At 32.9% G+C, this 72,089-nt stretch overlaps 1 long non-coding RNA gene and 1 pseudogene across 9 annotated transcripts; both read left to right on the forward strand.

Moving 5' to 3' along the window:
* The first annotated feature begins 4,954 nt into the window (after positions 1-4,954).
* On the forward strand, positions 4,955-34,394 carry LOC143252096 (uncharacterized). Of its 8 annotated transcripts, none has more exons than XR_013028826.1 (7): positions 4,955-14,114; positions 17,249-17,331; positions 22,046-22,151; positions 22,276-22,362; positions 25,960-26,173; positions 26,465-26,571; positions 34,121-34,394. It is a non-coding gene; the product is annotated as an uncharacterized LOC143252096 (long non-coding RNA). The 8 variants fall into 8 exon arrangements; XR_013028820.1 differs by lacking the exon at positions 22,276-22,362 and having other exon boundaries at positions 4,955-12,386; positions 14,018-14,114; XR_013028823.1 differs by lacking the exon at positions 22,276-22,362 and having other exon boundaries at positions 4,955-5,119; positions 11,689-14,114.
* Positions 34,395-65,260: 30,866 nt separating this feature from the next.
* LOC143252095 (ubiquitin-conjugating enzyme E2-17 kDa pseudogene) lies at positions 65,261-68,494 on the forward strand (annotated as a pseudogene). The gene has a single exon (XR_013028818.1). The product of XR_013028818.1 is annotated as a ubiquitin-conjugating enzyme E2-17 kDa pseudogene (transcript).
* Positions 68,495-72,089: the final 3,595 nt, after the last annotated feature.

Consider the following 72,089-nt stretch of genomic DNA (forward strand, 5'->3'; position numbering starts at 1 on the left):
AACATGCTCGCTCTTTCAGCCGTGTGGGCGTTATAATGTGACGGTCAATCCCACTATTCGTTGGTAAAAGAGTAGCCCAAGAGTTGGCGGTGGGTGGTGATGACTAGCTGCCTTCCCTCTAGTCTTACACTGCTAAATTAGGGACGGCTAGCACAGATAGCCCTCGAGTAGCTTTGCGCGAAATTCAAAAACAAATAAAAACAAACAAATAAGCATTTCAACATTATATTATAAAGTTTATCTTTCGTTAGTACGTTCTCTTGAAATATTTCGAGAACATAATTCAACATTCAGTTCTCGTAAAAATTACAAATTAGTTTATTTACATCTTGTGTTTTTTACAATCTTGAACATTTGATCATTGTTGTACAATTATTGTTGACTTAAATTACCAGCCACCGTGATTTTACAATATTATGTAATAAAGTAACTTATTTATACAACATAACTCAAAATACCAAACATAGGTCTAAATATTTCACAAAATCACAGTTTTTTGATTCGAATCTTGATTTGAAATAAAAAATAGCTCTCTCGTATTTATGATATAGCTTTGAATATAGAAGAAAGCTTGGAACCTTCTAGGTGTTCTAAACTTATTTTATTTAACCTGGATATGAAAGTCGTCATTAAGATCCGAAGCTCTCTCTAGCTAACATTTAAATTATAACATTCAAAAGATAGCTTAAAGCTGTGTCTCCTTCCTCGATTGTGATATTCTTTGAACAATTCTAATGCAACGCTAATCCTTTTGACGGTTCTTCTCTTCTGAAAGTGTCTTGTCTCTTGTTATTGCTGAATTTCCTGTCACTGAAAACGTTTTTCCTAAACAGATGATCCAATGAGCATACTGGTGAATCCAAATTTGATGATCATCTTGAACTAGGCTTCTGATGAGCTCTGGGCTCTTCAGGAGGTTGGAATTCTGCTGGCAAGTTCCTCTCTAGAATTATCCAGTTGAACATCCTCTCACTGACACACTCCCAAAAATTGTTATGGTGGATGGCCCTTTGTTTCGATCACCTCTCCTCCAAACTTCTACTTAATTTTGAAGTCGGCTTGCTCTCTATGTCTCATTACGGAAGCTGTTCAACCATTCCCTGTCACCTTGGTCGAATCCAGTTTTATCAACATTTACGGCACAGTTATATTTTGTTTTATATCAAGCCAATTTACGTCTTTCCTTAGTAAATTCATGAACAACATCTTTATTCTTTACACACAGAGGAGCTCTTTTTACCATCAATTTCTTTCACATGGCATGCTGAAGTTTTTGGTTCTACTATTTCTTAGTCATTCGATAAATAATCAGTTCTATTAATTCCAGATGCCAATTACCCACACATCATGAAGTGTAAAGAATCTTCCGATGGAAAGGGAAGCTTCCAACTTTCTTTTTACTAAAAATTTATTCCAACTTGCTGTTCACATCGACCCTCTTCTTTCTTCAGTCCTGGAGACAAGTTCCCACTTTTCAGTAACAAATTTAGTTGAGCAACTATAGTTATGAAACTAGCATCAATCAGCATACTACAAGATTTTCCATGAATAAACCCATGGACTCCTGAATGGTTTTTTTTTTTTTCAGACAGCATATGTCTATTCTCATTTTGTCTCGTTAGCTGTGTGTTGTTCCTGTACTCTGATTGGTTTCAGCATTTAGCCTTAATAACAGCTATTGAATTCTTAATCCTTGATGTCATAGCCAGGTTCATCACATCTATATATTCACATCTTTTTGGTATTATTTGAAAGAAACTTTAGGTTTATACAGGACATTGTCTGCAGATCCTCGCAATATGTCCTTTCTTGAAGCATCTATTGTCCCTCAGTTTATTTCCTATGTTATGTCTGACTAATTGTCTAACTAATACTTTGAGTTGTTCTAAATGATCGATAGAGAGAATTGATGTTTTAATACTAAAGGATCTAAATATTATCAAAACTTCTAAATGGTGCAGTTAATAGTCTATTTGTAACTTTGATAGATTCAAGACGATTAAAAACTTTTGCCTGCTTTTTATAAGCATAATTCTCATATGTTATAGCATCTATAAATTGGTCCTGTGCAAACAAGTAAACCAATTCTCGAGGACGATTATGTAGGATAATTGGGGAAGCCTATCTAAATTTCTAGAAGTTCTGCTAAGGTATATTTTGCCATATCCTGTTCCAGAACATTAACATGGATATTTATGTTTGGTGGGACACTCCAACCATGTTATATAAGACGGTTCTTATCCAACTGGGATAGCACTTAATCTAAGTATTTACAATACTAAAATCGGGTTTCAATTTCCCTCGATGAACACAGCAGATAACACGATGTGACTTTGCTGTGAAAACCATATACACACGTAACTAAGGGGATTGATAATACTTGGTGTTTTTTACAACTCTCAGCTGGAAGGTTATTCAATGTTCTTAAAACATGTCCTTTTAGACGAGTGGCTTCTTCACTATTCTGTCTTCTCATCCTATGAGGTTTTTTATTGAACGTGGTATGACAAGTATGGTATTTCCAACTACAATCTGTTAGTTTCTCAAGTGGCCAATGTTAAACTGACTAATTACATTCTGAAACTAAATTTGGTAGTATCATGGCCGGAGCAGTTCAAGAAGGTCTTTCTGTAACAAAAGGAATAGCATTAATGATAATTAGCTGTAGACCAAATAAGGTTTATTTCAAGTCTAGTAGTGGATGGTGCATTGTTTAGAACTTTTGCGTTTACTCACAAAGAGGAGATTGGTTTGGTTTGTTTTGAATTTCGCACAGAGCTACACGAGGGCTATCTGCGTTAGTCATCCCCAATTCAACAGTGTAAGACTAGAGGGAAGGCAGCTAGTCATCACCACCCACCGGCAACTCTTTGGCTATTCTTTTACCAACGAATAACGGGATTGACCGTCACATTATAACTCCTCAACAGCTGAAAGGGAGAGCATGTTTGGTACGATGGGGATTTGAACCCGCGACCTTCAGCACAAAGTGGTGAAGCTGACTTAATCTTTACAGTTCATCATTCATTTCCAAAATTTTTTATTCTGTCACTAATAGGTTTTTTTCTGTCGTACTTTTTGTAATCTCTCTGTACATCTCCGATAATTCCATTAACTTTTATCTTCAGTTAGATTTATTTTCGTTTTTAATTCTAATTTAGATAATATCTCTTTTAAATGTCTTTATCTCTTGTTTCTATCCCCTTTTCTGCAATTTCTTCTTAAAACCAGGCCCGGCATGACCATTGAGTTAAGGCGTTCGACTCGTAATCTGAAGGTCGTGGGTTCGAATCCCTGTCGCACTAAACATACTCGCCCTTCCAGCCGTGAAGTCGTTATAATGTGACGGTCAATCTTACTATTCGTTGGTAAAAGAGTAGCCCAAGAGTTGGCGGTGGGTGGTGATGAATACATAGCTGCTTTCCATATAGTCTTACACTGCTAAATTAAGGACGGCTAGCGCAGATAGCCCTCGTGTAGCTTTTCACGAAATTAAAAACAAATCTAATAAATGTCGACGTTTAGTCAAACCTCAATCGCATTTCTACCATAATAATTCCATTTCTGACATCAAATGATGCAACGTTTATATTTTGTTACTGGGTTCTTTAGATTACGTGGAGAAAATACTCCAGTGTTCAGTCCATGTGACGATCGTAACCGAGTTTATTTTATCGATTAACGTTTCTCAAGGTTTGAAAATTTTTACATTGTCATATACTGTTGGAGGTCAATTTAATAAAAATAACGTTAAATAAAAAAAATTCAACTTAATTATACAAAGTAACTCAACGTTTAAGTAATTTACGAAACCACACTGACTGATTCAACCTTCTACCTTAAAATGATTCTATATACATCACAATAGCCTACATTTATATTATCGCTTCAAATCAAATGTGCAAGAGATCCTTACATCACGGCCCGGCATGATCAAGTAGTGAAGGCGCTTGACTCGTAATCCAAGCGTCGCGGGTTCGAATTCCATTCAAAACCAAACATCTCGTCCTTTTAAACGTAGGAGCGTTATAATGTAAGGGTCAATCTTTTATTCGTTTGTAAAAGAGTAACCGAAAATTTGGCGGTGGGTGGTGATGATTAGCTGCTCTCGTTCTGGTCTGACAGTGCTAAATCAGGGACGGCTAGCGCATATAGTCCTCGTGTAGCTTTGCGCGAAAATCAAAACAAACAAACAACCTTTTATAATCACCTGGAATATAAAGGTCGTTTTTCTTGTCTAACATTTTTCTTAAAATATGATGTGAAACCTGGTTTCGGTTCTAAATATTGCAAAAGGCAGATCCACTAATGATGAATGGAACTCTTTGTCTCACATTTATTTATTATTTCTGGTGTGGGTATCGTGTTACTTATTCGAGTTATTGATAGGTTTTGTCCCGTAGTTCTTGATAACGAGAAACCCACTTGAAGAGTTGGTGTGGGTATTAAAACTTTAATTGATTTTTCTTATTTTTAACTTAAAGATGACCTAGAAAGGTCGAAACATTATTCGCTGCTTATCAGATCTTTGCTTAACACTTTTATTGATCTTATATTTTCTTTAACATGAAGATGACCCGTGAAGGTCGAAACATTGTTCTCTGTTCATCAATAAAAGTGTTGATACCCACATTAGTTGTTCTGAGATACATTTTTGTACCCGTAGGCAGAGCGGTAAGTTTACGGATTTACAACGCTAAAATTAGAGGTTCGACTACTCTCGGTGGACACGGCAGGTAGCTCCATATGGTTTTGTTATGAGAAAAACACAGACTTGATAGGTTTTACATGTGTAATAAACCTGCACACACAACTAAAGTTAGCGACACCTTTACACTGTTCTATGAACCAATTTGAGGACAAACGTGTAACTCATGTGACAGATTTAAAATTATGTTATTGTTTTCGTTTTTTTAGGAAGAAAGTGTCTACCCTGCATAAATAATTTTTTAGAAGTTTTTCTGTTGATTATTTGAGTTATTTCTATAATTTTACCATTATTCCTTATTGTGCATTTAGGAATGAAATGACTTGTCAAAACTTTCAAAAAGGATCAGAAAAAAAAGTGCCGTGACCGCTTCGTTTTTGTATATTTAGTCGACAGAGTGAAGCGAGAATAGTATATTATTTATTACTAGTAGTATTAATATAGTAATTTACTATTAGTATTGCTAGTCAATCAGATATAATTTATATATAATGAAAAAATAAATAGGAAAAGCTTAGTTTGTCACTCTGATCAAACAGTTGACTGCTAAGCAATTTAGAATAAAAATTAGTGGTATTAGTGTTACGTATTATTTCTTAAAACTTTTAAATAATGTTAAAAATTAAAATCCAATATAAAATCATAAGTATAGGTTCACTGTGTTAAGGAAAATACAACTTAAAACACTATAAACTATATTCGGTTAAAAGCTACAAATTGCACTCTTTTTTTTTTTTTTTTTGTAGATTTAATGTAAAATTGTAAGTGTGCAATAAACTTAGAATTATCGTTTATTATATAGCCTAACTGTGTGTTGTGTAATATCATTAAAAGAGAAATGTTTTACTGATATTAATAATTGTAATGCAAATTTATTTCAATGTGAAATTCAAGGCATCATTTTTTAGATAGCATAATATTTATACGACTAACATAAAAGCAAAAAAATATGATGATTTATGAAATTTAATAAAAGAGCATTTGAACTGGTGTGGCGACATTTCTTTGGATTGCCATAGTCGAGATACAAACAAGTTATTTTATGACTAGTTTTGAAACACATTTATTTAATCACTCAGATGTTTCAGTGTAATTATAAAAAAATATATTAATTATGAAAATCCCTGTCTATTCTCATATTTGCTGCATGTCAATGAACTTAAACATTTTTGTTGTTAGGCCAATTTTAAGAAGTTGTTTCCCAGTACAAGCACAATAAACAAAGCTCAACTATCCATTTGTCCAAGAAAAACCTGCTCAGTATTCTAAATCATTATCATTCTCAACAGCTTCACTTGAAAGATTAATGCATTATTGTTTGGTGTGAGCCATATGTGGATAATGTGTCCGACTTGAACAAACATTGATTATATTAATCTGTACAGAAATGCCATTGCAGACATGCAAATTATGGCATCTATTTTCATTTTTGAATTGTGTCTAGCTCTGAGCAAGTCAATCAGATGTTTTTCTGAATGGCACAGAGTAACTGACAACCTGAAAATGCTGTATTTATTAGAAAATAAAATAACTCAAAATTATAAACATTGGCCTAATTATGATATGAATTTGGAAGAGGAAAAAACAAAGTTATGATGGATATTTAATAAAATTATCAGAGTTGCATTGACTGGCTTACATCTGTTAGTAAAGGAGAATCAGTATTTTAATTAGGTAATAGATGAACTTCAGACATTGAAATATGATTGTCCTTTGATCTGTAGGAAATATTAAGATTATAATTTGAACAGTCCCAATTGCTCTATACAAGAATGTATAGGGTGAAGCTTAAAAGTTTTTCAGTATTATTTATTCTTTGATAAAACTTTAAAAATTTATTGCCTAGAATTAACAGAATTGTTTAATTATATATTCTGCAATTATAGTACATTGTGAGGTGTCATAGATGCATGATCGTGTAACGGACTTAATTGAGGACTGATTAATGAACATATTTTGGTGAAATATACAGTTAGACAGATTTACAAGTGAATTTATTGTTACATTGTGCAGGTGAGAAAGGGAAATTATGGATTTTCTCTTTGTGAACACAAATGTAGAATACTGTATAATATCCGGTTTTTTTATTTAGATGTCATGTTTAACTTGAGAGACTTTGGCCTGAAATTTATACATCAGTCTTGGTTTACTTTTACCCAGTGAGTTATTCAATATATTATTTGGTGAACTATCTGTTGACCTGTTAACATACTATCTTGAACTTGTAGATCTAGAATCACAGTTATAACAAGGCTTGTATTGTTATATACCAGTTTTATCAGTTAAACTGTCTTAATACATGTATGTATTCATTCACTTGGTTATTCAGGAATGGTACAAAGTTGGACTACACACTTATTCTAAGATATGTAGCACAAAAACATTCTTCTCTTGATATAAAATAATGTTTATTACAACAGTATATGCAAAATAAACCTGATTTGAATTAACTCTGCTGCATGCTTAAAGTGAAAGGTTAATGTGTATCTTACATACTTGTGCTTTCACATTTTCTAACATGATGTAAAATGTAAGGACAATGAGAGTTACCCACAAAAAAAAACAAAAACAACACACCAACAAAGTTAACCGTTATAGATATTGCTAGTCATAATAGCCCTCAAACATTATTGCTTTACTGAGATACAAGTGGGAGCTTCACATGTTGACATGATTTTTAGACCAATTTTTACTCTTTGGTGGAAACAGATTTCCAATTTCAATAACTTTGAAACAGATTTTCTTCTTGCATCCCTTCAATATCTGATTTTATGAAGTTTGTAACAAAGATCATTATTCTTGATCTGTAAATAGGGAAAAAACATCAAATCTAATAAAGCAACGATCACTTCCATCCAGGTGTTCCTCAGTTTCCACTGTCTTAACCACTTTATTATAAGGTAACAAATCCTTCTCCAAATACTCCATATTTTTTAACTGTGTTAAATAATTAAACACTTTTTTTTTACTAATTCAACCTTCCTAAATAGTACTAGCATATTTATTCAAGTTATCTGATATCTTCTCGATGAATAACATTTCTGTAGCTTTAAATAAAGATACACTAAACATAAACTTGTACAATCCATAAACAGAAAAACAAACACATTTACAGAGAATATTAAAAAACTCCTAAACCTATATATGTAAGTTACTCTTATATGATAGTTTAATTCTCACTATATTCAGTCATTTCTAAACTTTATTTATAGCTGTTTTCAAATCTGGGATTCTTATTAATTGATCAATCTCTCTGATGTGTAAACCAAGGCCTTTAAAAACTCAAGGAAACATTTGAAAATCAATAACTTGATCATATTTCTGATAAGTTCTTAGCAAAAGTAATTATACTTTGTAATGGGTAGAAAAATATTAAAACCAACAATTGTTATTTGTTTGGCCTCTTGTGGATCATATGTTCCACATCAAAGTTCTGGAACTCTTGTTTGTCCATTGTTTGTATTTTTAATGTCTTTGAGATCACTTGGTTCTGATTTACTCTGGCAGTCAAGCATCTGAATGATCAAGGCCTTCACCGCTCCTCTCTGCAAAACTCTCCCCTCTCTTGGTTTCCATGGTTTTACTCAACAGTTACAGTTGTGGATTCACTCAGCAAGGACTGGTCTTGACTCCTCTTAGATGCAAGTGTTTCGTCTCTGCCTTGTCCCACATTTTTCATTGTTGGTTCATTATTCTCCTTGCTGGATATCTTTGGTAGGGCCTTTCAAATTGTCTCAGTCTTGGTTTTTTTTCTTTACCAACCAGCATTCAGGATATCTTTCTCTTTGCCTCAGACTTGGTCATTTGTAATCTCTTTTCATGTCTCACCTTCACCCAGGGGTGTTGTCTCCTTGTCCTCACATGCAGGATTTATTCAGGTCCTTTCTCACAAGTCAAAATTCTTTGATATCATATACTTTTTATTCCATTTTATCCCAGATTATGATTTCCACCACAGAGGTAAATCAGGTCTCTTCTATTCCACTCCAGATATTTAGCATTGCACAACAGTCAGAGGGGGTCATCCTCAGTTGAAAATATCATTCATCTTATTTGTTGTTAGATGGAGACATGTATTTGGTTTGGTGGTGTTCTTCCAGGGGCTTCTGAGGCTGCTGCTGAAGGTCTTCTAGACATTTTGGAGAGAATTTTGATTTGTTTTTTCCTGTATCTTCTCTTATTCTGTTGGCTTCTCAGTCCTCCTGAGGTACAGTGGTAAGTTTATAGACTTACAACTTATAAATCCAAGTTTTGATTTCCTATAGCAAACATAGCAGTCAGCCCAATGCTGTTTTGCTGTAGTAAACCAAACTTACTTGATAAAGTTTTTAAAAGAAATAAGAAAAGGTCACTTTTGGATAAGTTGTCTCTGATTTGTTTCATTCAGATGGTTCGTTGATACTGTGATGCTTCGAGTCATTCTCAAGTTGCTTTTGAGTCTGCACATTTCTTGATAACTGTAAGGTCTGAAAGAATATTCAGTTTTCTCTCCATTTATGGACATTGTGATTCATGCAGGAAGGTTTGCTGCTCAGTTACATGATGAGACAGCTATGCATTATTTTCCACAGTTATAGGAGCAACATGATTTAACCTACTACTGCCAGGTGTAAGCATATTCTGACTCAAATAATAGATCTGCTCCTCAAAATTAAGGCTTCTAAGGTGGAGTTTGTAGTTAACCTCTATGGATCAACATCCATTGATGGGACAGTGGTAAGCCTATAGACTTACAACTCTAACATCCAATTTGTTGTTTTCCTAACACTGAACTTTGTTGGAAGACTCTTAGGATCACCAACTTCATTGATGATGAGCTGGAACCATTGTCAGCATGATTTCCACTAATAAGAGTGTAACACCTCTTCCATACGAGGTAGATCTCCATAAGCACTTGAAGTAAAAATTAACTTCTTTCTGAAAAGAGGCAAGAACAATATGCACTAGCAGTGTGGAAAAAGGGTGGGAAGGTGTACAGAGAGGTAAGTATTTGTGGTAAATAAAATTTTTGAAAGGAAGATGTTAACTTCTCAAAGAATCTCCTCACCTCTCTGCAAACAACATCTAGAACTCTACATTTATGTGGTAGAGAGGCCAGTGCAATTACAAAATTGTAGATGAGCTCCCTTCAGAAAATGCAGCTTAATGGAACAAAAGCACAAGAAATCTTTTTAATGATATTTATGTGACCAAGGAATCATAAATATTGATTTACTGGATTCTTCAGTTTTCTTGGTTGGGATCATGAGTGGTTGTTAAGTTGGGACACTGCTTAGATATGGGTCTTCCAGAATTCCATATCTTTATGAATGCCTCACTTCAGATATGAGGTGCATGTACCAAGAGTCAGAAATTCCATGGTCTACACACAGACAATGAGACTTCCCTACACAATCTTTTAGTTTTTCTCACTATTCAAAAGGCATTTCCATCATGATCTAAGCTTATTAAGGGGAAGATTTTCAGGCTTCACTCTGACAATTGCATGATGGTATCTTGTTTTTCTCATTGAGGGGGCACTTGGTCTGGGGCTCCTTGTTTTTGAATCTTGATCCATTTTTCTCAAGACCACTCCTGTCATATAACCCTACCAGCTTGTCATGTTCTACAGGTGGTGATGGCTGTAGCAGATCAATTATCTCAATCCATACAGATTCTCACAACAGAATAGATGCTGCATCACAAGGTTCTGTTGGATTGGCTCTCATTTTGCAACTGTGATTGATGGGTTGGCCTTTCATTCTGGCAAGCTGGTCTTCAGTACCTCACATTTGGGCTTTAGCAGTGGATGCATTCCATCAGGATGGGATGGGATTATAACTCTAGACCTTCCTTCCAATTCATGTTACCCAAGGTACAACCTGATTTGTTCCAAACCATTGTCAGGTCCTGTTGATAGTACTGGATTAGCAACTACATTCTGGTTTTTGCTTCTACAGTACTTTCAAGGTGTGTCTGTCTCTTCCACTTCTTCTTGAGCCATCTCTATGGAGGCAGCCATGGTTCGATATGGTACACCTGGCTGCCCAGAACCTTTGCTTGGCATTGGGGTTCAATTTCTAAGGTTTCCATGTATCTGTCTTATTTTTTGCTTAGTCTTGTGATGGACATTTATCAACAGGAATGACACATATCAGCTATGGGGTATTGAGAAAAGGTTGAACTCATATTGATCATAAGTGTCAACCATAACTCGTTTCTTTATCCGGCTCTTTGGCAATGGATTTTGCATTTTCCACAATTGCCCTTTATAAGGCAACCTTATTCACTACTGCTCAATACATACTGCAAAGTATTCTTTGAGTCTCCAATACTGTCCAGATTCCTCAAATCATTTTGGGTTCTTTGTCCAAATGACCATTCCAGTTACCTAACTGGTATATTAAGGTTATGTTACCTGCCTTTTCTCAACACCTGTTTGTGACCTGATTCTCATATGCCATGTATCACCTTTACTTGAAGGTTTATTTGTTTAGTTACTGCTGATCTATAGACATCACCAATTGGAGAGGTTTGCACTGTTTGTTTACAGGTTGCTGTTTCATTCCATCTACGTTCTCAAACTGGTTCTTCTTACTCAAGACAATGACTGACAGAGGGGGGATAAATTCTTTTCACCAATTTATCTGATCACTATTTCCCACTTTATGACTGATCAAATTCGATCATTTTCATGCTCAATGTGGGTGTTGGAGGTTTTGTTGTTACATTGAAGTCTTTAGAGGTGTTAGACAATGAATTTTTATTCTGGGCTCTCTGTAATGTTCTGCAATATCTAATCAGGTTTTTGCCTATCCCCTGTTGCTATCTCAACCATGTGTTAAATCATATAGAAGAGTCATTATTTTCATTACTACCTTTCAGAATCCCTTTCACTGTTTTCACAGGATCACATTCTACAGTGAGTGTTTTCCAGGCATGTGTGCTGGTATTGAATTAATTCCACACTAGTAACCACTAATTCAGTATACTTTTTCTAGGTTGTGAGAGGCTCTGTAGAAACGAGGTGTTCCTTAAAACCACCTAGAGGCTGACTCGGTAGTCCATTTGTCTTAGTCACAATCACGGAATATGGGACTATGGCTCTATAATCCCAACCCCAAGAAGTGGAACCTTGGATATCTAGTGAATGCCTGGCCAACAGTGATGGAAACTTGTGGAAAACTTTACCCTCAATGCATGAATTAAGTTCCAGGTGAAGAACATACCTGTTCTGGATGTAGTGTGGTTTCTCCACTAGGGTGCCAATCTTCTATTGACACACCCATAATCTTTGCAGATGCTTTCTGTATGGATAATGCCCTAATCAGCCCACCCACCTTTTCAGTGTTGATTTCTAACTATAACTGTGAGTAAAGTTGTGGAAGCTAACATTTTTCTAAATTCAAAAGGTATTTTAAATAATATTAACTTATTGTTACCCCTTCCTTCTCTCTAAGATTTGGTGTTAGAGACTGAGTCTCGAAAAAGTTATAGCATTATCTGAATGAGGTGCTTATGCATGATACCAGGACAGAGAATGCACTGATGTGGATGAAGAGTGTCACAAGACATATATTGCCTAGGGCAATTAAGTGAGGTAAAAGACTAAAGCAAGCAAGAAAAAATCAGGCCAAAGCTTAGATGGGCAAAGGAAAGAAATCCTAGAGTTGAGTAATTGTTCTACGTATGAGAGGAGGTAAGTATTACTCGAAATACATTTTTAATTTAAGAAAATGTTAACTTTCTTCATTTATTTTGATTATCTAATCATGACATTGCTGACTGTGACTGATCTATTTTACTTTCATTTAATATTTACAACTTTGTGTTACAGCGTTTTACTGTAAAAAATAAATAGAAGCTGAACCTTTATCATTCAGTTCACTGCTTGTCTCTGAGTGATACTAGTTTTGAGAAACTCTATCCTTCATCGGTAACTCTGGACAAAAGTGAATTTATAAAACAAGACTAAGTTTATAATAGTGAACTCTCTATTGTATGAATGATATTTTTGTCATGCTATACTTACTGTAAGAATATACAGAATGGATGGTACTAATTTAACTTTTTTTTTACCTTACAAGCTGTTTATAAAATTAAAAATAAATATGAAACATTTAATTCAAGATTTGTAACTGAATTATATCGATTTTGGGGTGTTAAACCCTTCCTCAATATCTCTGAGGGAAAATGAGATTAGGAGTTTTATAGTGGTAAACTATATCACATGATTGATGTTTTCTATTTAGGCACAAAAGAAGGCCTAAATGAATGTTAAAATGTGTCTTAAATCTTAGTATTGGAAAATTAAAGTGAAATTACATAAAGGATAAATGATTTATTTAATATACACTAATGTTACACTAAGCTCTGTTAGCTTGGAGATAAAACAATTTAGTGAAGTTAGTTTTATTTGTGTTTTAGAATTGAGGCATACATGTTTGTCCAGGTTACCAGAAAGTTACCCACAACTATCCAGAGTATAACAGTGGCAGAAATATTGTTATAAATTGTTGTTTTTGGTTTCAAAACGTATTGGTGTTATAGTTGATAACTTAGGATATTTGTAAGTAGGGTGGCATGTCTTTTGCAAGTGCATTATTAAAATGTCATTCACAGATGCATAAATATTATGGAAAAAGTCTAGGAAGTTTTCTTGATAAAGTTTTGAGTTGCTAGTGCAAATTTTCATTAGTTGATAAAATACTAAGAACAAATCAGTCTTTGCATTAAAATGTTAAACAAATCTGATATGCTTTGTTTTAGGATATTAAAGATAGTAAAAGTTATATTTGAAAACATATCATATCATGAAATATTGACAAAAAATGTAGCTGACTTTACAAAGAATCTGTGAATACTGTGAGTGAACACTCATTTAATAGGTTATTGCTACCTTGCTTGGATAAAAATACTTCTATGCTCTTTTGCAGTTTTCCCACTTTCCAAAATTTGGATTGTATCTAAAGTTATTTGAGTTTTTGTATACAAATATTTTAAAATATTGAATTTTTTAAGTAAAATTTTTTTGGTTCATAAAACAAAATACATCAGAATTGTTTTGTATATTTTATTGTAAGTAGTAATTTTTTAGTAGTTTTATCTGAGTGTAAAAGTATCATATTTTATCCTGATGACAACAGGCCAACATTTTGAAAGTGCCCAGGTTAAATGTTTTTTATTTTTGTCTTTTTTGTGTAATTTTTAGCATCACATCACTACCTGTTGTGTCATATTAAAAAATAGGAATTTCATTGTATTGAAAAAAATTGAATAGTGATTTTACATTGTGATAATGCAGTCAGATCTGTTTGTTTCTCTCAACAGTATTTTGACACAACTGAGCAAGTTATAGAGGAACCTGATAGTTCTCTTATTTTCATCCACTCTGATGTTTATTCTAGTGTCACATTGCTTAGCGCAGGTAGGACACAGTTATGTTTTTTGATTTTGTTTCATTTTTGTCATGTTATCCTTTCAAAATACACTCATGCACGTATTTATAAATGGCTGCATACAAATTAGCATATTTCAAAATATTAGAGAACTCCTATGAAATCCCAAAATGTTTGCTAGTAAATACGAGTTATCATTGCTGATTTTCAAACCAAGTGATTAGGTTGTACGAGGTCTGTTAAAAAAATACGCAGACTAACGTCATAAAACAAAATGTACTTTATTTAGAAGTTACAGGTCTGGGACCCCTTCAAAGTACTCTCCTCCCCAATGCACACACTTATCCCAACGGTGTTTCCACTTGTTGAAACAGTCCTGGTACGCTTCTTTTGTAATATCCTCCAGCTCCTTCGTCGCATTTGCCTTAATCTCGGGAATCGTCTCAAATCTTCTCCCTTTCAAGGGTCTTTTGAGTTTGGGGAACAAGAAAAAATCACAAGGAGCAAGGTCGGGTGAGTAGGAGGGTGGGGAAGAACAGTGATCGAGTGTTTGGCCAAAAACTCACGAGTTCTGAGGGCTGAATGGGCTGGAGCGTTGTCGTGATGGAAAAACCAGTTGCCACTCCTCCACATTTCTGGCCTTTTGCGATGGATGGTGTCCCTCAGACGTTTCAGAACTTCAATGTAGTAAGTCTGGTTCACTGTGGAGCCTTCGGGGAGGTACTCGTGGTGAACAACTTCCCTTAGCATCGAAGAAAACTGTCAGCATCACCTTGACCTTGGATCGAACTTGGCGAGCTTTTTTGGGTCTGGGGGATGTTTCACCCATCCACTGGGATGACTGGACCTTCGTTTCAATGTCATAACCATAGACCATATGATTCATCACCTGTTATGATCCTTGACAAGAAGTTTTCATCTTCTTCTGAACGATCAAGCAGTTCCTGACAAACCTGAAAGAGATGGGCTTTTTGTTCGTTCGTCATCAGGCGTGGCACAAATTTCGCAGCAACGCGGTGCATCTTCAATTTTTCGGTCAACTGATATCCAACTGATATCCCACACTCTTCAGCAAGCTCCCTGACACTCAGACGTCGATTTGCCCACTCCAGGGTGTTAGTTTTGTCGACGTGTGGGTCATCAGTTGATGTGGAAGGACGTCCAGGATGCTCATCATCTTCAATGGACTGTCGACCATCCTTAAAACGTTCATGCCACTTGAAACATGCCGTACGCTTCATAGCAACATCACCGTAAGCCATGTTAAGCATAGCAAAACTTTCAGTCGCAGATTTTCCAAATTTAACACAAAATTTCACAGCAAGCCGTTGCTCCTTCAGATCATTCATTCTGAAATCCACCAAACGAAAAAATCGCACTTCACTTAAAACTGCGTAGCTAATACACAAATGAAGATATCTGCAATTGGGAAATGGCATCGTAATCAGCTGATCTGTGCGAACCTAGCAACACTAAGCGGATTCCCCTGGAACCAACTGGAGCCGCGCAATTCAAACAGTCCGCGTATTTTTTGAACAGACCTCGTAATCCTTCATTCTGTTGAACAGACTTAGTCAGATTTTTTTCTTCTTGATCTAGTAAAATGTAAGTTTTTCTTGAACAATGTTATGTGAGACAGAAAGGTTAGGCTCTTTGAAAGTTTAATAAAAATAACTTTATTGCTTTCTACTTCAGAAACCCAGCTAATTGTCATCTTTTTTACAGCAACAAGTCCTAATAGCTTACCCTTCTTAGATACCTAGATTGTCAATCTAGAAAGTAGTTTTAACACTAAGTGCTATCATAAGCTAACTTTTACAGAGCAATATTTTCATTTTGGTAGTTTTATACCTTTTGAATTTAAAAAGAACCAGATTTACAGTTTAATTCAATAAGTATTTGTCATTTGATTGATTTATGGCAGCAAACTTTATATTGGGATGTTTACTGTTTAAAAATGGAGAAATTTAAAGAATTTGGTCAGTTTTTAAAAGGTAAATGTCCCAATATAATGTTTATCATTGAAAAGCAGCAGAAAGACAAAATTGAATTTTTAAGTAAGCAGGGAATACTTTACACTAGCATATATATTTTATCCACTTTCCATGAACTTTGCTTATAAATCAAAAGTTTCACTCTTTCAGTATTTAAATAAACTGGTTAAAATCCTGTTACATAAAACATTTAACTTTCCATACTGGGTAGGTTGGTGTGACCAACCCTTAAACTAAAAGTAACCATCACTTTCCATAACAACGTTTAATATGATAAATGTATCTTCACAAAATACATTAAGTCTTTTGTACACAAAATAATATCATTGTTTAGTTAAGTATGTTTACTGAAGATTTGTCTGTGAATACATGGAGTCATTGTTGTCTTATCTTAGAGTAGTGATTTTCATGTAAAGGTTAAAAATATTTTGTAACGCCCAAAGCCTCCTGTATAAATATCAAACATTTTCTGTATCCTAACTCTGCATGAGTTCAGTCATTTTGACCAACCTTGTAACCATCATGAAAGAAATGTAATTTACATGTTTTTACTTTCTAGAATGACAGCAGATTGTTACAAAAGATCAATTGTATATCCCAAATATCTTGAAATTTGGAACAGTTTGCTTACATTTCTACCTGATTTATTGTTTAATTGCCCTTTGAATGATGTCAAACTAAAAATCCCTTCTTACAAGTTGTAAATTGCTCAGGTTACCGTACTGAATGATGCACAACTAGAGCTACTTGCAAGCATGCCTTGTGAAGAATCATTATTTTTCACTATCTTGACTAATCTAACCTAACAAGTTTCTAGTTTTCATATTTTAGTTACTTTTATAGCAGTTAATGAAAAATATACCTTGAAAAGAAGAAATGTAGTACTTATATTTTTTATTTTATTTTTTTTGCTGTTGGTTGCCAATGAAGGTTATGCCTACTAGTAAACTAAATAACTTATTTAAATAATTTTCTGAAGGACACAGAATAACAATAAAAATGAACCAAAGAATATCCTTTATTGTAATTTAATTGGCTTTTCAACAAGAGAGGTTTAAAATAACTTCCTTAGCTACTCAATACAAATATTGCAAGATAAACTTTCAAATTGAAGATGAATAGTATTGTACATTCTTCAGTAGATTAAAACTTTTCCCTTTGCCTTTCAGTTGGGGCTGTTCTATTCTGCGTTAAGTTTTAGGGCTCCTATTGCCAGAAATTGGTTTCAATATTTGTGATGGACTCAGCACAGGTACTTTATTGTATAGCTTTGTGATTAAGAACAAAACAAACAGTTTTATTGGTTATAAATGATATAAAATGTTAGAAAGAATTATGGGTAATTTGTGAAAGAGACAATGGCAAGTGGATCTGATTTTCTAGTTTACAACTCCATAAGCAAGGAGATTAAAAGTTGTAAAAATTAGATTTTGTCTTAAATTACTCTTTATGATATAAATGTTATTATATAAAACTTCATAGATGGGTAATAAATTAAAGAAGGAGGGAGGCCTAAGGAACAAATGTTAGAATTATCATATAAGGGAAGATCGAGGACTTATACAAATATTACTTTATAAAATTAATACTTATTCTATATTAAAAAAATATTTACTGAGAAACTGTTCTTTGATGCCAAATTTATTCTTACACATCTTCTTACTATAATGGATGTAACATGTATGTTAGTATCTGTGTATGTAACCAAAGCTCCTCTGCCATCTACTGAATGGTACCACAGACAAAACGTCTATAAAAATTTCACTCTTTGGGTATTCAAGATTTAGACAATTAGAAAAATAACTATGACATGTGCAAAATCCATTTGTTTGTAATAGAACACAACTTTAAATAAAAGTAATCTCCTCACAACAAGGGTTGACTATATTTTTAATGATGCAATTTTTAAATGTAGTACTGAAGCTAAAGTTTTTTAAAAACATTTTTTTTAAATAAATGGTATCACTTTTAAAATGTATGAACTTTATAGTTTATGTAAAATTTATGAAAATTTTTAGCTCTGTACAGTGAATTGTTTTTTGATTTGTGACTAAAGAACATAATCCAGACATATCCCCAAAGAAAGAAGTCCCATGAAGTGATATCTAACAAATGTGGAGGCCATGGAATTGACTCACCCTGATCAATTAATCTCACAAGCTTTTTTTTTGCACAGTTACCAATTTTTGGATAACACTACTCTCTGATGTGAAAACACGACAATAAATATTGTTTGAATTTTGCCAAAAAATGTTGAAAACTGTTAGTTATATGTTGTTAGTCACTAAATTATTAAATTTTAAAATAGAAAAGATAATTTTGGACCACCCTGTTTTATGAAATTTTGAATGTAACTGTAAAATCTCATGACATGCACACTTTATGCTGAGCATATCAAGAGAGTTAAAATATCAGAAAATCTAAACGTTTTGGAAGAAGCTAAGAAAAGTAAACAAAAACTTAGAAAAAAACTTTGTTTTTGTTATTTTTAAATACTTTAATCCACCAAAACTGGAAAACTAAATATCCTATGTGTTATTACATTAGATATGTTAAAAAAGAACTGTTACATTAGTCGTATCCTTCTCAATAAATAATAAACAATTAAGAAAATTATCAAACAGTTATATTCACAAGTTCAGTTAAAATGTATGTTTGAGATAAGAGTCTGTGCTAAAAAGGTTCTTCAACTTTGAGACAAACAACATTTGTTGAATACTTCACTAGTCGTGACATAAGTTCATACACTTAAGATACAACTGAGGTTATATTGCATCAACCACTAGAAAATTCTGAACTTAAATTAATGAATACTGTAATGCTAAATCCTATAACATCAGTCATATTTCTTATCACTGTCTAGAAAAAGTAATTTTGAGTTTACCTCCAGATTTTTTTGCATCATTCATTATTCCTGGAATGAATTCCATTTTAGGATGTTAGAATCTCTTGTTATTAAGCTGAGAAAACTATCTCTTAAAAGAAAATGAATACATTACAATTACTTCAATTCTGAAAATATAAAGAATAGAATATGAATTCTGATAATTAAAAGTTCCAATGAACTAGGAAAATTACTTGCTAGAAAATATAAATTTATTCTCATTAAGCATTGATAATAAGTGTTGTACATTTTGTAGTGCAATTGCTTTGAGTTAAGATTTCTTAAAATGGAAACTCAAGATACTATCCAGTCTTGGAAAATAAGCAAATGTTGTGGTTAGTTGTGATTTTTTATGAAAAAAATTTTGATTGAAGACATTTTTAGTTAAAAAAAGTTTAATGTTTGTGTATTGTATTTTACTTTGTTTTAGATAGTTGTACATTATAAGATTAATCCATGTAATATTAATGGTAACTATATTTCGAAGCAATGCAACTTTTGGAGTTTAAGTTGAGAAAGATATTTCTGGCCAGTTTTTAACATACATCAAACAGTTATACCAGTTAATCCATCCTGCCAGTTTGGTGTTTTTTCTAAAGGTAGTTGTGTATTACACTTTTACTTTCAAGATTACTATGAGAGCTAATTGCTTTTAAAATTTGCTAATGTACGTAATAAGTATTAGTGCTAGTATTATAATAAATTTATATTTTTTATTTAAATGTGTGAATCACTAAGCACTAAAAAATGTTAAGTTGTACAGTTTGTTAACTTTGAACATTGTTTGTACCCATCACTGCTCAAATCACACTACTGTGTAAAACGTTTTTATAGTTTACATTAACTATCTTAACACAGACATGGTCAATCTGACCAGCCAAATGACCCTTTGTACGTGTTTACATTCTTTATAGATTTAATACTTCTAACTTCCAATATAGTATATATATCTTCACAAAATCTGGCAGTCTTTCAGTTAACATTGTCTTTCACAGACAAATAAATCATATATTTAGTAAGGTGAAATAAAGGTTTGTCTATGAATATATTCAATATTTATTTTGAATAGCCCATATGCAAGGTTGTTTTATGTTAAAATTAAAATCACTTTTTCTCATTTCAGAAATGTCAAATGTCCTTTGTGTAATCCCTAAAACCTCCTAAATACAATTCAAGTGTTTGTTTGTTTCTTTGTTTTATCTGTTATTGTTTCTGCCTTATATCTGTATGGTATAGATTAATTTGACCAACCTTGTAACCAGCAAAAAAAAAAAGTTGAAATAAATCTAAATTAATTTTTTCTTTCTAGAATGACTTCAAATCATAACATGAAGCCACATTCATTTATCCTAAGTAGCTTTAAGCTCATAACAGTATACATCTATTTATAATCAAATGTATTGTTTTATTACCAATGAGTAATTACAATCTGCACCACTGTAGGTTGTAATCACTTGGAAAACATGCTACTCATGTTATATTAATTACATTACCAAGGAGCTGCTCATGTGTGTGCTACATGAAACATTTTTATTATACTGTTATTTATTTTACCTACTTTAATCATAACAAGCCCAAAAGCTATCTATTTTTACATTTTAGTTACTTTTATAATAATAAATAAATAAAGAATAAACACAAAAAATAAGAAATAAGGTACTTACCCATTGTTTTTTTCTTGCTGCCAGTGATGTGTAACTCTATTTTTTTATACTAGTAGTGGTAATGCACTAAATAATTTTTATTTAATTAAATAATTCATCAAAGAACATAGACTAATAACATGCAGAAAGTAAAATTTTTTCTTAACTCTCAAAAGTTTTCTGACTTTTTAACTATGTGATAAGAGCCATTGCAAATTCATCCAAGCAATGCAAGTGGGACTAGAGTTTGTACTCTGAATGAAACTGATGATTATCAAAACACACAATATGTTACTTGACAGAAGAAAATCTTGACTTTCTGTTGGTTATAGGTGATATATACTTAAATGTAAAAGGGAACAACTAACAAATCCTGAAGGAGAGGATCTGACAGGAGGGTGTGGCAAGAGGATTTTTATTTTCCATTTGATGGCTCTGTAACCAAACAAAATTGACTTGTCTAAGCAATGACGATTCTCTAATGAATAATTAAGAATGTAAAACTTGTATACTATTCAAATATGGATTATTAGCTAAGATTTTATGCTATACTAATTGGTATAGCATAACAAAAAATTAATAAAATTTTGAACGTAAGACACTAAACCCTTGTGTCATGAGCAGTAAAGGATACCAGTGGCAATGGGGTTAAGTAATAGCTGTGAGTGCTAGTTGAGTGTACAAGTGTTTGTTAATCCTATGAATTCAAGATGGCTCTCTGTAGGTGGCTGACAAGTTATTGATACAGTATTGTTCAGTTGTTGATTCACTGTTAAAAAAAAATCTGATGTTGAGTCATATCAATTTACTGTATGTGATTGTTTTCAAAACTAGTATATTTCATAGACCATATTTTAACTTTTTTTCTAATTATTTGATATCTTTATTTAAAAATGTTTCATTAGTAATGTTTTTTTTTACTTTGATGTATTTATTATATAACCAGAACCAGTAATTTGTGCCCTGTGTTTTGTGAGCAAATGAGTTAGCAATTTTAATTTGTAAAACACACTTCCAATGTGTTTAAGTGATCAGTTTATAGAGTTTGAATTTTGCTGTGTTGTAGTAACAGTGCAACAATTATTTCACCGTAAATGATATGGGTTTATCCAAAATAGTACCAAAAAAGAAAGGTAATACTGTGTGTTTTCCAAGGAACCACCAGGTGAGAATTACATAAATTTACAACCACCTTCAAAATTGATCATGTATAGACTTGCATGTAAATAACATAAATTCTAATTTTAGAAACTTGTATGACACAGTTAATTATTGATTTGCCCAGTATGCATGTTGATTAATCATGTCAACATCTCTGTTTTTTTAGGCTTAAAGTATTTATTTGTACCTTAACATATGTACAATAGCTGTAAACATGTATTTATTTTTATATTTAAAAATTAAAGTATATCTCTCTTTGACATATTCTTCAATTTCAGCTCCAGGTAATGTTTCAGAAAATGTTATATTAGAGAGAGAGCACAAGGCCATTGGCATGTTTACCAAAGGTGTGAAAGAAGCTTTCTTAGGCTTTGTTACACTTGGGTAAGTTATTTAAGTGAAGAATCTAATTAAATTTACAATTCCATTTTCCTTTTAATAATTTATCTGGTTGTTTGGACTAGTTGCTATGTTATTTTACAGCTCATACCTGATATGAACTTTTCAGTACATCATGATGAACATTATTGTCTTCATATCACAGAAAATAGCTCTCCTACTATTGACCATTGTATCATTCATAGTACCTCATTAGGTAAGTAGCCCTCTGGCAGTAAGAAATAAATTATACATCTGTATAATTAAGAACTAGTATAAATATGTTATGGTTATATAAAATGGTAGTATCTTTACATTTCTTGTGCTACAAAAGTAACGCCATGCGTTTTCACATATCATGAGTGAGCTGTTTACATGCCACGTTTTTGTGAAAAGTAGACTGTTAGATGTTTTGTGTGATTTAGTTACAAAGATGACCTGTATGCATTTTTCTGTAATACTGTTTTAAACTATAGGTCATTCACATGTCCTGTTTCTATGAAATGTCTATGTGTTCTGTAATCTTAAGTTTTTAGAAGATAAATTTGTACATGTCATTTGTCACAACTCTCATGAGCTGTGTAAACGTTCTTTATCTTTATTACAAACAGTACTTTGTGTATAAATCTTGATTTCCTCAGCTGCAAATAGAGAATTGTATACCGGGTAATTCAGAAGTCCGTTGTTAGAGATGAAGGAAAATAACTTTTTGTAGTGTGGAATTAATTGTTGTAGACCTACTGTGTGATAGTTTCTTTGAAGTCCGTTGTTAGAGATGAAGGAAAATAACTTTTTGTTGTGTGGAACTAATTGTTGTAGACCTACTGTGTGATAGTTTCTTTGAAGTCCGTTGTTAGAGATGAAGGAAAATAACTTTTTGTAGTGTGGAATTAATTGTTGTAGACCTACTGTGTGATAGTTTCTTTGAAGTTCGTTGTTAGAGATGAAGGAAAATAACTTTTTGTTGTGTGGAACTAATTGTTGTAGACCTACTGTGTGATAGTTTCTTTGAAGTCCGTTGTTAGAGATGAAGGAAAATAACTTTTGTAGTGTGGAATTAATTGTTGTAGACCTACTGTGTGATAGTTTCTTTGAAGTTCGTTGTTAGAGATGAAGGAAAATAACTTTTTGTAGTGTGGAATTAATTGTTGTAGACCTACTGTGTGATAGTTTCTTTGAAGTCCGTTGTTAGAGATGAAGGAAAATAACTTTTTGTAGTGTGGAATTAATTGTTGTAGACCTACTGTGTGATAGTTTCTTTGAAGTCCGTTGTTAGAGATGAAGGAAAATAACTTTTGTAGTGTGGAATTAATTGTTGTAGACCTACTGTGTGATAGTTTCTTTGAAGTTCGTTGTTAGAGATGAAGGAAAATAACTTTTGTAGTGTGGAATTAATTGTTGTAGACCTACTGTGTGATAGTTTCTTTGAAGTCCGTTGTTAGAGATGAAGGAAAATAACTTTTTTGTAGTGTGGAATTAATTGTTGTAGACCTACTGTGTGATAGTTTCTTTGAAGTCCGTTGTTAGAGATGAAGGAAAATAACTTTTTGTAGTGTGGAATTAATTGTTGTAGACCTACTGTGTGATAGTTTCTTTGAAGTCATTGAAAGTCCTGTCTTTCAAAACTTTTACTGACTATCTCACTAAAAGGTCAGTCAAATTAACTGACCTAATAACTGTTTTTTTTTTTCTTGTATAGTTTTTATACTATTATCTTTAATAGAGTATGTGTATCTTAACAAAATTTGGCAAAGTTTCAGTAAATGCTACAAGTTTATTGCACACAGTAAAACCTCATTTGCAATAAAGTATATTTACTAGCATTTTTTTAACATATATAGTATTTATATATGCTAATCCCAATGCTAAGTGATTTCCACTTCAATATTAAAAATACTTCATTATAAAAATCTCAAATTTCTAAAACCTTCTAACAAAATTTCAAACATTTTTTTGTGAAACATGATATATATATTATTTTCTCTACCTTATCTTTATACAAGTTGGGTCAGTTAGAAGTTACCACTTCTGATTCTTATCATAAATGCAGATGAAGTAAATATTCAAACAGTAATATGAAAAGAGGTCAAACAGTCCTATGCCATATTCAGATATAACCAGTATCAATACACTTGGTCGATTGTCAACATTAACTGCTGTTCTTGTTCTGCTCGCACAGCTTTTTTTGTAAATGAGCAGTTAAGACACGTTTCCTAGCTTATGATGTGAATCATGATGTTAATCTTGAAACCAGCAGCCTACACAATCTGGTGATGTTCTCAAACGTTATAACTACGTTTCATCTACATACTGTATCATTATTTAAATGATTTGGGAGCTGCTGCAGTGTAGTGTTTGTGTACTGCTGTAATTAGGAAGCTTTTACTTTAATACTTTATTATATTTTAGACCCATAAAAGCTGAAATGATTTCCTTATTAAACATTTTGACCTTTTACTCCAAACCAAGGTTGATGTAACAGTTTTGCTGTGGTCAAATTTCGTATTTTTGTGGCACAATTCCACATTTATCTGAAAAGTACATTTATGCCTAGAAGTGTTGTTCTTGAAAATTTGTTTTGGTAATTTTTAGTTCAAAATGTTTGATTTGTTATTTATCTACACCTAAATCATTGATATTTGGGTATATGATATTTATGGTGTTCTTAAAACATGTAGGTCCAAGAATTTTTGATAAAAATGAAATAGAAATCCTATAACCTTAGCGCTTTCAAAAGGTGGACTTTTCTTCATCAGGGGAAAACTGGGTATTTGACATATATTAATAAAATTTCAGAGGTCATGACCTTCAATGGCACGTATGATACTGTCATGAGGTAGAGCAACAATACCTTATTCAATACTGTTTAAAATTAACCTTTTCCACCTTTATATTTCTGAATTATTTTCATAACAATAGATTTTTTTATTCACCCTGTTTGGAGCTAGTGTTTCAGAGATTGAAATGGTAATCTGTAATAATATTTTGTCTTGTATGTGTGTGTGTAGGACAGTAATGAAGTTTGATGTTCTTTGTTTCTGATCTTCAGAGAACCACTTATATCTCTGGTCTGTATTAAGTAGATTGCATACACATAGATTTGTGTTTGGGAGTGAGAAGGTATTCATTTCCAGTGTTCTTGACACATGAAAGGTAACTTTTTTTCTGTCCTACATTCCTAAACCATAAAGAGTAAACTGTGTACCTGTTCTGTGGTCTTTAACAACTGAGACTAAATTATTCATTTTCTACATTTCTGAACTGTAAAGAGTGAATAGGGTAAGCATCTAGTATCTTTGAATTAATTTATTTATGTCTCAGAACTAAAGTACTCTGCATCTGTTACTTCAAAAGTCATTCACCTGGAGATAACAACAACAAAAGTGTGAATCTCTTAACATTAGTCTAATTCAAATGAACCTAATTTTGTTTTCTGTCTCTGGAATTCTGGCTTAGTTGAAGTTTTACCCATTGAAATAATTTCTTTTGAACTTGTATATTATTATTTGTTTCTGAGACTTAAAAGTAAGTCTGTGAAACAGTAATATATTAAAATACTGCATTTTTAAATTATATTTACATAGATTTATTATTAAAGTACTGTGCGAGAGATTTGTTGAAATATAAAGAGTATCCTGTCTTAAAAAGTTGAGTGTCATACCATGAACCAAACTCAAAGCAGTTTTCAGTTTAATCTCTTATTCTATAATTAAAATTTTCTGTGGAATGTAGGATTTTACAGCAATATTGTAGTATATAAAAAGAAAAAAATTTTAAATAACCTTCAGGTCATTAATTCCCAACTTTTTTCCAGGTGAGGACCATCTAGTTCCACTTCCAGAATTTCATGGATAGTTTTATATAGTATCAGCTTTTCAAAATACTTTTATATTACATTTTGAAACATTCCAGCTCAGGAGGTGTATTTTCAAACACATTCTCTTTTTCAACTGTCTTGTGGACCAACTGAAATCTTCCTCTGGACAGGCACTGGTTCACAGACTGGTTGTTGGAAACCACTGATGCAGGTGACTCATGTGTTTGTCTGGAATGAGTTTTTTTAGTTTTATAGTTGATACTTGGATATAGTTATTTTCATTGGGAAAAATTTTGTCAAAAATAATTATATTAAAGCTTTGCATAAATGCTATTGGTTGTTTGTAATAATATCAAAATTTTAGTCTTGACTTATAATTTGAGATAAAGTAAGTAGTAGAAAAAAATACAATTCAATAAATGTGTTTTACATATAAAGTTTAAAATTTTAATTTAATTTGGATAAAGTGTTTTTACACTTTTATACTCTCATTTGTTAGCAGTAGGTGCCACAATTTGTATTAGTGGTCGTGGAGCAGAACCAGTTATCAAGCATTGTTATATTAGTGATTGCGAAAATGTTAGCCCCTGCAACACTGACTATTTTCAAGTAAGTGTATTAGCAAGAAGTGAATGTTTCTTAAAGATCCCATCTTTTCTTAAAACATTCCATAAAAGGTTGGATAGTATGATTAACCTTATAATCACAGTGTAACCAGTAAAGAGCCCATACTATAACTTTTAATAGTTTATTTTATCTCCATGAAATTTTGCAAGTTTTCAATAAATATCACAAGTCTTTTTTCCATGAAAAATCAGATTTTTAATTAAGTATTTTTTCTTAGAATTTGTCTGTGAATGTAGAGAATTAGTGCTTACTGCTCATGTGCAAAGTGATATTTGTGTTAAGATGAAAAATACTTTTCTCCATCTGAAAATCTTGACATTTCATTTGTGCAACCTCCTAAATAAATATTACTTTTTTTTCAGTAAAGTTTTATATTTTCTGTTATTTTTCTACCTTAACTTTGTATAGACTTAGTCAATATAAACAAATTTGAAATAAATCTGTATTACTGTTATTTCTTCGTAATATGATTAGACATTGTAACAGGAAAGTACATTTGTTTAAGCTAAATAGCTTGAAGCTCGTAACAGTCTACACCAATTTATACTAAACTTGTAACACAAGTTGTAAATCACCCAACGGTTGTGAAGCTGATGTTATCATGCACAATGATGTAATGCATGAGTTGCCCACTAGCATACCTCATGAATAATATTTAAGATCTTTTTTTATTATCTTATTATATTTAACCTGATAGGTTTCTAATTTTTACATTTTATTTACTTTTATTACTATAACTAATAAATATAAATGAAAAGCAAGAAATACAACACTTACTATTCACCTTGGTTTATGATGCAGGTTGCTAATGGCATTTTTTAAATAATATTGGTACTGATACACTAAATAATTTTTATTTACTTAGATAATGCATGCTCAAAGCAAACAATGCACAATTATAACTAGGTTTTTAACCAGGATAGGTATGGTTTAGTTGAATTCCCTTTACTGTTTGATCTGAATACCATGAGATAAACTTACAAACTGGGCCCGGTATGGCCAAGCGTGTTAAGGCGTGCGACTCATAATCTGAGGGTCGCGGGTTCGCATCCTCGCTTCGCTAAACATGCTCACCCTTTCAGCTGTGGGGGCATTATAATGTGATGGCCAATCCCACTATTCGTTGGTAAAAGAGTAGCCCAAGAGTTGGTGATGGGTGGTGATGACTAGCTGCCTTCTCTCTAGTCTTACACTGCTAAATTAGGGATGGCTAGCACAGGTAGCCCTCGAGTAGCTTTGTGCGAAATTCAAAAACAAACAAACTTGCAAACTGAAGATGACAATACTTTGTACCAAGACATAACATAACATTATATGTCATTTGAGAGATTCAAGCTTTGCCTTTCTACTGGGTATAAATAATGTTATTGTAGTAACACTTTCCATATACTTAGGGATTATTACATGGTTGTAATACGTTGAAAACGTGGTTGTATCATATCAGATGTAAGTTCAGAGAATAAAATGTTGTGTTTGGTTATCACTAAATTATTTTCAGTCATAGCTAACTGCAGGTCAACTGTTACATTGATGTATTTCCTGTCAAGTCTTCAATAGGTAAGAAACTCTAGCTTCTTTATAAATTAGGGTACGTATGCATGCCATTTCCACCCCTTTTTAATTTATTCATGTAATACAATTATCAGTGTATTTTATACTGTACGTAAATTTATCATAAAGAATTTTATATAGTTTTTGTATTTTATTAGTTATTATTAGTGAGTCTGCTTCTTTTCTGTTGGCCTGGCATGGCCTAGCGCTTTAAGGCGTGCGCTTCATAATCCGAGGGTGGTGGGTTGGTGCCCGAGTCGCGCCAAACATGCTTGCCCTCCCAGCCGTGGCAACGTTATAATGTGACGGTCAATCCCACTATTCGTTGGTAAAAGAGTCGCCCAAGAGTTGGCAGTGGGTGGTGATGACTAGCTGCCTTCTCTCTAGTCTTACACTGCTAAATTAGGGATGGCTAGCACAGGTAGCCCTGGAGTAGCTTTGTGCGAAATTCAAAAACAAACAAACAAACTTACAAACTGAAGATGACAATACTTTGTACCAAGACATAACATAACATTATATGTCATTTGAGAGATTCAAGCTTTGCCTTTTTACTGGGTATAAATAATGTTATTGTAGTAACACTTTCCATATACTTAGGGATTATTATGAATGACATTAAGCTTTGTAGACTTGCATTCAAAATTGTATTAAACTACTGTTTTATGAATTTATATTAATAAATTTGGGATGAAACTGTATTTTGTAATCCAGATGTAAGTAATATTCATAATTTTATTTCAAAAGAAAGAGATAAATATGAAGTTTTGGTGTGCCACATGATACATTATATTTTGCACTTTGTAAAATATAAAGTATACAGTTTTTAATGAATTACAAACTTGAATTATCAACATTGACAAGCTAGAATATAAAATAAGAACTCCTATCTTATGTGATTGCTTATATATCATTAAATTTAGTAAACCCACTACAATGGCTCCGTTTGAAAATACTTGTTTACTTATGCCCACTTCATCCAACTCTATGTGACTATGTGCTACAATTCATAGCAATGTTATGTCACCCTCATCATACTTTATTCCTAAATTAAAACTAGGAGATGAAATTGTTTAAAATTTGACAACAACATTCATAAAAATATTTAGTTTCAGAAAAATAAAAGAATCTAATATTGATTTGTTCAGTTATTTTTAATAATAAAATTCATTATTTAATGCATTTATTTGCACTTTGATTCTGAATTGATAACCTGCAAACTGATTTTAATTTTCAGTATAAAAATATTATTCATTATTTTAGAGTTTTTACGCATCATTTCTATAATCTTTAGAACCTCATAAATGAACATCAACAATTTTTTAATGTAAATATTTATATTTCATTTTCTATTTTCTTTACTAATTATACCTATAACATTATGTAACACAAATTTTGTTCCTGTATAGTGTGTGTTATTTCTTAATTGCTTATATTGTAAAAGTACAGAAAATGGCCATTATTCCCTTAAAATGTTGCTTTTGTGACCTGGATAGTGAAATTTAGAAAGTAACCTATTTTCTATGTAAACACAGGCAAATTTGCACATTTTAATTTACATAAGGTCTGAATAAAACATATGAATCAAGATTTACATGTATTTATACTAAAGTTATACAACTATGTTTAGAAGTGATTAGTTTTTCAAGATTTGCAACTGTAATTTAAATCACTTTCACGTATCTGCCCCCAAATATAGTTTCCCATCATGTTTTTGTTATATGCTCCCAGGTCAAAAAAGCAAAGTTTGAAGAGAAAAATAGGTCTTTTCCCTTTACTTTAGGCATAAGTAATTGGGAAATAACACTTTCTGTCCAGGTAAAAATTTTGTTACTTAGTGTTGTCATCAACATACAATCCATTGAAGTGTTTAAAATTAACAAATGGAAATATATACATACCTTTCAACTCTTCGTAGAAATCCACTAGAATAGTTTATTTTTAGTTTTCCTTTCAAATTTTTGTATATTATCATTTATGCCCATACGTTAACTGACGTTTGTCGGTCAAGTATTTTGGCAAATTTCCCCCAGAGACATGTTGCAGAAAAGAAAAGGTACTTATGCATGCCATCTTGTTTTTAACCTTTCACAGTCCAAGTTAACTTTATAAAAATCATGAAACTGTTCAGGTATGATTTTAAAAAGAAACATAATAAATAAGTAACTAAAATATAAAAGTAATAGCTAAATACAATATAACTGTCTCTCTAAGTATAGCATATTTAGGTAAACTGCTGAATGTGCTACAGTTAAATAAGTAAATAAAAGTATAATTGGTAGTTACATGTACACTAAGGAAAGCTGCATACCAGTTTCAAATTAAACATTGGTACAGTATAAACAGAGTTCTTTATAATGACTCCGTGTACTTACATACTACTGAGAAATAATTATGTGTATGTTGAAGATCTCAAAACAAAGTATAGAAAGTGAGTACACAGATTGCCGAAACAAATGCTGAATTTACTCCTGGACAAATTTGTATTTTAGCTTATTAACATTATTTAACTAAAAAATATGATTCTTTTGTTTGTGAGACTTGTTACCACAAGGTTGTCAAATTTTGTGAAAATATACACACTACATTGAAAGTTAGAATTATTATATCTGTAAAGACTTAATCCTTTCACTATAGGATTGGTGGAATATAAATGAGTTCATCTACATATTTGCTATATAACTTTTGATACAGCTTGTGTATGTTCACAAAATTTGGTAGAGTTTAGTAGAAATTACAAGCATATTATATACAAAAAAAATCACATTTTTAATGAAATATTTTCACTGAAGATTTGTTTGTGAAAATAGAATTTGTTTCATTACTAGTCTGAGTGCAAAATGATTCCATGTTATGATTAGGAGAACTATTCTTCATCCCAAAAGTCTAAAATATTATTTGTGTTATCTCTGAAACCTCCCAATTACATTTCAAATGTTTGTTTTCAGCAAGATTTTATATTTTATTTTCTATACTCTAATTGTGTGAAGCCTGTTATTTTACAAACTTCGTAAACACCATAAAAAAATAAGAAAATAAACTATGTTTGTGTCATGCTTGAATGACTACTTATGACATGAAAATACAAGTGTTTAGTCTAAGTGGTTTAAGTCTCATAACTATGTATTTACACATATATATATTAAGTTTTTTTTTTATTATATTGACCTTACTGTCATGCCTGGCTAACATTACATAACTCGTATTGATGAAGTGTGTATGTGTGCACTTGTATTACCATACCCAATAATATAAAACTGACCTTTAGTCTTCCCTGTCTTAGCTGTGTTTTAGTGGATTAGTATTTTGTAATATTCAGTCACATTTCAATTATTATATATATACATATATGAATATAGATTGTTGCTATTTAGAAGTAAATAATTAAAATTATTTTTCTTAAAATATAGAACAATAAATCAAGAACTAAAGCAAAGAATTATGATCTTTGTACATGGTTGCTGCTGGATATAAATTGTTAAGCCTTTTAAAATTTTGCACATGGATATATCAAACAATTTTTTTTAGGCTTTATATATACAATTGAATAACTGAAAAATCATAAATAACTACACTGATACCACATAATTCCACTATAATTTATTAAACATAGTAAATAAGATGTATTTAGATTTAAAAAGGATATGAAACTTAGAGACAATAGCTAAGAAAAACCACTTTAGGGGCATTCTAAGCTGTTGATTGGTTATTCATATGTCATATGTTAAAGTAAGTGTGCATAATGGGTTGTTTCCAAAATAAGGAAAGAGGTGAACAGGGTCACTGTGTTTGATTCAGTACATAAACTATATCTCAGCAAAATAAAAAGATACGAGGTTCTTATTTTATATTCTAGCCTGATAATACTATTACTTTGAGTTCCTAATTTGTATAAAACTACAGACTTAGTATTTTGACATCACATATATCTAATTTTAAACATGACTTATTAAAATCTATACTTAGATGTGTTTTCTTTTAAATTAAGAAATTAACTTATATATAATGTTAAAGTTTGAGTCATAATCTGCAATTTGACTCTAAACTTATTGCTGTAAATCCATAAAATAGCACAGTAAAATTTGGAATGCAAATCAACAAACTCAATGATGTGGCCTTTGATCGTGACCAGTTGTGATAGGGTTAAATGAGTGCAAGGAAGTTATTTTGATAGAGCTTGTGTTAAGAGAGTTAAAGGGCAGTTTTATTTATTCAATAGAGTAATGTAAAATGCACTTGGGTGGTGGGAATAGTAGTTAGATATGGTTTGAAGGTCTTTAAAACAAAAAAATTAATAAATATAAATAGATGTAGGTTTAAGCTATGTATAATGAACATTTATGTTAAACAAATAATATTAGAAGATATAAAAATTAGACTTTGGATAACAAGCAATGCATATTTATATTGAGTAATATTTTAACTCTTACTATGGGCTTGGTCCCAGGGGATTGATTTCATAACCATTTTGTGCTTGAAGTTTTTATATTGTAACTTTCAATACAGTATGTGTACCTTCACATTTGTCAGACTTTTAGAAATTATTACACATATTTTGTCTGTAAAAAATCAGATTTTCTAATAAAGTACATTCACTAAATAATTATCTATAAATATATATAGGATTTTTATATACTAGTCCCAGTTCTAAATTATTTTCACTTAAATATTAAAAATATTTTTCTGTATCTCAAAAATTTCAAATTTTATTTCCAAATTACCCTAAATAAGTTTCAATTTTTTTTTATATTATCTGTTATTTTGTGTATCTTAACTTTATACAAAGTTGGTAAATTTAATTGATTTTGTGATACCCACCACCCAAAAAAATTGAAATATATCTAAATTAACCTTTTTTTTCTTTTGAGAATGATGTCATATTGTAATATGAAAACACATTTGTATGTCCTAAACAGCTTTACACTCAAAACAGTATACATTTATTTATTTACTATTTGCAATATTATAAATTACTTGAAAAATGTACAGCTCACTTTAAGGTGCCAAATTACGTTATGCATGAGCCAGCCACAAACTTACTTTGTAAAATATTTGTATTATATTATTTTTATTTCTTTCTCAAAATCTAACCTTAACTAACATATAAAAAATTCTAGTTTTTAAATGTTAGTTATTTTTATGATAAAAAGAATAAAATGAAAAACTAGGAAAAGGGAATTATCTGAGCCTTCTTTTCGTGTCAACTGTCAGTGACACTTAACCCTATTTTTTTATACTAATGGTTGCATTGCACTAAATAATTTTTTTATTTAATTAAATAATGCACAAAAGAACAGAGAATAATAATGTGCAAGAAGTAAACAATGTGCCATCACAAACTTTCTGGCTTTCTAACTATGCAACAAAAGCCATTAAAAATGAGTCTAAGCTAGTCAATGTGTTTCCAATTACAATCAAGCTTGAACTGAAAGCAAAACTAACAGTTCTCTTAACAGAAAACAACATAATGCTTTACTTTATAGAGCAAAACCTTGGTTTTCTATTGGTTGTAAATGCTATAGCATGACAAAGATAAGTATTAACAATTTCTCAAATTAAGAATGAACAAAGTGAGTATCAAAAGGGGTCTGGTTGTTTGTGTCATAGCTCTGTAACCAAATACATTTCAAGGCTATGAAATTATGCTTTGTCTGAGTAATGATAATATTATAATAAGCCATATACAATACATTTGTATTTTTTGGAGGTGATGGTATGTAAATTATAAAAGAGAGGATGCTTAGAGAGCAAATGACACAATTGTTATGTAGGGGAAATTCAAAAATGTTTTTACAGTCTTTTAAATGGAAGAACATAAAACTCTTAAAAACTATATGTGATTAGCTACCTTTTTATGCAATGTTTATTGGTATACCATGAAAATAAAGTATTTTAATTAAATTTTGAATGTAACTCATTAAAACCTCATGATATGTTCAGAAAAAGATGTCTGTAGAGAGGGTTATATTCCATATTTCAGTGAATACTATTAAACAAGAGAAGGAGGAAGATATAGAAAACAAATGCCACAATTCTCATACTTTGAGAAATTGAAGAATCTTGTTATTAAATTAATAACTACAAACTTGTATAATATTAAAAGTTTATTTGTATATACTAATAGTAAAGTTGTTTAAATTTTGAATAACTGTTAAAAATTGGGTCATGTAACACTGACCTACCTGAGGTTTAATATATGATGTAAAACATTACTTATTTTTGGCTTGAATGTGTTGCAAAATAAAAATTTATTTTTATTCCAATACTTTATCATATTTCTTCTTTTTAATTTTTTTTCTCCCAGTTTTATTAGATGATTCCTGGAAATAAAGAAAATATCTGGAACATGTTTCTTTGCATTAACTCAGTTTTGAAGTTTTGTCTTTTTATTATTGTACATAAGTTAACTATTGCCCTATCTGTTTTCTGTTTCTCATAACATGCTGTTTGATATTTAACTTTAAAAATAAAATTCAAAAATTGTCATTATTACTAAAATATATAGAGTTTTGCAGTTGTAGTTGACCAGATGAGAAAGATTATTCTCTACCATTTTCTACAAGATTGGAATTACTAGAGTAGTTTTAGGATTGCCACAGGATGGACACAATACTAATCATCAGATAATTTCACCAAGAAAGTCTTGCAATTTTCCTGCATCATGAAACCCATTAACAATGTAATGTTCATTTTTACATTAAACTGTGTCTAAGTACTAAGTTCACATCCAAAATAATTGGTTAGATCTGTAGGGCAAAACAAAGATGGTATAAATTGATAATTAAAAAAAATGTTTAAAATATAAACTATGCCAAATATTTTAAATAAAAAAACATTAAAATTTACTTACACATCGGAGGTTGATTAAAAACCATGGTTATTTTCACCATGTTAACAATTTCAATCTTAACACCATTTCCTGCCTTTCACCTATCAAAGTAATACCTATTAAAATATGTAAAGCAAAGAAAATTATAGCACTGATCATCAAACTACACTTCCCAAATTAACATGTTCCACTGCTTAAAATTCCATTAATGTTAAGATCTTACTCAACCTACTTTTTGAAAGTTGTTTAATTATATAATTACTACCAAAAATAGTTAAACTTTAACCTTCTGTTTTGGGTACAGTACTGCACACACTGCTGTTGATATATTTTGAATATTCAGATAACTAATTCATGACATTAGAAAATAAAGTAGGAATCCATTGCCTGGAAAGCTATTCCACCATCATTTTCACTGTAATTGGAATTTCCATGATCAATACACTGAATTCTAGATTTATACTAAAATATTTTATAATTTGATAACAAGAAACTAATGAAAAAATGGATGTTGAAACAATTAAATGCAAATATAGTAAAATAAAACCATTGAAAAAATTGTTTAATGGCAAAGAAGCAAAATCATAAATGGAAGCCAAATATGAAAAAAACACAAGTCTAAACAATGTTGTGTCAATCAGGAGGACTGAGTGGGAATAGCAGAAATAGCTGCACCAATATAGGTGATAATATTATTGATTGAGAGTAGTCACATGCAAAATACACATTCATTTCTGACACAAAACTGATTTTATCTTAAGTAGAGATAAGGATGCAGCTGGTCAGGAATCATAAAGGAAAAGAATGCAGCAAGAGACTCATATCTAAGATGAAGAGGAGGAAGTACAGCACCTAAAACAAATGTACAGAAGAAGTCTCTTATCTGTAATGATTTCCAGACCTGAGTGGAAATCTTTAAAGAGGAATAACTGCAACAAGATCCTTTGCAAGAAGTGAGCCGATCTTGATTGTTTTTAACTTTGAAATGTTGCATATAATTGTAAGTTAAACAAATGCACATGCAAATGGTATGCTAGCACACCAGAATGAAATTCTAAGAAAAAAAGAAAAGAACATTTAAGTGGGCTGGTGACACTGTTGAGGATATTTTAGGTTACTTAGGTATATCCACAGTTATGTGCCAAAGGTCTTTTCTCTGACTGCTGGTCTTCCTATTTTTCTTTCCATACTCTCTGCTTTCTGATTTATTTTCTAGGGCCAGATTTTGGACAATGTACATATATTTACAATTCAGTAGCAATGTTGACACATTTTCTAAGACTGATACTAACCACAATAAACTACATGAAGTTAGACTTGCCAAAGATATTCCTATATCTTTTGAAACTCACTATCATCGTGACAAAGAATATGTACAATGAACAAAATGTGGAATTGGTTTCCTCCATTATTTATTAAATAAATCTGTGAAGCAGAGTGTCAAACTGTGGGTCCTGGAACAATCATTGAAAGCCACATGATTAACTCATTCATCCAGGGAAGGTCAAAGTACTTGTATTACAATCTTTCACAGAGTTACACATAAACTTTAATTAAACTAATTTATTATTGATGTACTTGAACAAACTTGGTATCAGAACATGAACAGTAAATCATTGTTTAGTATTATTTAAGTTTTAATTTTACAAAGAAATATATTAAACATTTCTCAGCCTACCATAATATGAGAATAACATTTGTTTCTCATATCTTCCTTCTTCTCTAGTTTTCACTATCCATTCAAGAAGTACAAATTATATCTTATTATAATGTTATCACTCAGACAAAGCATAATTTACGTAACCTACAATCTTGTTTAGTTATAGAGCAATAAAATAAAAAATGAGACTCCACTGCCATGCCAATCTGACACATCTCTTTCACAATTTGTCAAGAGTTTTCTCTGACATTCAAGATTATATTACTTACAAACAACATAAAACCAAAGTTTTTCTTTATAACATGAGATATTATATGATGATGTTTTCTGTATAAAGAATTGTTTATTTGCTTTTCAGTCTAAACTTTATTTCCACAAGAAAGACATTAACAAACTTAGAATAATTTTTACTGGCTTTTGTTGCACAGTTAGAAAATTGTTAAAACTGTGACAGTTAGGGAACATTTTTTTAGCATGTTAATATTCTGTATTCTTTGGTGCAATATTTAATGCAGCAGTACCGTTGCTATTAAAAATTTAAATTTCATCCACAGTTGGCAGCATAAAACATTCTGACCCAAGCCAGTATTTTATTTTTAGTTTTTCCTGTGTGTTCTTTCTTTAATATTATAAAATAATTAAATGTAAAAAAATTAAATTCTTTTTGATTAGATAAAGTAAAATAAGTAATAATAATAATTTTTATGAGGTTCATTCATAAGTAGTCTATACATTGTGTAATTTGTAATGTGAGCTGCACATTACCAACATGATTTGCAATTTATATGATGCTTACAGTAGTTAGACACAGTTCAAGGGGTAATATAACAATAGCATTTAAGTATAAATAAATAAATATATAATGTTACAATTGTTGTTTTCATTTATAATTTGCAGTCCTTCCAGAAAGAAAATAGGGGAATTTAAAATTATTTCCTTATTTTTAATAGTGATTACGGGGTCAGCCAAAGCAACTGACCTCATGTAGAGTTGAATATTATTCCCCAAAATCAATATAAAATCTTGTCTGCTATATGATAATGTTTTCATATTTCTTGAGTGATACACATAGTTTAGAGATAAATAACAGGTAATTTTAAATATAATCTTCAAAGTGGTTCGTTACTTTGTACTGGAAAATAGTTTGAAAGGTATTGAAGTTTAGTAGTTGGTACACAAGTAGTTTCTTACAATAATTTATTTATAACAAAATGATACTTGGACCAAAATCAATCATTAACAAAAACAAGAAATCAAGTTGTCACTTTTAAGTAATGTTAACTTATAAACAAGTTATTTTCATGTTCACTGAAAAAGTTATTCAGTTTATCCTCTTGCATATGTCTTACATTAGCACTTGCTGAGGGTAAGCAATATATAGTTTACATTATAAATATTAATTTTACACTGAATCTGAAAGTGCACTAACTTCTTTAACATTGATAAGAAATCACAAACGAGAACAATATACAGTGTAAATTGTAAATAGTTTTTAATGGAACACTAACATGATATTTTCCACTTGGAGGAAGTAAACATGAAGTTTACAATATACGAGGGCTGTTCATAAAATACGCGGACTAACGTCATAAAACAAACTGTACTTTATTTAGAAGTTACAGGTCTGGAACCCCTTCAAAATACTCTCTTCCCCAGTGCACACACTTATCCCAACGGTGTTTCCACTTGTTGAAACAGTCCTGGTACGCTTCTTTTGTAATGTCCTCCAGCTCCTTCGTCGCATTTGCCTTAATCTCGGGAATCGTCTCAAATGTTCTTCCTTTCAAGGGTCTTTTGAGTTTGGGGAACAAGAACAAATCGCAAGGAGCAAGGTCAGGTGAGTAGGGGGGTGGGGAAGAACAGTGATCGAGTGTTTGGCCAAAAACTCACGAGTTCTAATACACAAATGAAGATATCTGCAATCAGGAAATGGCGTCGTAATCAGCTGATGTGCGAACCTACAGGTACGTACCTCCTCACAAAAGATTAGTTATTCTTGTTCAGTGCTGCGCTCTATATGTAATTTTTTTCTTTATGCATACCGCATACTTTCCGCTCTCCCTATTGGAATTGCAAGATTCCAACTTGTGTCTCATGCAAATCATCATGCATCACCTTTTCACCAAAACAGAGTGACATGCTCATGTGATGCATGTGACTCTATCTACACTATTCTACGGAACGATCATCTTAAGTTTGGCAGAAAATTTCAGCATCAAAATAACGTGGTAAGAAATGTTGGAAATTTAAAGAAGGTAAGTACATATCAGAAGCACATTTTCAGTTTAGGAAATTACAGCTTCTAATATGGCATGGATGACCATACTTGGTAAGTCAACTACATCTCAATCCTGGCGTGAGGTACAGACACCTGCGCGAGGGTAGGACAAGGTTCATGCCGTCTTCACCTCAAACTCAAGAACCAGGAGATTGATAACCATTCATGGATAAAACACCATGATTAGCTTTGAGCTATCGATCTGAAAACTTGACATCCAGTATCGAAAGGATGTCTATTGCATGGAATCAACTTCCTCAACTGTGAGAATTTGAATCTGATGGGAGGACACCTGAAACATAAGAAGAGAGGGCAACAGATAGCCAAAAATAGAACTGGAATAATCCCACATACCATCACTGTGATCTACTATATAGATGGAGAAATATAAGCAACTCTAGACTTGTGTGAAGATTTATGTTGATCAGTTCACTGTGAATCCAAAATCTGCCCAGGGAGTCCTGAAATCCACACGAAAATAAAATGAGGGCTCTAAATCGAAATGTTGAACTGCATTCTGACGTCTTACTCTGTTGTCATTGGCTATCACAAATAGAAGAGTATAACATCATCTACACCTGCGGAACACCACCGTTCTCTTCTGTAACTAAATGATTATTGTGTAGAACTCATTCAGTAGGATGCCTCCTTGGCCAACCACCACAATGGATTGGAACTGGAAAGTGGTAAGGACTTCCGTATTCCATCCAAATAAAAAGAAGAGTAACAATGTGGTGAAGAGTCTGGAAGAACATCATCATCTGAGCCAGTGAACCGAGGAACAATAAAACGTTATTTAGTAAAACAGAATATGCTGAGTTATTCTTTATAGGAGCGGTAACAGTCCTCTTCTTTATCCATGCAGTCTTTGGATAGTACAATCTGTATGACAGGCATGTTTATGAAGCAAAATATCACTTAGAGTGATACACCTATGTGGGATATATATGGATGGAACCAGCTAACAAGGAAGCAACTCAACATGTAAAACCGTATCTTCTCATCAAAGATCAGACAAAGACCAGGCGTGATAACACAGAATAGGATGTATGATATGTGATTGAGGTTAACAAAAGAGGTAGGAAGAAAATGGAAGAGGGAAAGGAGCAGTTCCTTTTCTTTTACAACGTTGTTAAATGGAACTGTTGACCTGCCATGATCTCTTGGTCCAGTCATTTACTGCTTGTGAGGCTGTATAGCTTTTAGGGATGTGGTCATTAGTGACATCAGTGGCCCCCTTGTTCATACCAATATTCAGTTGATACTTTACAATCGATGATACCTTGTCCTGATCCTCTTTACACCACCATTTCCCTGTGAGATGATTTGCTTTGATGGTTGGACAAAGCCCATATATTGGTGGGTGTGCCACCTCCTCTGTTTCCGGATTGACATCTTTTCATAGACATATTTCTTTACGGATATGGGAGCATGGGTCAACCATCAGGTAGATTTAGGCCATTGGTGTACAGACAGAACTGCTTTGCATATCAATGTTCTACATCTAGCCACAAACTGTGTGTTGCATCACTCCCTTCTTTTCACCTGACATTATCTGGTGATAGTTCAGTTAAATACTTCCATTGTGGTGACACTTTACTGACCACCAAGGGGATGCTTGATCTCTTATACTGGGCTAACGAGCATCACATTCATATTATAGCTTGTCATGTGCCAAGCACTTTCAATCTGGTCATAGATCATATTTTGCACCCTGACGGGAAGTATTCCAGAGAGTGAAACGAAAATGTTTTTATGTTTTATATATATATATTTCAATAACCAAAAAATAATAAATTACTATATTAACACCATAACTTATCAAGTTTAGTAATTAAGCTGTATTTATACCTCTCTCCTTAGATAATTAAAAATTTGCGTTAGACAATTTTTAAATAAGTTATTACACATATCCACTCAAGTATACACTGATACCAATACAATAAATTGTCAAAGGATTATACAATTTCACAAGTCATTGCAATATGTAACAATACAAATAACTTTATAAAAGTAAAATTACAGAGCGCGTAAGTGTTTAAACACAACTGTTATCTTTTTGGCTTAACACAACTAATAATGAAACTATCTAGGTGTGCTGCAAAAGCTTAGTTAGAATTTTCTTATTAGGATTAGGTTTTCAGGCAGTTGACATGTATGATAAATTTTACAAAAGTGAGAAACATTTTGCTTAATTTTTAGCTACAAGATATCTCACAATTTTGTTGTATGTAATTTCAAACCTAAATGACTTCCAATGGGAAGTTCATGAGTAACTTTCAATATTTCAGAATGATTTGCTTCTGGAACAACAATTTGATAAACTACAGCCTCTTCTTCTGAAACTAATACATTTGATGGTTAGGGGGACAAGCATTCACAAGACCCACGTCAGATCCGGAAAATGTCTGTGACAATTGTATATGTAGTCCTCTGAACACATGTCTATCATTTTTTTTACTTAATTTTTTGGCCTGACCTTGAGTCACGGTACACGAGGGAAACTCTTTTGGATTCTTCTCAACAACATCATCCTTAGATAAAACGATGATTGGCTCGCTAACCATCTTGGATTCAACAACAGCTTTTCCCCCAACCCAATCGTTTCTAACCAATAATGATATACTCTTAATTGGTAGAATAGGATTTACTACAACCACAACTTGTCCCGACCCTAGGTCTGATGTTAAACAAATGTCATGAAGAGGAACATTAACGAAGCCACCCTGAATACCCTGAGTAATAACAGACTCACCAAGCTCACAAATTCATCAAACTGCCACAAACTAGACATAAGCAGAGATATCTGGATAGTCTTGAGTAGATAGTACCAATTCTGACACCTTCCACTGAAACAACAGAGTTACTTGGGTCCCAAGATGCTTCAACTGCTAGTGAAGTATATGCACTATTGCATGAGTTTGTACACATATTAGATTCTGACTGTGCAGAACTCAGGGATTTGGCCAAATAAGTGAAACAAACAATCAGTGCGCAAGTGAAAACTCGTTTTGGTCTTTAGCATGACAGACATACCAGCTAGGTAGAACTCAAATCTCTCTCATGGTCGCTAGTACTACAACAAAGTTAGAAGTTTCTGAGCTACCAAAAGAGGGAAGTAGTAAAAAATCAGTTGGTATTACTGAGGAAAGAAAAACTCCTGCAGTGGCAATTGTGCGTGTTACAACAAAGACTGTTACAAAAGCTACTGATACATCCACATCTTCTAAATACTCATTGATGGAACACCTTGATGGTGATGTCAAGGAAATGACTGAAGATGGCCATATGTGGTATAGCATAAGCTAGAACAGTACCTCACTGAACCTGCTCACATAAAAGATCAATTAAAACTGTGGAATAATGTTCAAAATTGTTTCCCCTTTCTGGTAAAACTGGTTTGTTGTTATTTTCCACTGAAGGAATTCCATTAGAAAGTTCTTTTGTTGTGGTAAGATAGATGTTAACAAAGTTCAGACTGTCCCTTGATTCAGAACATGTGATGAGGTTGTTTTTCTGCATAATAATTTCGAGTTCCAACAACTTGTCTGTGTTCTGTTACCTGAAAAACGGCCAGATTGAATTGTGGTGCCTACTAATACGTCATCACTAATATATATTTGTTAGACACGTGATCGTGGTCTATTTCTGCTACTGCATATTCCAGCCAAACCATACTGAGTATCACTGCTAAAATTTTATCTTTGCTTAACCCAGTTTTCTCAACCTGTGGATAGTTTATAACGAAGGTGAAGATAAGTTATATTTTGTTGATAGCGAAGTTTCTTGTAGTTTATATTTTATACTAGTTGGCGCAATATTTCTTCACTTCTGTGCTTTAAAAAGAGAAACATTAAAGTTTGATTTTTGTTTGCTTATCACTGAGCTCACAATGGTGCTGCCCCATATCTTCGGACTTACAACAATAAAACCCAAGTTTCAGTACACGTGGTGGACTAACCACAGATAGTTTAGTTTTGTGCTTAATTACAAACAAATTAATCACTGCACGTCTTCAGTAGCTCTTTGTATCAAGAATAATGAAGGATGTGTGTTCTAAATACATACAAATATGTGTATTTTTGTAATTATATTATTTATATGCAATGCATTGTCATGGATGGTAACAGGTCATTTCCAAATGAGATTTTGTAAAATATATGTAATCATAATAATGATTTCAGCATGTGCAAGTGCTGACATTTGATCTCTTAAAAACCTTAATTTGATATAGTCAATTACAATTAATTTGAACATAAAATAAAAAATAAAAGAATTATCATTATCTTTATTTTACGGTCTTTTACTGTCTCTTTATTGTAAATACACATACATGAGAAAGCTCACTTATATGTATAATATTTAGGCAGATGGCATAACTTCATAGCTTATAGATGCTTGTAAATGTGCAAACTGAAATTACGTCCTCTCTTTATAATTAAACTACAACCTGTGTATTTTTTTATAGCAAAACTACATCGGGCTATCTGCTGTGTCTACCGATGGGAATCGAACGCTTGAATTTAGGTGTTGTAAATCCGAAGACTTACTACTGTCCCAGAGTTGGACTACAAAGGTTATTGAAAACTTTAAATAATATATTGTAAGCAACATATAAAGGACAGGTTATTATACAAGGATCACTTTTATTCAATACGATTTGGTTTAAAAAAATCGATTCAAATGCAAATGATATAGAATAAGCTAAATATAGGATAGGCCTGGCATGGCCAAGCGCGTAAGGCGTGAGACTCGTAATCCGAGGGTCGCGGGTTCGTGCCCGCGTCGCGCCAAAACATGCTCGCCCACTCAGCCGTGGGGACGTTATATTGTGACAGTCAATCCCACTATTCGTTGGTAAAAGAGTAGCCCTAGAGTTGGCGGTGGGTGGTGATGACTAGCTGCCTTCCCTCTAGTCTTACACTGCTAAATTAGGGACGGCTCGGTGCAGTGGGCTAACAACCTACTCACTTAAATACTTGTTGAAAAATCCGCAAGCGATTGCGGCCCTTTGTTCCTAGATGGAACCTAATGGTGATAACTAAACTAACAACTAAATATAGGATGAACGGTGTAAGTTTAAAAATGAAAACAGTATTGAATAACAGATTATTGTCCGGATAATTAGGTAAGGTCATCTGGTTATACGTTTTATTAATCATACAGGGCCAAGCTCTTGCTGTGAGGAGAATAATTTTATATAAAATTATGTTCTGTTATAAAGAAATGGCTTTTACACATACCTTAGTTACTTCTCTAATTGTTTGAAGTGTAAATCTGTATACATTTTTTGTGTGCCATTGTGTTTATTATTTTGACTATACACATATATATGCAGCTATATTATTTTAATATGATTTTTGTTTCAACCATACTATTCTGGCAAAGCCTGGCATGGCCAGGTGAGTAAAGGCGTTCGACTCGTAATCCGAGGGTAGCGGATTCGAATACCCGTCGCACCAAACATGCTTGCCCTTTCAGCCGTGGGGGTGTTATAATGTGACGGTCAATCCAATTATTCGTGGCCAAAAGAGTAGCTCAAGATTTGGCGGTGGGTGGTGATGACTAGCTGCCTTTCCTCTAGTTTTACACTGCTAAATTATAGATAGCTAACGCAGATAGCCCTTGAGTAGCTTTGCGCGAAATTCAAAAAACAAACAAACAAATATTCTGGCCAGAGTGAATACGTACAAAACATCACAACTTTTAATATAAGATGCACGAGTTTTGTGTACTTTTATTCTAAAACATACAAAAATAAAAATAAACAAGTTACGGAACAATAAAGTTGCGATATTAACACTATAATAGTCATATTGAACATGCACATAACGTGACTCAACATAAATGCTTATTTCATCCCAGAACGAAAGATAGCGATGCTGGACAAGCACGCAAATTTCGATACACAGAAGTGTTAAAATAATTACTTTAATATTTTAGTTTGCTCAAAACGATACAAAACGATAAAAAGCTAAAACATCACTCTACCAGAATTTGCTTATCTTGAACCGAACAACAAACCTTCATGTGTCACATTAATAGTGTCCTCGTAAGTGTCTTGCACAAACTGAGGTTGAACGGAAGTGATTTTCATAGTAATGCTGATAATCTGGCAACAGCTCTGAGGATGTGTTATTAAAATCATCTGATTACTCTTTAATCAATGTCCATACATTATTGTTCCTTATCCCACTTTTACCCCCTGAAAAGATAAGAATGATGAGTATTTTACAACTCATTGTGAATAATGCTTGGAGTCAAACTTGAAATATGAATAACGACCTCTAAGCTATGATTTTTCATCTCTAACCATATATTACTATCCTTTTGGGTCACATTTTGATAAATGGCTAATAAAAACATTTTGCTTACATAAATAGGTTCCAAGAGGGTATCAATGAGCAAGCTCTACAAGGATCTTTTCAAAGAGAGGAATACCATGGTTTGTGCCATATTTAAATAACATCATTAAAACACATATCCATTATTAGATCAAATCAGTTTATATCCCAACACCACATCAAGATAAAAAGCAGCAAGAAAATAAAATGAGTAGGTGGATACCATAAATTGTTTGATGAACTTTACTAATGCAGAATGGTTTAAAAACGATAAAGTAGGCTTGATTGGCATTGAGGTTTAAATTGGCTGTTGGAAGGCTCTATACACGCATCTGCGTAGTACAAGGGCAGCAAGAGTTGTTTATGCTTTTCAAACAGACAACAGGTCCAAGTGTACTGTATTTCCAAGCAGCATATACTACAAACTTTTTCACATAACATACGAATGTATATGGGTGAGAAAAACCCAACCCATACCCATTTTTACAAGTATTTTTGCCACCCATTTAAATGGATAGCATTTTATGATGGCAGAGAAGTAGTTAATTAAATGAAGTTGTCATTCTTAATACGGATATATACTGAACTCTAGTTATCTACTCACTTACCTGAACAACCAAGGTGTACAGGAAATTTATCACATCAGGCTGAAGATTAAAGGATTCTGCTGGATTTGTCTGACAACAGTTCTATCTATCTAACAGTGAAAGACTTTAATGCCAGACATCTCACATCAGATGTGGGTGAAAATACTAACACCAAGTATTTGCATTCTGCTTGCACCCCCATGGTAAAATTGAAAAGGCGCTTGACCCGCCATCTGAGGATCACGGGTTCTAATCTCTGTCACACCAAACGTGTTCAGCTTTTCAGCTGTGGGGCATTATAATATGACGGTCAACCCCACTATTCATTGGTGAAAGAGTAGCCCAAGAGTTGGCGGTGGGTGGTGATGACTAGTTACTCTTTCTTTGTTCTTACACTGCTAAACAAGGGACGGTTAGCGCAGATAGTCTTCTTGCAGCTTTGCACAAAATTCAAAACAAACAAAATACATTCTGCTCTCCACACTATAGTCATCAACTGTACACTGCCAATTTTGAGTGAATCATTAGGAATTGTTGAACAACAAGGTTACAGAAAGTCCTGTATAAAATTCACTTTTACAAACCTTACTTTGAGGTAGAGAAGGCGAGGATTACATAGAAGAGACCCTATGCTCTCTATAGCTTCCAAAGTATTAAAAATGATATGAAATTAGCAGTTGAACAAGGACTATTTTATAACTACTTAATTTTGGATTTTCCTCTGCAGTAAGTAGGCATACCACGTGCTTCATGTACCCTTAAATGATGTACTGTATATACAGATTTTTCTGTGCATATTGAGTTATTTTTGTCCTAGTTAATTATAGCACTAGGCTAGTCAACAAGTTTGCCATATTTACTTTCTCATGAAAAGGATTGCTCTAACATCAAACATCCTCATATAAAAGTCAACAATATCATTTTCCATTGGCAAGTTATGTAATGCCAAGGATATACAAAATTCTTCATATAAAGTGATAGTGGCTACGGATAACATCTGGATCCTGGTAAAAATGCATTGTTCTTATTAGTAATTCATACAATGCTTTCTTAGTTTAGAACAAGAGAACTCGGACTTGAATAATATTTCAATAAAACCTAACTTTGAATGATAATAATTTTGAACAAGTCAAAATACAGCTTTTATCAACACGAAACTTCCATCTGAAATGATGCGAACTTTTACATAGCTTAACCATGTACTTCTTTCTAGAAAAGGTGCCAAACTTTAACACCTATTGTTGTTTGAGTAAATATGAAGTGGTTTAATGTGTGAAATTTCTGTCCAGTGTTTTTCTTTGATGACTGGTAAACTGTAACCCAGCCATATAACATTCATACATATGTAAATGTCCTTGCTCATGCTCATTCCACAATTTATCCTTAGGAACAGGCTAACTGAAATAGCATACAAATATTACTCAAAAGCAGAACACAGAAACAAACGAACTGCGTCACTATACAAATTAGCCAGCGCTCCTACAAAACACATCTCACCATACAGCATATTTCAACAGTCACAAATCACTCAATAAAACACACAACATAAATAAGGTATATATATATAAGTATAGATGTTTAAGTTTATATAAGTTTATTTTTTTCTTTTTCATCTCTAGGCACAGGACAGGTAGAATATTCGGCGCGTGTTCTGTGAAAGTGTGTTTTCTCGGGGCATTCCCGTTTTTCCCAAAACAAATTCTGAGGCACTTGGATTTATAGATCCCAGCCACTGCGTGGCCCCGATCGCGGGCTGTTCCACAGATTATCGCGGGTTTGGTTTGTAGCTTACTTGTTTTCTGACCGCGGGCTCTTTTGTGCCACCCTTGTCTCGCTCAATGTTCTCACTCGACATTTTCATGCTGTTTCACCTCACTTCATTGCTTCAGATAAGCAAATTAAAATATAGAAAAATCCTCACGTACAGATAAATAATCTTCCATGAGCGGGGGACAAGAGGAACTACAACGTTTCTGAACGTTGGGGAGGTAATTCATCAGACTTCCCTTTCTCTAAACTAAACCCCTGCCAAGGTTTCGTTCGTTCGTTCATTCCACAATAACACCGATGTTTGAGTGTGTGTCCAAAGAGGACTTCGACTATTTTTGAAGCATATCAGGCAGGTTAATGCTTGCAATGAATGGACTCAGGAACAGATGTTGCAACACTTAATCCTAAGTCCAGTCCTAAGTGCTATCAGAGCCTCTAGCTATAGGATTGGAATAAAGTTGTAGCTGAGCTGCAACACGATTTTGACACAACAGAGAAATGAGCTGTCCATTTGGCTGAGCTCAATTCTCAAAAGAGGTATTCCCCCAAGAACCTCTGTGATATGGCAATAATCAGTTGAATGAGGGACAAACCCTGCGATGGTTTCAGTAGATTCGAAAGATATTCTATTCAACAATCTCATTAATGGCTTACTAGTGAAACAGTATTTTGAGATATATTTTCATCCTAACAGGCAGTAGCTATAAGGTTTAAAACCTTGACTTTGAACATGTATTGAGAGAGAAAAAACTTTTGAAGTTTATATTTTCAAGAGACCATCATAGATGAATTAATAAGTCATGCCAAGCTTGACCTTTTCTGAGGGTGAACCAACAGCTAACACATCTCAGTGCTTATTACAACTTTACTGGTTCCCAGTGAATATGGAGTGATTCTATTATTTCCCATTATGTTTGTGCTACAGTAAATGTTGTCTGCACCTAAAATATACCCCAGAAGGAAACATGCACTTTGAAAGTGGGCAGCAGCGTCAGTTCAGAATAAGCCACCTGTTTCTTGTCAAGATGGGTGAGATAAACTGTTTCAATCAACTGCACAGAAAATATATATAAAAATCACCATTGAGATATAACTGCTGTAACTCTAGAAAATTAGCACAAATCAGGTTTGGCCGCCTACCTGGAGATATGCAACATGTAGTTTGCAACTAAGGGTGTGGTGGCCAGCCATTTCTCTCTCTCTAGGCTGGATTGGATTTGATAAATTCTCATAAAGATACAAAGATGTCAGATTGTATTCCTGGGTGTAAGAGCTGCCAGTACAATGTTTGATCTTTACATTATCAGGCACTCTGAGTTAAATTACTACTTCGACCACTTGATTGTGACTTCATTTTGTCAACTGCTAATAGACTAGACATGGCTGGAGATGCACATCTCTGACTATGTCTAAGTAATGCCAATCACAGAATAAACATAGTCATCTTCAAGCTAGATTCTGGTGTTGTTGTCTTCAAGATGATCATACTTTGATAATTATTGGTTTATTTTACCTGTGTAAGAAGTCAGCTGTATTTCCACTGGAAACAAAAATCACATGCTCGCCAGATCTGGCTCGGGACTAGGTGACTGCACAAGTAAACATAGTAGAGAGTTTCATGACTCCTCTGAATACACAAGTGGTGTTCTATGGTTTATTATTGACCGGATCTATGTGCTCGTGTCATATAACAAACTTATAGAGCCAATGCATAATATGTACTGTTTCCTGTACAGAAAACACAAGAATTAGTTTTCACAATGATTTATCTGAAAATGAATAAGTTATTGATATTATTCTGTAGTTATATACATTGGTTATGAAGCAGGATGTTATTAAAACTGGTGATAATGCTAGAATTACTTGTAAGGTAACTGTTTGAGGATTGTAAAACAATCTTGATTCAGCACAGGGGCAGAAGCTCAGCATCCTGATGCTTAAATATATTGAACTATTTTGTTGAAACAGGTGGCCAATAAAAATAACCAAAAATTACGATGACTAGTTAGTTAAAACATCATCAGCGTAAATGAAGTGTTATTGCTTCGTTTGTTATGAAGTTTCACATATAGCGTGTGAACTTCATTGTGTGATTTCCAGTTAAATAACAACAGGTAGGGCAGTCACTAACTGGAAAACCATTGACTGAAACAAGGTAATATTTCTTGATGCTCTCAGCTATCAAGTGTTGTTTACCATGCAACATATGCACTGGACTGTGTGACTGCTACTTAATTATAACCAAATTTAGGATGAGGTTTTGACCACAAGCTTAACAGTACTGAAACGTTGTGGCTTTTATTTCAAAGCTATGAAATACTTTTACTACAAAATATATATAAAGTATCACATGGTAGTTGTTTAATTAATACAGTTAAGATAGCTTGTTCGAGTAGATGTAATGCATGGAACATTAATAGTTTGTAATGCATGGAACATTAATAGTTTGTAATGCATGGAACATTAATAGTTTGTAATGCATGGAACATTAATAGTTTGTAATGCATGGAACATTAATAGTATGTAATGCATGGAACATTAATAGTTTGTAATGCATGGAACATTAATAGTTTGTAATGCATGGAACATTAATAGTATGTAATGCATGGAACATTAATAGTTTGTAATGCATGGAACATTAATAGTATGTAATGCATGGAACATTAATAGTTTGTAATGCATGGAACATTAATAGTAATGCATGGAACATTAATAGTTTGTAATGCATGGAACATTAATAGTATGTAATGCATGGAACATTAATGCATGGAACATTATGTAATGCATGGAACATTAATAGTTTGTAATGCATGGAACATTAATAGTTTGTAATGCATGGAACATTAATAGTTTGTAATGCATGGAACATTAATAGTTTGTAATGCATGGAACATTAATAGTTTGCATTATCGAAAATTATTGCTACTAATTTGAAGAACTTGGCTGAAAGGGCGTCGCAAACATTACTTTCTGAGATATAACGAATTTTTATAGGAAAATACTCATTCTATCTAGCTGAGTATGAGAAATTCTCTGGAACAGACCTTGTGATACTCATTAGTATCTTAGTAATACACTAGAATGCGCATAACGCCTCTAAAAGTAGTGAGAGAGTTGTGGTCTTTTGCAGCACATAATGTAAACTGGTCGTTAATCTGAGAGAAAGAGTTTGTTTCATTGGATTTTCTTGTATTTACTTTTCTATGATACAATCTGAAGAGAATGAATCGACTCATGTATAGCAATAAAGTGCCTTGTTGGTTGTGTATTTATTTGAGCAGTTGTATAGGACAATAAAAGGTAAAAGTAACAGCTAGATTGATATAACACTTGCAAGAAAACACTGTTCAACATGTCATTTTACTAACAGCAGCAAATTATATTTTTATTAGGTTGAACAGAAACATTCGCGTAACGTGAAATTCGAAAACGTGGTTGCATCATATCAGATGTAAGTTCAGAGAATAAAATGTTGTGTTTGGTTATCACTAAATTATTTTCAGTCATAGCTAACTGCAGGTCAACTGTTACATTGATGTATTTTCTGTCAAGTCTTCAATAGGTAAGAAACTCTAGCTTCTTTATAAATTAGGGTACGTATGCATGCCATTTCCACCCCTTTTTAATGTATTCATGTAATACAATTATCAGTGTGTTTTATACTGTACGTAAATTTATCATAAAGAATTTTATATAGTTTTTATATTTTATTAGTTATTATTAGTGAGTCTGCTTCTTTTCTGTTGGCCTGGCATGGCCTAGCGCTTTAAGCCATGCGCTTCGTAATCTGAGGGTCGCGGGGGTTCGCGCCAAACATGCTGGTCCTCCCAGCCGTGGGGGCGTTATAATGTCATGGTCAATCCCACTATTCGTTGGTAAAAGAGTAGCCCAAGAGTTGGCGGTGGGTGGTGATGATTAGCTGCCTTCCCTCTAGTCTTACACTGCTAAATTAGGGACGGCTAGCACAGATAGCCCTTGAGTAGCTTTGTGCGAAACTCAGAAAACAAACAAACAATCTTTTCTGTTATTCTTGAAAACATGTGTAGGTTAAGAGCAAAGTGTGTATATTGTTTTTATAAAATAAAATATTTATTATATATGCCTATTTGAACTGAGAGTTTTGTTATTTAATGTGACTATTATAGATAGTTTTGTTTTCTTTGGCATACTTGTGTGTTGGAAAAGGTGTGGTTGTATTTTGTCTCGTAAGGGACTATATTTTATGAGTTTTGTCAATAGAATTGCTTTACACTCTTTAATGATCGATTAATGTTTAATATTACTTTGTATCATTGTTAAATGGTTTACGAAATTAGTTTTTATTCTGTTCTATTTATTATTTTTCTTAAAATTGATTTTAAAGTTTTGTTTTATCTAATACAATCTTGGCCAAAATGTTCATAACAAATACGATCATTAGTACTAAAATGGAATGCAAGTTCATTCAGCACTTACTCACTGAGAATTGAATGTTATATTAACATCTATATAGATAACTTGTATAATAAGACAGGTTCTATGTATCTCATGAACGATTTATTAGAATAGCAAACAATTTTATCACACATCTGTAGAAAAATATGTAATTCAACATTGCACGTATCGCAACAACACTTTAACAAAACATATATAATGACTAAATATAATATCAAATTATTATATCAGTTTACGTTGAATACTCATTACTTGGTTAGTCCTCCTTGTACTCTAATAACCTCCACAAGGTGATGTGGGATGCTGCCAATGTCAAGTTGTTGATGACTGATGTAATCGATTGTGACTTCATCCCAACTTGTCACTAGAGGGCACCGCAAGTTAGCAAAAATACCGGGTATGGGATCGTGGATAATAAGTTTAGGACTCTGTTCTGCTCAACAATACTCAATGGAAAAGACTGTCTTCTCTCTCCTGTTCCCCAAACAAGCGACGAACACGAATCATACCATTAGCTTTAACAAGCCAGAAATTCTTGTTTATATCGGGTTTGCAGAATAACCTTGCAAAAATAACCTTATTTGGTCAAACTCCTATTTACTATTCTTCCGGATAGCCTGCAAATAAATTTCTACCAATACTAGTCGTTTTTTAAATATATAAATTAATGTATTCATGTCATTCCAGTTGTAAAATGTTGCAACAATTTTCCCGACCTTGTACGTGTTAATCTAGTCAAAACACGATAATCTTTGGCAGTAGGTTTTTGGCATCTACCTGTAGACCTTCCTGGAACAAAGTTTTATGTAGTTCAATGATGTTTCAGGATTCTACTTACAGTGCAAATTGAGTGCCGTACTGATTTGGAACGTTTGTTTGCCTCATACCATTGGTGGAGAATCGAACAATTTGATACCCCATGATGTGACATGATTCTACACCAAATATACAAAAAGTGTTTGAACAAAGCATCGATCTGCTTCTGAAAAGATTATATCAGAATCACACCCTTTTATACAAAACAGATGTATATGGGTGCTTTGATAAAAAAAAATGCTCAAAACAATTTATACGGATCAGAATAACAATTCATATATGCTTTTTCCAATCAAATATTACTCTCTCTGTTATTATTTGGTCACTCACTCAATACCTCACCATGCATATAGACAATAATATCGATATAGAACAGTATGCAAACATTTCGGTTAAGACTATATACATATATATATATTTTTTTTTTCTAAAGTTGTTTTACTTTCTGTCTGTACTGTAAGTGTTTTACAAGTGTGGGAGTAAGTTAAACCAATTCCTTTAGAAATAATGAATACATGTTAAATGGTTTTAATGTTTAAATTTTGGAACATAGGGATTGGTCTGAAGTTAAAAAGGGAAGAAGAGATGCAGTTTACATGCATACCATGCATTTCCTACAGGCATAGTTTATATGTAAACATTTTCAGAACATCTATGCATATTGAATATTTTGATCATAATATAAAAATCAGTCAAGCTCATGCTCGTTCAAATTCTCATTTGCTACATCCTTAAATATGCACTATTGATCATTAATACTAATGTTACACAGCTAAATGAGATTGGAAAGATACAAAACGTGTTTAATAATGGTCACGGGAGCTACTTTAACCTCCTCAATCGAGGTCTTACTACCTCTGACAAACCTCAGCAGCATCACAGAAAACCAACAGCTCTTACAAGCAAAATTCTTCACTAGGGCCTTGCAATGTAAATACCGTGTATACTATTCATGTACCATTGCTCTTTTTAAATTAGGACATTCCAGCTTCACGATAATCTTTTAAACACTTATCATGCACAGAACTGCCTAAAAGGTGTCTCAGGAGACAGGTATGGATAAAACGTTGATGATAGTCAACACCAAATCTCAAGCACTTTATTGGAATAAATTTCTGGTGTCATTAGGATCTGTAAAAATCCGTTTATTCATAAAACACGGAAATTTTACGGTAAGCGAAGTAGCAAACTTTTTAAATGTTTAAATGAAGTCCACAGTGAATAGTCATCTGCCATTATAGGTGGCTACTATACTTCAGCTAGCAAGATTCTTCACCTCATATCAATTTGCATAAAACAGATGAAACATTCAAGTTTCCTACAACTCGCTCAAGAATGGAGTTGAAAGCATTAAGGATCACTCTTTCTTAATTGCTGAAAGAATGAACTACAAGCATACAGTACCACCAATACAAGATTTGTGTGAAATCCACTGTGGTTGGTTCCAAGATGGATGACAGAAAGCAAAGAAGAAATGAGGCTGACAAGCTTACAAGAGAAGCCTCTGTGTCGAATGTGGTCCAGTTTTACTGACAGAATATTTATCACCACTGTACTCTTAAGGCAGAAATGGCAACCATTAGAGTCTTCACCAAAATTCAGAAAACATGAGACTACTGGAAAGTAAAGTATTATGTGATGTAGCTAGAAACATCAAAAGATGGGGAACCAATACGACAGTCTTAGCTAAAAAGCCATTAAGTAAGATCGTTAAATTGTGTCTGGCCTCCATATAAAGAGTAAAATTTTGTTAATGCAAGTTTCCAGACTGTCTTCTAGTTCTCAACTCAACCCTTGAGATGGGCTAAACCACTCAGAATGTGGAAAAATGTCACATTATTAAAGTGATAAAAGATTTTAGCTTAAAGATGAGTTCTATACTTCGGACAGAAACACGAAATTAATAGCTATTACAAAAATATATTGTAATATTTTTGTAAGTTTTCTTCTTACATCCTTTTTACCTTAGTTCAACCATAATTTTAATTTTTCAAAAACACATTTTATCAGACTGAAGCGGGAAGACATTTGGTGTTTTACAAAAATATTTAGAACTGAGTATGGATGGGAGTGTTCAAACTGATTTATAAACATTACATAACTCATGGATCATTGACGTGTATGAAGGGATCTTAAGCTCTTGCTTTCTTTCCCACAAGTACTCAAAGGGATCTTTGTCTCTATTATAAAAAAATCTCAAAAAGTTATTCCTGTTTGTTACGAATTATTTTCCTTATTTTATCATTAAAATGAATGACACACACATGACCTTGAATGTTTTTATAGTATAAATAAATCTGATATGCTGTTAAGTGTTAATATTTAATAATTAACTGTTTAGTTTTAGATCACAAAAACATTTATAGAGTTATCTGAATAGGAATAAAAGAATATATTTCCTTTTTTATTTTTATCCTAAATGTACCATAGTCTCCATAGTGTTATCCAACATCTCACTCCCAAGAAAACATGCTTGCCTTATAATACTTGACAAGTACCCTTTTTGTCAGTAAGGCCCTGCCTTTTCAATGTCCTCTGCACTTTATTATCACAAATAATTTCAAAAAACACACCAGAAGGAGTAATCAAGAAAATTATACCTGGTTGACGAATTTAGTCTTTCTGCATGAAAAGTCAATATTATAAAATTTTAAATTCCTCAGAAATGTATTTGGATCTACCTCAAAGCTCAGAGAACAAGGGTTCGCTTTCACTGTTGTTCTTTTCTATTGCAGCTATTCTAGTTTATGGTCTTTACTCCAATCAGTTACAGCCACCTGTTCCATCTTAACTTGATTTTTGGGCAGCATTGCTGACTATATTTACATCAGTACATCTTCATTTCTCTCGTTGTAAATTACCAGAGAAAAGCAAGTACTCTAATCTTCAACATCATGATCAGGGTACACATCAACAACATTATTATTTTCATCTGACTCTTTAACACTATTTACCATGTTTTGTTACTATCTTGTTCAGTCAGTGATCTCGTATTTTTTATAAGTTGTGCAATTTCAGTTCATTAATATGTTTAACACATCAAGGAACATAAAAACATATACTTTGATGAATTGAAACCATTGGATTTGAACTGGTGCTCCTTTACTACTGAGTCTAAACTCCTCTACTGCCATTTTGTAGATTAACTTTTCGCATCAACCACAGTTACCTCAAAACACCTCACATGTTCCTTCCAATAATGTGATATATCCATACTTGTTTGAGGCCATACATGATAGAGAACCAGTTTATTCAACAATCCAGATCGTGTTATTGGTAAATATGCAAACTTGGATTCCCTTGGTGAAACAGTTAATAACAACTAGCACATATCAATTATGTATCTTGGTCTTTGGGAAAGAAAGCAGTTATGTTCAAATATATTTAATGGAGAGGTGAGTCTAATGTTTGTTGTCAAAATTTCTCTGGCATGACCTGAATTTCCCTGAGCGAACAATCACAGTACTGTCTTGGCACCATTTTTCTACATTCATTAATGAACATAACAAATGAAACTCGTCCACAGATTGGTCATGGAAGAAGACACAAATTAGATTATCATACTTTGTGAGAAGTTTAAAGAATATGTAGCCAGTATTGCAAGGCTATTTTGACTCTTCCTGCATGAGCCATATTACCAATACAGGAAACAATCTTGCACCCTTAGCTTGTGTTGTAATTCCAAGATGTTGTGTTGTGTGTCCATACTGTGTAAAATGAAGATTTCTTAGTTATTACCCACAAATTCCTGTGAATATTTTTAGCTCACCTACACAGACTATAATTCCCTGCACGATTTTGCATTAAAACAGTCACTGTGGCACTTAAATCTTTAAGAGTGGGTAAGGTTAAACTCATATCACTCATTGTTTTTTTTTCTTCTCACACTTAAAATAGTTTACCAAATTCACAGAATTTAATGTATACTCTTCAAAAAAAGAAACGCAAAAGGGATATTTTTGTTATTTTAAAGAGAAATATATGTAATAACGTTACAAGAGATCTGCATGTTCTGCAAGTGCAACATGTGCAAAATCCCTATAAAAGTGACGGGTTCTCGGTTTCCATAGCTCAGTGTTAAGCCACCGACACGCAATACAGTTACGCCAAGACTGACTGAAGCACAACGCAACAACGCCATTGGTCGCTTGGAAGCAGGCGAATCTCAATCAGATGTTGCCAAAGCTGTGAATGTCCATCCAAGCACCATCACAAGGCTATGGAATCGTCACCAACAACATGGATCAACTTGTGACCGTCCACGATCTGGCAGACCTCGTGTGACCATGCCTGCACAAGATCGCAACATCCGGTTACGTCACCTTCGGGATAGGATTACCACTGCGACGTCCACTGCTTCAACCATACCAGGGCTGCGTAGGATTTCCGATCAGACCGTACGCAACCGTCGACGAGATTCTTAGGCCCCATGTGCAACCCATCATGGTGAACGTCAATGACGTTTTTCAACATGACAACGCCCGTCCTCACACAGCCCGACTCACCACTGTCTTCTTGAGACACCACAACATCAACGTTCTTCCCTGGCCCTCCAGATTACCAGATTTAAACCCCATCGAACATCTTTGGGACGAGTTGGGCCGACGTCTGCGACGGCGACAACCTCAACCGCAGATTCTACCTCAGCTTGCAGCAGCTTTGCAGGCTGAGTGGACAGCCATTCCACAGGATATGATTCGTCATCTCATCGTTTCCATGGGCAGGAGATGCCAAGCAGTTATTGATGCTCACGGGGGGCATACTCGTTATTGACGTTGAGTGACGTTAAACTTCAACTAGTGAGCGTGAACTTCGCCTTTGAAGACTTTGGATGTTCAGCAGTAAATGTGCAAAGTTTCACACATGTCGTACAGAACTACTCGGAATAAACTTGTTAACAATATGTCTCAAATTTTGCCTTTTGTGTTTCTTTTTTTGAAGAGTATATATACTTTCAAAATAATATCAACTTTATGTATGGGAGGATAATGTATGATTTTATTTAGCATTCCCATGATTTTTTATGTTGAAAAACTTCTATTTTTTTTTCTTTCACAAAACAGTGTTTTGAAAATAGCGATAAAATAGTTTATTTATTTCATGAGAAGATAAAATGCTGACATAGTAAATTGTATTTAACTTTAATGTAATGTTTAACGAAGTTATCACTAGATAATGTGTATTTAGTGTTGATTATTTATTTCCTGGTTTTAGCAGGGTAAGTGTTAAGTACTCATAGTTTGTTAGGTGTGAATAATTAACTTTATTTCGAAGTGGGACTTACGTGCACATTAAAGAAAACTGATAGTGAAGTTGTACAGTTTGTATGATGGTAGAGAAATTAGAGGTTGTTATAAGTAAGGTAAAGGCTATCAGTAGAGGGAAAGAAAATAGCAGCGGGATTTGTTTGTTTGTTTTGAACTTCACGCAAAGCTACACGAGAGCTATCTGCACTAGCCATCTCTAACTCAGCAGTGTAAGGCTGGAGGGAAGGCAGCTAATCATCACCCCACTGCCAACTCTTGGGCTACTCTTTTACCAACAAATAGTGGGATTGACTGTTACGTTATAATGCCCTCACGCTGAAAGGGCAAGCATATTGATGTGACGGGGATTCGAACTTATGCCCCTCAGATTACGAGTCGAGCTTTCATACGGGAAGGTTACAGTGGCTAATAACAACTTTCAGGAAGTTAAAAAGTGTACTAATAGGGCTGATGGTAGTGCATAACTAGAAGGTTCTTTGAGGTAAGAGACTGACCTTAAAAAATCGCCATAGACATGTCACAAATGAAAACACAGTTTTTCCAGTGTCAGGTTTCAACTTGTTGTGAAAAACATTCCTTGTTAAGTTCATAGCATTTCAGTAAGACCAAGTTTAACCTGCCATTGTCCACGGCATCTTCTGGTATGATGCTTACATTAATTTATAGGCATTTTCCTATGTAAAGAGGGTTGAGACAACTTACCCCCTCGTCTTTGCCCCAATTTATTAACTTGAACTAATTTTCATTGTGCGTATACACACACACACACACACACACACAAACGAGCAGTCTAGGACATTCTACACAGTACTAGATATGTGATGCTACAATATTTACGTAAAGCCACAAAAAAAAATTCGGAAGGTTGGAGTAATATGACGTCAATTTATAACAAATAAACTATATAAAATATGATTTGTACAGACTTACGTAAACAAAAAAGACTGCGATAAACTATTACTTATAAAAATAACAAAACTTAATACTGTTGTTACATTTAAATTAAAGTAGTTGTGTATATTCAGAAAAATATATTAGTCTTATATCACCAACGGGAAAAAAATGAAACTTTAATAAAAAAGAATGCTTTGCAAAGTTATTTAACAAAGTTTTATAATTTTATGAATAGTTATCATGGTTTCACCAGGGGAAATTCTTTTAACATTCTTTGAAGGAGTTAATGCTTATATATACATAATATATAAGAGTACGAGTATGGATCTGGTGTGTCTGGATTTTCTAAAAAAACATTTGATAAGGTGTCACATAAAAAATATTGTGAAAAGATATATATTTAAAGGGGTGGGATAAGTTGGCTCGGTGGACAAAATATTGGCTGGATGAAATAAAGCAGAGATCGGCTATAAATAGAGCTCATTTAAACTGAGTTGATTTCACAGACGGGGAACTTCAAGGATAAGTGTTGCGCCCTCTGCCTTTTTTGATTCACATCAATTGCGTCCATGAAGAAATTGTCAGTAAATTATTTAAATTTGCAGACGATACTGAAGTTTTTGTGCTTTGCTGACGGTGGGGATGCTGCTGCTTCATAAAACTGGATTTTGATTATTTGTTTCATTGAGAAGGTAGGTGACAGATGAGTTTTAATTACAATCAATACATATCGGATATCACAATTTGAATTACGAGTATAAATTTGGGCCCGGCATGACTAGGTGGTTACGGCACTCGATTCGTAATCCGAGGGTCACGAATTCGAATCCCCGTCACACCAAAAATACTCGCCCTTTCAGCCGTGGAGGCGAAATAATGTGACGGTCAATCCCACTATTCGTTGGTAAAAGATTAGCCCAAGAGTTGACAGTTGGTGGTGATGATTATCTGCTTTCCCTCAGCCTCCCGCTAGTACAGCGGTATGTCTCCGGATTTACAACGCTAAAATCAGGGGTTCGATTCTCCTCGGTGGGCTGAGCAGATAGCCCGATGTGGCTTTGCTATAAGAAAAACACACACACACTCACGCCTTCCCTCTAGTCTTACACTGCAAAATTAGGGATGGCTATCGCATATAGCCCTCGTATAGCTTTGCGCGAAATTCAAAACAAATCAAACTAAATTATAACTTTGATCGGAATAACATAAAATATTTATCGAAGAAAATTATCCTAGTGCTTTAGTACTGCTAGTAGTGGCAAAGATAAATAAAATTTTGAGTGATATCCACAGATACATTGAATACAAATCTAAAGAGGTTATAATGTTATTGCATAAATTATTGGTTATTTCACATTTGGCTAATTGTTATCAATTTTGGGATTTTCGCCTTAGAAACGACGGTAACTTATTGGAAAAAATTCAGAAGAAAGCTATTAGAACGAAACCTGGGAAGGAAGGGTTTTCATACAAGGACAGGTGAAAATCTCAAAATTAATAAGGATTGATGCATCATCTTTTCTTGAGCCTAATGGCGATTATGGTAAGTCTTGAAAACACAATTATACATTTTAACAGGGTAGGATCCGAGTCATCTCGAACTAAAATATACCTTTCTCTTACAAGGTGGTTGGCCTTTGGAAATTTTTGCCTTCAAAGGTGGTGGATGAAGTGAATGAAAGGGAGTTTAAGGGAAAGTTTGATAGATACTTGAATAATAAGTTATTTTTGGATGGAACAATGGGCTTCTTATTGTCTTTAAATAATTGTATTAAATAAATAATTATTAAATTATTTATAATAGTTATATTATATTTATACATACATAAAATAACAGCTTCTTTTACAGTAAAAAAATATAATTATAATATTACAACATTTCGATTCACAGTATCTTTCATCATCTGATAACAGTTACGTAAGATAAAACAGTTTGGAATTCAGAAAATGTTATATATATGTATTTAGAGAGAGAGTTTGTTTGTTTGTTTTGAAATTTCGCACAAAGCTACTCGAGGGCTATCTGTGCTAGCCGTCCCTAATTTAGCAGTTTAAGACTAGAGGGAAGGCGAGGGAAGGCAGCTAGTCATCACCACCCACCGCCCACTCTTGGGCTACTCTTTTACCAATGAAAAGTGGGATTGACCGTCACATTATAACGTCCCACGGCTGAAAGGGCGATCATGTTTGGCGCGACGGGAACTAGAGAGAGAGAGTCTCATGATAGTGAGGATTACTTTAAGGGTGGCATTAAATTAGCTTTTTAGTAAATAGAGGAGGAAAATATTAACACAGATAAAGAGGTTCCTCAATATTTATATAACATAGACTTCAATAGCTTTATTATTATTGCTTCAGTTGTCTTTCTTATCGTGATGTCTGGTTCTATTTATATGATTCCAAAACCAATTTCAGTGATCATATACATGCTTTCTAAGATGTTTAGAAACGTGTTGTTAAGATTGTTTAAAACGCACCTTAAGTCTGATTATCATTTCTTTCTCTGATACACTTGATCTTGCAGTTTACTCCATTGTTTTCATCCGCAGTATTGTAACTGTTAGTAACAAGGTTCCTGATTTTAATAATTTACCCTTTTATGATTCAGGTATTCATTAATTGGATACTTAGCTTTTTCGGGACTTATTTACATGACCCAATTAAGTTTCCAATAAAGTGTTAGACGTAAAAAAACTGTTGAGGTGATAAAGTTGTTTTCATCTTTAAGATTTGTATTGTTTTAGATGCATGACGATTTTCTTTTAGGTATGTCGATCATTTTTGTAACAACTTATTCGGGATACGTTTTTATTTCATTTTAATTTCAATTGTTTAAATGAAGATTTCAGACATTATTTGTACATTGACTGCATTGTTCGTAGAGCGCATATTAAATACTTTAGCGTAATACACTTTAAAGTTCCTGGCATTGATTTAAGTTTATTGCATTCTTGTAGATTTTAATCTCAAATCCTGATTGTCCAGTTATGACGTGCGATTTTATAAAGTTTGTTGAGAAAGTTTAATCATTTTCAATTATAAAACAAGTGTTGGAATTCAATGGTGTCGTGCCTGTAGGTTGTTGGTAGAGACTTCCCCCTTTTCTTACGCTGTTTTTATTTCACCTTTCTTTGTAAACATTTTTTGAAATGTTTGAATACGTTCAAAACATTTGTCTGTATGTTAAACCGGGCCCGGCATGGCCTAGCGCGTTAAGGCGTGCGCTTCGTAATCTGAGGGTCGCGGGTTCGCGCCCGAGTCGCGCCAAACATACTCGCCCTCCCAGCCGTGGGGGCGTTATAATGTGACGGTCAATCCACTATTCGTTGGTAAAAGAGTAGCCCAAGAGTTGGCGGTGGGTGGTGATGACTAGCTGCCTTCCCTCTAGTCTTACACTGCTAAATTAGGGACGGCTAGCACAGATAGCCCTCGAGTAGCTTTGTGCGAAATCCCAAAACAAAGCATGTTAAACCATTGAATTAAATAAAGTTAAAAAAGTAAATTTAATAATATGAAAAGTAAAAGGTTCTCCACTTGTTATTATTAGTACGATTATTAGCGTTAATCCAGTACTCAGAATAAAATTATATTTTTTCTAACTGTTTCCCTTCCTGCCGAAACAATATCTGCATGCCGTACGTCCACCTTTGGATGCCTGCAGTTGATGTAGTTTTTTCAGAAATTTCATCTGAGTTGAAATCACAAAAGACATCACCAACATATTTCGACCAATGTAATAGTTCAGACGTGTCTGTGTTTGAGAGTGTTTTTCAGTTGAGTTAAAAGTTGTCTGCTAATTCTCGATAATGTATAATTTGGTATGTGATACTGTTGAATTGGAAACGCACCTGCCCCCACTCCCCCCAGTGGCTCAGCGGTATGTCTGCGGACTTACAACGCTAAAAACCGGATTTCGATACCCGTGGTGGGCACAGCACAGATAGCCCATTGTGTAGCTTTGTGCTTAATACAAAACAACAATTGGAAACGCACCTTCGTGACGACCTACAACGAAGTTAGAAGATTTGATGAGGAAATGGTAATAGTGCATTCTGGGTTTTTGATAAATTATTTAATGATAAGTTTCTGGGTCATTTTTTCCTGGAATTCGGATAAATGGACTTCGTACCTCAAAACGTTGTTTTCCTTTGTTTCATTCATGGTTTTAAAGAATTGTTAAATGAATGTGATGAAAGTTACAATTCACTTCGTATTAAGTTAAACAGCTTTTTAAAGCACAAAAATAGTATATATCTTTAAAAATCAAGTGTTTCTGTTTATAAAAATTGTTCGGGTAAATAATTATGTATTTTCTCAATTGACTTTAGTTGCTTTGTGTTTTTTACTTCACTTGTGGTTCTTAAAAAGCTGTTTATCTTAATATCATTTGGACGTAGCACAAAGTGCTTCACAACTTGATTGCAATCCATTTGCACAGTATGGTTTGCAGTATAACAGTTCTTGTTCATAAAAAACGGATATATACACACATATATATATATAACTATTTCTTCATTTGTATCCTAACTAAGCTGATAATATCTTGTAATGCTGAAAGGTCTCGTTGGCATTGGATGTGACAGACGTAGTGTGGTTGACATATTACAGTATAATTTTCTTTCCTTTAATTTATGATGCAGTAGAATTCGTACATTGTAATCAATTTGTAAGCTCCTGGTTATACAAATCTTTTTTTCCAAACTGGCTCAGTTATTTTTTGTTCAGAAAGTTGGCGTTTTCATTCATTTTTATGCATTTGTTGGGGTCATTAAGGCCTTCATTTGTTAACGAGAGGTATCGTATTGATTCCTTAATAGAATCTTTGACCTTTGTCTCCTTTCTTTACTTTTATACCGTTGCTTTGATAATTCGATATTTTTTTACGATTTTTTTTGTAGGTGTGTTAAGTTGTTTTAGATTTTTTTTTAGTAAAAGGTGTAGCATAAGAGTTGGTGATGACTAGCTGTTTCCCTATATTCTTACATTGCTAAATTATTATGATTAGCGCAGACAGCCCTCCTGTAACTTTGCGAGAAATTCAAAACAAAATTTGATGAGTTCCTGTCCAAGAGGAGAGGAAGGTTTTCAAGCGAGCTGATTGTCATAGGTTGGCCAGGAGTCCTAAATACACTCTTAATAATATGTGATCTGTGTTTTGCTACTCAGTGACTTTGGGATCCCAAATCAACTCTTATCCACTTGTAGGGTGCCAATACCCTTGGGCTCGGCATGTCGTGTTAAGGCATTCGACTCGTAATCCAAGGGTCGCGGGTTCAAATCCTGGTCGGACCAAACATGCCCGCCCCTTTCAGCCATGGGGGCGTTATAATGTTACAGTCAATCCCACTATTCGTTGGTAAAGGAGTAGCCCAAGAGTTGGCGGTAGGTAGTGATGACTAGCTGCCTTCCCTCTAGTCCTACACTGCGAAATTAGGGACGGCTAGCGCAGATAGCCCTCGAGTAGCTTTGCGCGAAATTCAAAACAAACCAATACCCTTCAATCTTGACAACGCCCTTTTATATCATACACGTTAGTAGCCTTGCGCGAGATTCAAACCATAAGAAATTAAAAATAAATAAAAGTTTTATTACGTACAGACGATAAAAACATCATGTAAATAAAAAAGAAGTTCTTTATATCTTACAAATTATATTTGTTCCATACATAACCACCATAAGTAAATGGATGGTGATTTTTTACTGTTATAAGCATTCATAATGAGTTTCTGGGGCACTGAAAAAAGAATTAGCTTACTGTGTAAGTTGTTTATGTTTGTGCTGCATATAGTATTTTTCGCACTTTTGAGTTTCGGTTGCGCTACAAGAGTGAATAAATCGCAGATTGTTATTTAAAGCCGGACAAGTAACTGTGACGGCGGATGCTGCTGACTGGCTGCTTTCCCTATGATCGGTAGGTCAAAACTAATAACGGTTATATCTGATCTTCAAGTGGTCCCTTACCTGGCTTTGGCTTTTCCTGTGTTTCACAAGAAGTGACGTGTTGAGGTTGAAAATACCATTACTAATACTTCTGGAAAATATTACGTAATATAGTACGTAATATTTTATTTTAGAAAACACTCTTATATTATTTCCAAAGGTAATGAAATTCGGAAAAACATGTTTAAAACAAATAACTTTAATGACAATTTATATAACAAACCGATAGCGAAAACACCATGAATCTAGCAAAACTACGCACTATCCAAGAAGCCAATGATTGTGAGCGAAATGAATGACGTAACGAAGTAACGAACCGACCATAACCGGATTGTTTCTGGTATTTCTTTAGCCTAGCATCACCTACTGAGGAGTTTAGGTTTAACAAGTATCGTGTATCGATATTTTCCGTCGCTCAAACGTTTATAGTCTAATTGTTGTAGAAGAGGAAGATAGAACGGGAAAATGGCATTGAAGAGAATAAAAAAGGAACTTGATGATTTAAGAAAGGATCCACCAGCCCAATGCTCTGCCGGTCCTGTGAGCGATGACCTATTTCATTGGCAAGCCACAATAATGGGGCCTCCGGAGAGTCCGTATCAAGGAGGTGTTTTTTTTCTAACAATTCATTTTCCGACTGATTATCCGTTTAAGCCACCTAAACTAGCCTTTACCACAAGAATCTATCACCCAAATATTAACAGCAATGGAAGCATATGTTTGGATATACTAAGGTCACAATGGTCACCGGCATTAACGATATCGAAAGTTTTGTTGTCTATTTGTTCTCTGTTATGTGACCCCAATCCAGATGATCCTCTAGTACCAGAAATAGCAAGAGTGTTCAAAACTGACAAAGAAAAGTATGGCGAAGTCGCACGTGAATGGACTCGCAAGTATGCCATGTAGCACAAGCACATTTTCCTAGGCTAATATTAATAAGTAACATTAGCTGTTTCTGAAAGTCAAGTTATTGTGCAGTTTTCATTGAGCTGTAACTTGTAACATTAACCATTGAGCAGTCGTTGTCATTTGGATGGATTCATTGTTCTGATTTACTGTTTTCAGTTTACTGTACTTCTTGAAAAGCTCGCATACCCTGTCTCCAGATTATTGTCAAGGTAGAAGTCTGAAGCATCTTGTAACCTTTTGTGTAACAACGCTGCAGTGGAAGAGCCTGTGTATAATTTAAAACCATTAATTTGATTTTACAGCTTAATATTTTAATACAAGTAACTTATTTTGAGTTCCAGTGCTAAAGTGAAAACCCAGAATTTATCAAAAATACTTGTTTTTGATACAATTATCCAGTTGTAAGCAATGACTCAATATGTAACAGGTGCATGTGCTAATTTTTACTTTGTTTTTTGTTTGCTTATTTCAATTTAAGCTGAGAGCTTACTGATTGCATGCATCTAGAAGAGTTTAACATTTATAATGTACCTGAATTCTTTTAGTTTTACTTAGAGATAAAACTGCTAAGTAATGTACAATCACATTGTAACAAATATAGTAAGAGTTTGAAAACTTCATAAAAACAAATTGTATTAAAAAAGGTTTTATTTTATCAACCTGATAATCAAGGCCACTTTTGGAATTGCACATTTGCTGTTGGATCAGTTTTGCTTTGATCGGTATTTAAAAGTGAATTATCACATTATTTTGATTGGTTGTCTTATAGTCAACATTCTATGATACTTTACAGGATTTATTAATATTACAGATAGCTATAAGTTTAATACACAAAAGTAGGAATGTTTATTATACAATTTTGTGTTTTAATACAGGACCTGAAGAAAGCAGGTTAAAATGTTAAGTTTGTGATTTAAAGAAAAGAATTATTGTACAAGATTTTCATAGTGGTTACATATATGTAAAATAAATAATCAGTATTTGGAGTAATTTTCATCGATGCATGGAAAATAAAATTTAACAAGCTTGGTTCTTAGTAATTAGACTTTCTCACCTAATGTTAATATAAATCTAAGCTTGAATTACTAAACCCTGAAATATAACAATGTACCTGAATAATTTGCTTCTATGTAATTATAATGTCAAAGAAAAACTGCATAGGAAGAGTTTTCATAAGAGTTTTGATTTTTAATATAGTTTCAAATTATACATTTAACTGAAATTTAAAATGTACACAGATTCATATATATCTGTTGTTAAAGGACAAACGTTTTCAGAATCCTATGAGAACCGGTTGGTAACCATATGCTACCAATTTACCCCCTTTAATGTTTTATTTTTTTGCACAGAGATTCGAACCTTTCAAATTAATAACTTGCCAAAACGTTTGTCTTATTAATGCAAAACTGCATGTCAGTTCTGGATATAATATTTGTACAAGATTAAAATGTGTATTTAATAATAAAATAGTCAAATTTAATTATACCGAGGCATTTCATTAAAATCCAAAATTAACCTAACTGTATTTATTCGGTAAATGTAGGACTTGAATACTGTCATTCGTGTAGGCCTTGTTTATTTTTGTTCAAGCACAAATTAGATGTGCTGTTTGATGACAATTTTTGTTTTTTTAATATATATATTATTGGTGTTAAATTGTGCTAATAAAAAGTGGGTTTAAAATATTACCTGAATACCTAAATATTAATAAGAATTTGATTTTAAAGTATATTTCTTGTTAGACTTTGTGAATTAAAATTATAATTCTTTTACTCTAAAAATCAAATTACAAAGACTTGTTAAACTTCCTCTACTGCTTATTCTATTTTTGTGTTTTTGCTTTTTTTAATTTATATTTGTCTTAAAGATTTTAGTGTTGTGGAGTTATTAAAATAATTAAACCATCTACCACCAAAGCATTGCTTAATTATAGGAATGTGTGTTTTACTAATAATATTTCCAACTTGCAAACTATCATGATGTAACATGTAAGAAAGTTAGTCATTTACAATGTGGAAAATATCTCAAGGATGTTATTTTAACATTTTAAAGCTTTTAGTAAAAATGAGAAAGAAAATCTTGTATTTCTATTGGGTTTGTAGTTAGATCTTGCAATTAAACTTGTTTTTAGTAATTCGTCATTTAAGTATTGTATTTTTGAAAGAAGTGCTTTGTTATGTAATAAACAAAAACATTTTGATAGTAACTCTATAATTTTGCTATATATTTAAAAGTGTGATATAGTTATTACTGAAAATCGAATATCTTGTATTGCTCTAAATGTGTTTCTGCTTAACATTAGATATATAGTGTACTTTTTATCTGTTTTGTGTTTTGAATTATTTCTGATTTATCTTTTACTTTAAGTAATAAATTATGCAGTTGCATATGTGTAATTAGGAAGGTTTGTGTAGAGACATTAATGGAATGTCTGTAAATACATGTGGCTGTTTCGGTAGTGTCTGACTGTTGTAAAGAACAGAAATCCATCTCAACAATAACATTGCTTTCTGTATATACATACTTAGTTTGACTTGTTATTTTAATGAATTAACTTGATTGGGATTCCTTGTACACTTACAGGCACTTATTATAGTAATAAATTGAATCTTGTGTAATGATATTTGCTTTTGTTTTAATGTGTTTTAAGTTTGTTTTATTGTTTTGAAACACTTCATTAGTCTTAAATTGGGAAAAAAAAACCCAGAGTAGGGATTATTGGTTATTTGTAGAATTCCTTTAAGAAGTATCCAAATTGAAATAAAGACTGCAATAAAAAGTACACAAAGTTATACTAGTTTTATAGATATTAAAACTGGTTTAAATCCCTACTTTGGCAAATTTATTCTTCATTCAGATATATATATTTGTTCAGTTTTTATATGTCTATATATCTCTGATAGCTGTAATTTTTGCATGAATTAAAATCACAAACAAAAATTCATAAAATTTAATTATTGGCTTACAGATAAATAGGTAAAGCTGCCAAAGTAGGGATTAAATTTAATTCTTGGCTTACAGATAAATAGGTAAAGCTGCCAAAGTAGGGATTAAATTTAATTCTTGGCTTACAGATAAATGTATAAAGCTGCCAAAGTAGGGATTAAATTTAATTCTTGGCTTACAGATAAATGTATAAAGCTGCCAAAGTGGGGATTAAATTTAATCCTTGGCTTACAGATAAATGTATAAAGCTGCTAAAGTAGGGATTAAATTTAATTCTTGGCTTACAGATAAATGTATGAAGCTGCCAAAGTAGGGATTAAATGTAATCCTTGGCTTACAGATAAATGTATAAAGCTGCCAAAGTGGGGATTAAATTTAATCCTTAGCTTACAGATAAATGTATAAAGCTGCCAAAGTGGGGATTAAATTTAATCCTTGGCTTACAGATAAATGTATAAAGCTGCCAAAGTGGGGATTAAATTTAATCTTTGGCTTACAGATAAATGTATAAAGCTGCCAAAGTGGGGATTAAATTTAATTCTTGGCTTACAGATAAATGTGTAAAGCTGCCAAAGTGGGGATTAAATTTAATCCTTGGCTTACAGATAAATGTATAAAGCTGCCAAAGTGGGGATTAAATTTAATCCTTAGCTTACAGATAAATGTATAAAGCTGCCAAAGTGGGGATTAAATTTAATCCTTAGCTTACAGATAAATGTATAAAGCTGCCAAAGTGGGGATTAAATTTAATCCTTAGCTTACAGATAAATGTATAAAGCTGCCAGAGTAGGGGATTAAATGTAATCCTTGGCTTACAGATAAATATGAAAAGCTGCCAAAAAGTAGAGATTAGATTTTATAAATGTGTGATTGAAGTTTTAATTATTGTTTCTTTACTTTTCTGGCAGGATCTGTGTTTCATTTTAAAATTCATAATTTAAATACTTTTGTTTGTTAATTTTTCAAGTTATATCTCTAAAATATATACTTGTGTATAAAAAATGTCAGGTGTATATCAGTCAATATGTAGTGCCATCTGTTGAGTTGAAAAGATGTTTTAAGTACAAGCCTGATATGTTTGCTATTTTTTTTATGCATGTATATGTGTGGGTTTTCATCAGAATATTGAACTGATACCTACCAACCAGTTGGTTAGTAAGCTGTTAGACCACAATTTTTTATTTTAAAAATAATATTAAGGTAATATTTTTCAATGTTATTGAACACCTAGATATTTTGATGAATTAGAAGTAAGGTTAACTTTCATGGGATGTGATGCATATGTGCAGTGGTTGACAAGTTATACAATATATTATACAGAGCTGGTTGATTGGTGGATTATGCTACTTTTGGTTTATTTGTAAATTACATTAAATTAGTAATTATCCTTACATTAAATTATTATTCTTATTTTCATCATGGTTTTGTTACGGACATTTTGGAACTATCCTTCGTTTAATATTATGAACATTTTCAGAAAAACAGTAACTTAAATGTGATGTATGTAAATATATTATTTATGCATAAAATCTATATGAAACTGAAAATGTGGCTTCTCACTAAAATGAAACTGCTAAAAATAAACAAATTTTTTGTCCAGAATAATTGGTCTTAAATTTCATATAATAAAACTAGTAAAAACTCTTGTCATGATAAAAATGAATTTATGTTTATCTTAGAAAATCAAAGACAGTAAAAGGCTTACAATTCATCAGGAAAAACTTGTGATACTAGATGAGCTTATGACAGTGATTAAAATGACTTACAAGGAAAAAGTTGTAGTATTATAAGAAATGCCATAAACATAATAATATCAAAAACACTAATAATAGACATTTTGAGACTCCCTCCTGAAATAATTATTAGTTTGAAAAACTTAAAAGTAACTAATAAATCTTTTTTTAAAAAGTATAAAAAAAACCAGCATTATTATAACTTTTAAGTTAAAAGTTGTTGATTCTTCATAGATGTTTAGAAAGAACATTAAAATGGCTAATATGTTAATAGTACAGAATGGAAAAAGATAGTTCAGATGCATGGTGAGAAACAAAGAACTTAACTCTGCTGTACAAGACAGTATTTATGCTGCACTTACTGAAAGCCAGAATTTTGGTTTCTCTTCTCAGTGTGTAGCATTACTGTGTATTTGTAGTAAATCAATTTGTTTTCATGTAAATATGTAATTACATTTATAACTAAATAAGTGGTAATGAATATTAACTTGCCAAAACTTTTTGTTAACTGAGAAGTCTTTCTCTGAGTAACACTTGTTACATTTTAAGTAGGAATACATTAATTTAAAGTTGCTTTATTAAATTTAGACATGTAAGGTAAATATAAAAAGTAGGCAACTTTGTCCACTTATACAACCAGTGGCAACTAATCTACAATTTCAGTTTTGTGAGTTGTAACAATAGGTATAGCAGCAGATAGTAGTTTGATTAGTTTAGTATTTTCACTTGTCCTGACAACAGTCAGTTAAGCTGAATTACTGTGAACTAATTAAAAGCAATAATGTAATATTATGCTGGCAATATTTTGTTTTCTTGAATGGTTCTAATAATCAGAAACACTAATTTTATTGGTTGATTATATTTGTTATATTAATTATCTGTAATTCAGATTAGTCAGTTATTTTAAAGGACACTAATTGATGCTTATTGGCAATTGAGTAAATTGCATAAATGTAAAGTACATGTATCAAAAATATTTTAAAGAATGCCAGTAAGTGTATCACAATAATAGAATTGACAGAAGACCATATAATCAATGAAGATCATTAATTAATCACGTGCATATTCAGTCTTACATTATGATCAAAACAAAACCAGGTTTGTTCATATAATTGAGGATAAAGTAATTGTTTTGGAACAGTAAAGTTTTTTGCTACATACAAGTACAGACCTTTAGAGATTTGTTTTTGAACCTTTAAAATTTGTTTTTAATATTAGTATGCTGGGAGAATTTGATAATTTTGAAAATGTTTTTTCTGATTAATAACTTGAAGAGAAATCTTAGTGTTTAAGCCAGACTACGCAAAATGAGTTACTTTTGAGGTTAAGTGTATACAAGGTAAAGAAATTTGTTAAGGACGTACTTTTCTTGTAAAAGTGCATTATTATTTTAGATAAAGGGGAGCTAGAGTATATTATGAGTGATTTGAATTTGAATTTTCCACCTTTGGCAAATAAAGTTAACAGCATATTGGGAACTATTTATAAATCTTATTTATTTGAGAATGCAAAGTTTATTATAACCTTGTATAATACCAT

This window comes from Tachypleus tridentatus, chromosome 6, assembly GCF_004210375.1.
Source record: "Tachypleus tridentatus isolate NWPU-2018 chromosome 6, ASM421037v1, whole genome shotgun sequence".
NCBI classification, from domain to species: Eukaryota; Metazoa; Arthropoda; class Merostomata; order Xiphosura; family Limulidae; genus Tachypleus; species Tachypleus tridentatus.